We start from the raw sequence: 71,821 nt of genomic DNA on the forward strand, positions 1-71,821 counted from the left end.
GACAGACTGGGACAGGTTAAATAATATGATATAGACCGACTGGGACAGGTTAAATAATATGATATAGACCGACTGGGACAAGTTAAATAACATGATGTAGACAGACTGGGCTACAGACTGGGACAGGTTCAATAATATGATGTAGACAGACTGGGACAAGTTAAATAACATGATGTAGACAGACTGGGCTACAGACTGGGACAGGTTCAATAATATGATGTAGACAGACTGGGACAAGTTAAATAACATGATGTAGACAGACTGGGCTACAGACTGGGACAGGTTCAATAATATGATGTAGACAGACTGGGACAAGTTAAATAACATGATGTAGACAGACTGGGCTACAGACTGGGACAGGTTCAATAACATGATGTAGACAGACTGGGACAAGTTAAATAACATGATGTAGATAGACTGGGCTACAGACTGGGACAGGTTAAATAACACGATATAGACAGACTGGAATACAGTCTGTCCACTGGCCAGCTACTCCATTGAATGGTAACAGCCAAGAGACTATGAGTGGCATCATAAGGAAGTCGGCTATCTTGTGTAACTGAATGCATATTTCAGCCTATATCCAGACACAAACATGTTGACTGCACTGTGTCTGGTTGCTCTGCTGTTAGTGAAGGACCATCTGTTAGACCAAACAACGTAGCTTATTCAGTGAAGACCTGGAATGCAGCTTGTTCTCATGACTACCACCCCAACAATAAGCTGTGTCATAACTCTGTGCCAGAGCCCTTCACTACATTCCACTGCAAATGTGGGTAAATATCTCCTGATAGTCTATGTCTACCAGGGAGAGTCTGATTGTGTCCCAAATGGCTCCCTGTTCCATAAAAAGGGTGTTAAAAGTAGTGCACTATATAGGGAATATGGTTCCATTTGGGACAGAGTCATACTGTGAATAGATCCATGTCAATTCTCACAGACAGATATAGCTGTAAGGCCTTTACACAGAGACAAGGTTATATTCAGGCAGCAGGCAGCAGTGACTACAGGAGGGAAACAATGACTACAGGAGAGAAACAATGACTACACCGAGCAGCAGTGACTACAGGAGGGAAACAATGACCACAGGAGAGCAGCAGTGACTACAGGAGAGAAACAATGACTACAGGAGAGAAACAATGACTACAGGAGAGCAGCAGTGACTACAGGAGAGCAGCAGTGACTACAGGAGAGCAGCAGTGACTACAGGAGGGAAACAATGACTACAGGAGAGCAGCAGTGACTACAGGAGAGCAGCAATGACTACAGGAGAGCAACAGTGACTACAGGAGAGCAGCAATGACTACAGGAGAGCAGCAATGACTACAGGAGAGCAGCAATGACTACAGGAGAGAAACAATGACTACAGGAGAGCAGCAGTGACTACAGGAGAGCAGCAATGACTACAGGAGAGCAACAGTGACTACAGGAGAGCAGCAATGACTACAGGAGAGCAGCAATGACTACAGGAGAGCAGCAATGACTACAGGAGAGAAACAATGACTACAGGAGAGCAGCAGTGACTACAGGAGAGCAGCAATGACTACAGGAGAGCAGCAGTGACTACAGGAGAGCAGCAGTGACTACAGGAGAGCAGCAGTGACTACAGGAGGGAAACAATGACTACAGGAGAGCAGCAGTGACTACAGGAGAGCCGCAATGACTACAGGAGAGCAGCAATGACGAGAGAAGAGTCCAAAACAGTGTTGACAATATTGACACACACAGTCAGACTTGTTATTCATCACATTACACAACTAGGCCTATACGCGGATCCTAGAAAGCGATCCTTGATGGCACTGATTGTAAATACTGTAGTTTCCCTTCGCCGACACGGCTTATGCCCGCTCAGCCTGATCGGACCTCTCGCTCTGTAAATTTGTCGCAGACAGTAAAAAGCTGTCCGATGCATACTGAAATGATAGACACTCACAAGTGTTGCAAAAATGACAGGCTATCAGGGTACTCCATATGTGTTTCAGTGGGAAAATAAACCCACATTATACCTCTTTGAGTGATGGGTAGGCTGTCTCTCAATAAGCGAGCGCACCAAAAGCGCTTGTTGGTTGACATTAATTCCAAGTAATAAAACGGACCAGGACAATGGAATAGTAAATGTGAAAGATCAACAAACACTTATTCTAAGCTTCTTAGTCTATAAATGTAGCCAAATATGAAAGAACTTTTGCAAAAAGAAAAGAAACTCCACAATTGACTTGTCCACACAGCGTTAAATCGGAGCGCACGAGAACATTGTTGTTTTATGCATAGACAAATATTTTCTTAAAAGCGTGCGCATGATATGCTTTGTACTCCGAAAACATTCGTGTAGAAGCCAATAAATACGAACAAAACGACGCATATTTGTCCTAACGTGCACGGTGTGATATGTTTATAAACATCATATAACATCAAAATAGCAAATTGCATTATTCCACTCAATTTGTGGTCCTTTTCTACTTTACTGAACGCAACCATTGCATGCCAGTGAAAACGTTTTCTTGGTATAGAATATAGCATTTAGAGAATTACTTACGATTTGAGAGGATTCTGAATGACAGTCGCCATTTTGCTGCTAGACAGTAAGCAAATATGCCAAATCTCAAAGCTGTTTGGGACCCTATGAAAAAAACAACCAGTAAGGGCCTAGGCGACCTGCTCCTTAACCAATACAATACCAGGATGCAGGAGTAAAGGCGTGGTTTAGGAGAAAACTGTCAAAAGCGTTCCATAAAGACGATGAGCCAAGGCTACATACAGTACAACTTTATATTGCACACATGCAAATCGTTACAATGTACATAGTCAGTATAAGTCATTTACATAGTGTAGGTATATCCCCGGGGCATATGAAACAGATATAGCAAGGAGTGGCTGCATTTTCTAGCAGGGAAAAGAAAAGCATTGCCAGTTGTCCTGTGTTCCTTTGTGCCTGTCCCAAACAGACCATCTTTATTTTCTCAGCATATCAAATCAAATGTTATTGGTCACATACACATGGTTAGCAGATGTTATTGCGAGTGTAGCGAAATGCTTATATGGAGACACTTCTTCATTCAGTGGCATTTAGCAAAACAAACAGAATGGTACTAGAAGATATATATATAATATTATGTAGCAGGGTAGTAAAAGACATTAACATGAGGTAGATTTAGATGAGTATATTGTAGAAGCATAAGTTACACATGAAGGTTTGTTTACACGGGAAATTCAAACAAAGCAATGGCTGATGCTCTATCTAGAATGTAAACAATTCACAACTACTGTCACAACTACAGACAACAAATTCATCTTTTCCACTCTCTGTTACAATGTTCAGTTCATGAGAATGATGTTAAAAATGTTAGATTTCCTTTTAGAGGAGGGGAGAGTGATTGAAAGCACACGCATCCAATCGTAAAGCCGCAAAGAGGGCCATTATTGTCAGCGATAAACCAATGAGATTTGGCTGGCGGGTGTTAAATTGCTCACATGGACGCAAAATTGCAGCAGGTAGAGGAACTTTGTGTCAAGCTCCTACAATCAATCAAATGTATTTATAAAGCCCTTCTTACATCAGCTGATGTCACAAAGTGCTGTACAGAAACCCAGCCTAAAACCCCAAACAGCAAGCAATGCAGGTGTACAGCATGTTCAATAATATATTTGATCAACATCGCAATCTTTTATTAATACACGGATAACACCAATTTATTTTAAAGCTACACTGTGTCACTTTTTGGGCGACCTGACAAAAATTAACATAGAAATGTGAGTTATAGATCTGTCATTCGCATTTAAAGCAAGTCTAAGAAGCGGTAGATCTGTTCTATGTGCACTATTTCTATGCTTCTTGTGCTTAAGTTTAGTTTTTTTGCTTATTTTACTCTCGGTTTAGTAGATCAGCTTCAAACATCTGAAAATACAATCTTTATGGTTATCGAAAAAATATTCCACAGTGGTTTAGATGGTACATTGATTTTCTATTCTATACTTGCTTGTTTAGTCACATAAACTGAAATTTGACGAACTATTCGAATTTTAATGGTGGAGCAATTTCGGGCATAAAGCATCTTTAAATATGATAAAGATAGATCATTAAAATGGTCTACTTTGCTTATGGCTTATGTCAAAGAAGCGAAATGACTAGCCGAATTAGCTAACATACTACAAAGTAAACTACACAGAAGTGAGTGACAGATCTCATGTTGATGTTTACTGTCCGGTATTTGGGTCCACAGCAAGAGCAGGGTTGAAGAAAGGGAATTGGCATGGCAGCGGGTGACACGGTTACCGCTTGGACTGGCAACGAGGCCGCGCGAGCCGCAGAAGAGAGCACAGAAACAGGTAGAAAGGTATGATGGTGATCAGGTTGGTTGGTTGGTTGTACTAAATTAGTCAGTGTAGCCTATAGCTAACTTACAAGACCAATCAAAATGTAGCTAACTGATGTATACTTTGTATTTATTATGGATCCCCATTAGTTCCTGTCAAGGCAGCAGCTACTCATCCTGGGGTTTATAATGGATCCCCATTAGTTCCTGTCAAGGCAGCAGCTACTCTTCCTGGGGTTTATTATGGATCCCCATTAGTTCCTGTCAAGGCAGCAGCTACTCATCCTGGGGTTTATAATGGATCCCCATTATTTCCTGTCAAGGCAGCAGCTACTCTTCCTGGGGTTTATTATGGATCCCCATTAGTTCCTGCCAAGACAGCAGCTACTCTTCCTGGGGTTTATTATGGATCCCCATTAGTTCCTGTCAAGGCAGCAGCTGCTCTTCCTGGGGTTTATTATGGATCCGCATTAGTTCCTGTCAAGGCAGCAGCTACTCTTCCTGGGGTTTATTATGGATCCCCATTAGTTCCTGTCAAGGCAGCAGCTAATCTTCCTGGGGTTTATAATGGATCCCCATTAGTTCCTGTCAAGGCAGCAGCTGCTCTTCCTGGTGTTTATTATGGATCCCCATTAGTTCCTGTCAAGGCAGCAACTACTCTTCCTGGGGTTTATTATGGATCCCCATTAGTTCCTGTCAAGGCAGCAGCTAATCTTCCTGGGGTTTATAATGGATCCCCATTAGTTCCTGTCAAGGCAGCAGCTGCTCTTCCTGGGGTTTATTATGGATCCCCATTAGTTCCTGCCAAGGCAGCAGCTACTCTTCCTGGTGTTTATTATGGATCCCCATTAGTTCCTGTCAAGGCAGCAACTACTCTTCCTGGGGTTTATTATGGATCCCCATTAGTTCCTGTCAAGGCAGCAACTACTCTTCCTGGGGTTTATTATGGAGCCCCATTAGTTCCTGTCAAGGCAGCAGCTACTCTTCCTGGGGTTTATTATGGATCCCCATTAGTTCCTGCCAAGGTAGCAACTACTCTTCCTGGGGTTTATTATGGATCCCCATTAGTTCCTGCCAAGGCAGCAGCTACTCTTCCTGGGGTTTATTATGGATCCCCATTAGTTCCTGCCAAGGCAGCAACTACTCTTCCTGGGGTCCAGCAACATTAAGGCAGTTCTCCATTTTTTAAAACATTACAATACATTCACAACACACTAAGTGTGTGCCTTCAGGCCCCTACTCCACTACCACATATCCACAACACATAATCCATGTGTATGTGTGTATAGCACTTATGCTATTGTGTGTGTATGCTTGTGTCTGTGTCTGTGTTACTTCACAGTGCCTGCTGTTCCATAAGGTGTATTTTTACCTCCTTTAAAATCTGATTTTACTGCTTGCATCAGTTACCTGATGTTGAACAGAGTTCCATGTAGTCATGGCTCTATGTAGTACTGTGGAACAGAGTTCCATGTAGTCATGGCTCTATGTAGTACTGTGGAATAGAGTTCCATGTAGTCATGGCTCTATGTAGTACTGTGCGCCTCCCATAGTCTGTTCTGGACTTGGGGACTGGGCAGAGACCTCTGGTGGCATGTCTTGTGGGGTATGGATGGGTGTCCGAGCTCTGTGCCAGTAGTTCAAACAGACAGCTCGGTGCATGCAACATGTCAATAGCTCTCACAAATACAAGTAGTGTTAAAGTCAATCTCTCCTCCACTTTGAGCCAGGAGAGACTGGAATTATTATAAGAAAATACTCTGGTTAAAGGGATGGATTGTCAACAAACCTCACAAGAAATCTGCAATTTCTATAATCACATGCATATACACAGTTTACACGCGCGGGCACACACACACACGCACACACACACACACACACACACACACACACACACACACACACACACACACACACACACACACACACACATTAAGGTTGTCAAGTTTATTACTATGCATTCATGGTGTAGTAAACAAAAGAGTGTGTATCTTCAGTCTGATGTGTTCTCTCCGGGTTCCCTTTGTCAGATGAATCGCCATGATCACTGTTCTCTTCAAGGTTCTAGAACTTTACAACGTTCCATTTTATGTACAAGCTGATGCCAGTCAGTTATTCTCCTCCGACACCATACTTCTTAGCCTGGGTCCCAGATCTGTTTGTGCCGTCTTGTCAACTCCTATGGTCGTTGCCCATACCAGTAGGCAAGACAGCAGAAACACATCTGCGACCAGACTACATAATTGCAGCTAATCATATTGAGCACGGCTGGCTGCTACACAGCCTGAGAGGATAGTGTAACGATTACGTGACATTATACACTATGAATTGAATGTATATTATGTTTAAGGCTCCGGCCCCAAAGTGTGTTCATATCCTTCCATGTTATTCTACATTCTGTGCTGTGGGCCAGTCACACTGTGGTAGTCGGTAGTTAATTAAGCTAATCATCATAAACATGGAATGCATCTATGCTGCTACATAACGGTTGTGATTCCTTTTCAAGCCAAGGATCATATATGGACAGACAGTATAAGCTATGACAAGCGCGATGCTGAAGGATGAGGACCGAAGCAGAAAGACGAGAGCACAGTGATCTTTTCCTTCCTCCAGATCATCTTTCCTCTCCGATGCTCCTCCTCTTCTCTCCTAGTTCCTCTTAGCCAGGTGGTATCAGGTATGATAAACTGGGTGTCTCGAGCCCTGAATGCTGATTGGCTGACAGCCATGGTATATCAGACCCTATACCAAGGGTATGACAAAACATTTGTTTTTACTGCTCTAATTACGTTGGTAACCAGTTTATAATAGCAGTAAGGCACCTCGGGGGTTGGTGGTATATTGCCAATATACCACGGCTAAGGGCTGTATCCAGGCACTCTGCGTTGCGTCGTGCCTAAGAACAGCCCTTAGCCATGGTTTATTGGCCATATACCACACCCCCTCGGGCCTTATTGCTTAATTGTTGTCTCCTAGTTCCTCTTAGTCAGGTGGTATCAGATACTGTTGTCAGGTACAGTACAGGTGGTGTCAGGTACAGTACAGGTGGTATTAGATACTGTTGTCAAGTACAGTACAGGTGGTATCAGGTACAGTACAGGTGGTATCAGGTACAGTACAGGTGGTGTCAGGTACAGTACAGGTGGTGTCAGGTACAGTACAGGTGGTATCAGGTACAGTACAGGTGGTGTCAGGTACAGTACAGGTGGTATCAGGTACAGTACAGGTGGTATCAGGTACAGTACAGGTGGTATCAGGTACAGTACAGGTGGTGTCAGGTACAGTACAGGTGGTGTCAGGTACAGTACAGGTGGTGTCAGGTACAGTACAGGTGGTATCAGGTACAGTACAGGTGGTATTAGATACTGTTGTCAAGTACAGTACAGGTGGTATCAGGTACAGTACAGGTGGTATCAGATACTGTTGTCAGGTACAGTACAGGTGGTATCAGATACTGTTGTCAGGTACAGTACAGGTGGTATCAGGTACAGTACAGGTGGTATCAGGTACTGTTGTCAGGTACAGTACAGGTGGTATCAGGTACAGTACAGGTGGTATCAGATACTGTTGTCAGGTACAGTACAGGTGGTATCAGGTACTGTTGTCAGGTACAGTACAGGTGGTATCAGGTACTGTTGTCAGGTACAGTACAGGTGGTATCAGGTACTGTTGTCAGGTACAGTACAGGTGGTATCAGGTACAGTACAGGTGGTATCAGATACTGTTGTCAGGTACAGTACAGGTGGTATCAGATACTGTTGTCAGGTACAGTACAGGTGGTATCAGATACTGTTGTCAGGTACAGTACAGGTGGTATCAGATACTGTTGTCAGGTACAGTACAGGTGGTATCAGGTACAGTACAGGTGGTATCAGGTACAGTACAGGTGGTGTCAGGTACAGTACAGGTGGTGTCAGGTACTGTTGTCAGGTACAGTACAGGTGGTATCAGGTACAGTACAGGTGGTATCAGATACTGTTGTCAGGTACAGTACAGGTGGTATCAGGTACAGTACAGGTGGTATCAGGTACAGTACAGGTGGTATTAGATACTGTTGTCAGGTACAGTACAGGTGGTATCAGGTACAGTACAGGTGGTATCAGATACAGTACAGGTGGTATCAGATACTGTTGTCAGGTACAGTACAGGTGGTATCAGGTACAGTACAGGTGGTATCAGGTACAGTACAGGTGGTATCAGATACTGTTGTCAGGTACAGTACAGGTGGTATCAGGTAGTGTTGTCAGGTACAGTACAGGTGGTATCAGGTAGTGTTGTCAGGTACAGTACAGGTGGTATCAGGTACAGTACAGGTGGTATCAGGTACAGTACAGGTGGTATCAGATACTGTTGTCAGGTACAGTACAGGTGGTCTACTAGGTCGAGGTCATTCAAAGACTTCTGGTTTCTTCTGTGTGCATTAATATAAATCTCTCTCTGTGTGTGTGTGAGAGAGAGAGAATTCAGGCAGGATAAAGTGAAACAGTGCAGTAAAGGGATTAAAAGGTGTCCTGTAAGGATGGAAGAACTGAGGACAAAGTCAGGACATCTGACGTCACGTCCCAGCCTTACTACTGATGACATCACAATGAGTAAGAAGAATTCCCTTCAAAACTGGGCTGAACCACTGCAGCCACAGAGAGAGGGGTGTTCCACCAGCTCCACAGCTGTTAGGTAGAACCTGGACCGTGTTCATTAAGGCACACCGTAGCAAAACATTTCTTCAATTTCATACCTAATGAACACAACCCTGGACTGTCTCTGTCTGTGTCCCAAATGGCCCCCTAGTTCATATACAGTATACTATTTTTGACCAGGGTTTATAGGAAATAGGATGCCAATGTGTTCTCCCCCCCCCCGTCTCCTGCTAGAGGTCCCCTGGTTTCTGGTGGCAGGTGTTGCAGACCCGCACCGGGTGGTCCCAACCCCTAGAGGGCACCGCTCTGCGTTCAGGGGAGCAGTCGTCACACACGCCCTGGCCGCAGGCCCTGCAGTGGTGGATGGAGAGACGCGGAGCGGAGAAGTCTCTCTGACACTCACAGCAGCACCGGATGTTCTGGTCTGGAACCCAGTAGGCTGGACGAGCTGCATCCTTCATCAGACCTGGAGAGAGAGGGAGAGGAGAGGGCGTACACAGACACACAAACACAGACGGACACAAACACACACACACACACAGACGGACACACACACAAACACACACATTAGTTTTGCGGGGACATACGGTTATGTGAATGTGACCAGTCCATCACAGTTTATATTGAACGATGTATATCACATGATGAAAAAGTCATCATGGCGGCTGTATTTCTGCTTAATGAACAGCTAGAACTCAGACATGAAAACATGAAATGACCCGGGAACCTAAAGAACGTCGCTCAGAGATGCACAACAACAACAACATAACCTTCAAAATGGGCGAACCGTTCCTTTAAACAGGTGCTACAGGTAGAACAGCCTCAACTGGTCAGGGCATGGTATTATGGGCATTCTCTGAAGTTACAAATATGCAAAAACAACGTGTTGTACCTTTAAGACTCTATTAGGCTGATAGAAATGTTAAGCACAGACATGTGATAATTGTATATCTAGCACTCACCCAGAGGGCTACAGTACTCGCCCAGAGGGCTACAGTACTCGCCCAGAGGGCTACAGTACTCACCCAGAGGGCTATAGTACTCACCCAGCGGGCTACAGTACTCACCCAGAGGGCTATAGTACTCACCCAGCGGGCTACAGTACTCACCCAGAGGGCTATAGTACTCACCCAGCGGGCTACAGTACTCACCCAGAGGGCTATAGTACTCACCCAGAGGGCTATAGTACTTACCCAGCGGGCTACAGTACTCACCCAGAGGGCTATAGTACTCACCCAGCGGTCTACAGTACTCACCCAGAGGGCTACAGTACTCACCCAGAGGGCTACAGTACTCACCCAGAGGGCTATAGTACTCACCCAGAGGGCTACAGTACATTTTTTTTTTACATTTACATTTAAGTCATTTAGCAGACGCTCTTATCCAGAGCGACTTACAAATTGGAAAGTTCATACATATTCATCCTGGTCCCCCCGTGGGACTTGAACCCTGGTCCCCTCGTGGGAATTGAACCCACAACCCTGGCGTAGCAAGCGCCATGCTCTACCAACTGAGCCACACGGGACCAGAGGGCTACAGTACTCACCCAGAGGGCTACACGACTCACCCAGAGGGCTACAGTACTCACCCAGAGGGCTACACGACTCACCCAGAGGGCTACAGTACTCACCCAGAGGGCTACAGTAGTCACCCAGAGGGCTACAGTAGTCACCCAGAGGGCTACAGTAGTCACCCAGAGGGCTACAGTAGTCACCCAGAGGGCTACAGTAGTCACCCAGAGGGCTACAGTAGTCACCCAGAGGGCTACAGTACTCACCCAGAGGGCTACAGTACTCACCCAGAGGGCTACAGTACTCGCCCAGAGGGCTACAGTACTCGCCCAGAGGGCTACAGTACTCACCCAGAGGGATGTATGTAGCAGTGACCACAGCTCCCAGTGTATTCTGAACAGCCTCTCCTACTCTTCTACTGAGTGTCCCTCCTTCCTCCTCCTCCAACTCTGCATCCAGCAGCTCTACCACACACACACACACACACACACACACACACACACACACACACACACACGAAAGAAGGAAAGAAGAAAACAACCACAGATTTATGTTTCATATTCATTTATAAGATTTGTAAATCCGATAGTAAGAAATAAACATTAAAAAGGGGGAAATATTTTCTCTGTCTGTTAATCTGGATACACGATTTCTCGCCTAATTCTGATGATCATGTTAGTGATGGGGGAAAATTCCAGATAAATATTGGGATATTATTTTTGACGATATATCATATTGTTTTGACAATATGGCAATATTATTTTTCTGTGCTAGTTGGCTGTACCTGCACCAAAACTCCAGTATTTCTTTGTGCTAGTTGGCTGTACCTGCACCAAAACTCCAGTATTTTTCTATCATCGTTTGTTCTCCATCTTTTTAAATAAGGAGACAATTTGTTTTCAGCACTTTTATTTCCATGACTGATCAAAACTAGTTCTCACGTCTCTCTCTTGTCCCTCTGCAGCAGACATATGGTGAGCAATATGTTTGGAACATTGAATCGCAATAAAAAAAAAATCACAATATATACAGTGCATTCGGAATGTATTCAGACCCATTTACTTTTTCACATTTTGTTACGTTACAGCCATATTCTAAAATGGATTAAATAGACACAAAATACCCAATAATGACATCACAATACCCAATAATGACATCACAATACCCCATAATGACATCACAATACCCCATAATGACAAAGCAAAAACTGTTTATCAATTTTTGCACATTTATTACAAATAAAAAACTGAAATATCACATTCACATAAGTATTCAGACCCTTTACTCAGTACTTTTTTGAAGCACCTTTAGCAGTGATTACAGCCTCGAGTCTTCTTGGGTATGACGCTACAAGCTTGGCACACCTGTATTTGGGGAATTTGTCCCATTCTTCTCTGCAGATCCTCACAAGCTCTGTCAGGTTGGATGGGGAGCGTTGCTGCACAGCTATTTTCTGGTCTCCCCAGACATGTTCGATCGGGTTCAAGTCCGGGCTCTGGCTGGGTCACTCAAAAACATTCAGAGACTTGTCCTGAAGCCACTCCTGCGTTATCTTGTCTGTGTGCTTAGGGTCATTGTTCTTTTGGAAGGTGAACCTTTGCCCCAGTCTGAGGTCCTGAGTGCTCTGGAGCAGGTTTTCATCAAAGATCTCTCTGTACTTTGCTCCATTAATCTTTCCCTCGATCCTGACTAGTCTCCCAGTCCCTGCCGCTGAAAAACATCCCCACAGCATGATGCTGCCACCACCATGCTTCACTGTAGGGATGGTGCCAAGTTTCCTCCATACCATAAAGACCTGATTGGTGGAGTGCTGCAGAGATGGTTGTCCTTCTGGAAGGTTCTCCCATCTCCACAGAGGAACTCTGGAGCTCTATCAGAGTAACCATTGGGGTCTTGGTCGCCTCCCTGACCAAGGCCCTTCTCCCCCGATTGCTCAGTTTGGCCGGGCGACCAGCTCTAGGAAGAGTCTTGGTGGTTCCAAACGTCTTCCATTTAAGAATGATGGAGGCCACTGTGTTCTTGGGGACCTTCAATGCTGCAGAAATGTTTTGGTACCCTTCCCTAGATCTGTGCATCGACACAATCCTGTCTCGGAGCTCTATGGACAATTCCTTCGACCTCATGGCTTGGTTTTTGCTCTGACATGCACTGTCAACTGTGGGATCTTATATAGACAGGTGTGTGCCTTTCCAAATCATGTCCAATCAATTTAATTTAGCACAGGTGGACTCCAATCAAGTTGTTGAAACATCTCAAGGATGATCAATGGAAACAGGATGCACCTGAGCTCAACTTGGAGTCTCATAACAAAGGGTCTGAATACTTATGTAAATAAGGTATTTCTGTTTTTCATTTGATTTAATAAATCAGCAAACATTTCTCAAAACCTCTTTTTCGCTTTGTCATTATGGGGTTTTGTGTGTAGATTGAGTGTGTAGATTTGTGTGTAAACATGTATTTAATCAATTTTAGAATAAGGCCTGAACTCAAACCAGAATCACAGCACAGCTAGCACTGCGCCACTCGGGAGGCCCGTCCTTACCTTCTGAGATGCCCCGGTTCTGGAAGCAGGCATCACAGACCCGTACGGGTGCGAGTCCCCAGCCCCTCTCTGGAACGGGACGGTTCTTGGTGGAGCAGCCGTCACAGAAGCCCTCTCCACAGGCACGGCAGTGATGCTTAGTATCGTTGTCCTGGAACACCTCACTGCACTTCCAACATTTCTGTTACAGAGACACAGAGAGCACAGGAGAGAGACTATATCACAGGCTGGAAACACAAGCACACACAGGAGAGAGACTATATCACAGGCTGAAAACACAAGCACACACAGGAGAGAGACTATATCACAGGCTGGAAACACAAGCACACACAGGAGAGAGACTATATCACAGGCTGAAAACACAAGCACACAGAGGAGAGAGACTATATCACAGGCTGGAAACACAAGCACACACAGGAGAGAGACTATATCACAGGCTGGAAACACAAGCACACACAGGAGAGAGACTATATCACAGGCTGGAAACACAAGCACACACAGGAGAGAGACTATATCACAGGCTGGAAACACAAGCACACACAGGAGAGAGACTATATCACAGGCTGAAAACACAAGCACACACAGGAGAGAGACTATATCACAGGCTGAAAACACAAGCACACACAGGAGAGAGACTATATCACAGGCTGGAAACACAAGCACACAGAGGAGAGAGACTATATCACAGGCTGAAAACACAAGCACACACAGGAGAGAGACTATATCACAGGCTGAAAACACAAGCACACACAGGAGAGAGACTATATCACAGGCTGAAAACACAAGCACACACAGGAGGAATGGACAGTCTTTACACAGTCATAGGAGGAATGGACAGTCTTTACATAGTCATAGGAGGAATGGACAGTCTTTACACAGTCATAGGAGAAATGGACAGTCTTTACATAGTCATAGGAGGAATGGACAGTCTTTACACAGTCATAGGAGCAATGGACAGTCTTTATACAGTCATAGGAGCAATGGACAGTCTTTACACAGTCATAGGAGCAATGGACAGTCTTTACACAGTCATAGGAGGAATGGACAGTCTTTATACAGTCATAGACAATAAACCAAGACAGCATGGACATGTCTAAAGATTTCCACTGCACAGCTGAGGCTTGAGAACTTAGGGATTCCCTGGGTTGGAATGAAGTACATCTGACTGCCCTACATACCTCTTCATAAGAGAGAGAGAGAGAGAGGGAGAGGGAGAAAGAGGGGAGGGGGGGTAAGAGAGAGGGAGAAAGAGAGGGAGAAAGAGGGGAGGGGGGTAAGAGAGAGGGAGAAAGAGAGGGAGTAAGAAAGAGGGGGAAAGAGAGGGAGAAAGAGAGGGAGAAAGAGAGGGAGAAAGAGAGGGAGAAAGAGAGGGAGAAAGAGAGGGAGAAAGAGAGGGAGAAAGAGAGGGAGTAAGAGAGAGGGAGTAAGAGAGGGAGTAAGAAAGAGGGAGTAAGAGAGGGAGTAAGAGAGGGAGTAAGAGAGGGTGAAAGAGAGGGAGAAAGAGACATACTTTAAAAACCTCTGCATTACAACCCTCAAAATAACCTTCATTGCCAGTGAGTCACTGCATCTCCATGTTGGTTCTGAAGATGCATATGTCAGCCATGTTGGATCTATGCTGTGTCTATATCAGTATGGCTGTGAGGACCACGTACCAGGATGAGGGAGTTGGGTTTCCAGTAGGCCGGGGCGATCTGGTCGGTGAGCCAGGAAGTGACAGCTTTGGCAGGTTTCACACTGAGCTCTGACACACTCTGGGAGATGTAGTTCACACCGTCCAACAGTCTCTGAGCTGCATTGTTGTTGTCCTTCAGAAAACCATCTGACTGGAGAGGAGATAAGGGAGGAGAGAGAGGGAGAGAGGAAAGAGCGAGACAGAGGGAGAGAAGGGAGGAAAGAGAGGGAGAGAGGAAAGAGCGAGACAGAGAGAGGAGAAAGAGAGAGAGACAATGGCAGTAGTATGAGTTTATTTTTTATTTTACTTTTATTTAACTAGGCAAGTCAGTTTAGAACAAATTCTTATTTTCAGTGACGGCCTAGGAACAGTGGGTTAACTGCCTTGTTCAGGGGCAGAACAACATATTTGTACCTTGTCAGCTCGGGGATTCGATCTTGCAACCTTTTGGTTACTAGTCGAACGCTCTAACCACTAGGCTACGCTGCCGCCCTGTGACAGATATCCTAGATGACAGAGTGACAGAGATCCTAGATGACAGAGTGACAGAGATCCTAGATGACAGTGACAGAGATCCTAGATGACAGAGTGACAGAGATCCTAGATGACAGAGTGACAGAGATCCTAGATGACAGTGACAGAGATCCTAGATGACAGTGACAGAGATCCTAGATGACAGAGTGACAGAGATCCTCGATCAGAACTCTGACTCTTTATGAATATGGGCCGTGGGATGAGTAGGGGAGTCCTCTCTTGTTCTTACCCCAGGTCAGATGTGCTGTATCTCAGTCCTGACTACTGTGTCCTGGTTCCCTCATCTCTTGTTCTTACCCCAGGTCAGATGTGCTGTATCTCAGTCCTGACTACTGTGTTCTGGTTCCCTCATCTCTTGTTCTTACCCCAGGCCAGATGTGCTGTGTCTTGGTTCCCTCATCTCTTGTTCTTACCCCAGGTCAGATGTGCTGTGTCCTGGTTCCCTCATCTCTTGTTCTTACCCCAGGCCAGATGTGCTGTATCTCAGTCCTGACTACTGTGTCTTGGTTCCCTCGTCTCTTATTCTTACCAAAGGCCAGATGTGCTGTATCTCAGTCCTGACTACTGTGTTCTGGTTCCCTCGTCTCTTGTTCTCACCCCAGGCCAGATGTGCTGTGTCTTGGTTCCCTCGTCTCTTGTTCTTACCCCAGGCCAGATGTGCTGTATCTCAGTCCTGACTACTGTGTCCTGGTTCCCTCGTCTCTTGTTCTTACCCCAGGCCAGATGTGCTGTATCTCAGTCCTGACTACTGTGTTCTGGTTCCCTCATCTCTTGTTCTTACCCCAGGCCAGATGTGCTGTATCTCAGTCCTGACTACTGTGTTCTGGTTCCCTCATCTCTTGTTCTTACCCCAGGCCAGATGTGCTGTGTCCTGGTTCCCTCGTCTCTTGTTCTTACCCCAGGCCAGATGTGCTGTGTCCTGGTTCCCTCCTCTCTTGTTCTTACCCCAGGTCAGATGTGCTGTATCTCAGTCCTGACTACTGTGTCCTGGTTCCCTCGTCTCTTGTTCTTACCCCAGGCCAGATGTGCTGTATCTCAGTCCTGACTACTGTGTTCTGGTTCCCTCGTCTCTTGTTCTTTTTTAAATGTTATTTCTTATGTAGATCAGCTTTAATACTGCAGATAGATGGTAGCTTCCATCAATGTAATTGTCTGCATAATTTTCAATCCCCCATATTTTTTTGTAAATATGTACAGTACCAATCAAAAGATTGAGCAAGGAGAGTGATGGAATGCTGCATCAGATGACCTGGCCTCCACAATCACCCGACCTCAACCCAATTGACACGGTTTGGAATGAGTTGGACCACACAGTGAAGGTAAAGCAGCCAACAAGTGCTCAGCATATGTGGGAACTCCTTCAAGACTGTTGGAAAAGCATTCCTCATGAAGCTGGATGAAGAGAAGGCCAAGAGTGTGCAAAGCTGTCATCAAGGCAAAGGGTGGCTACTTTTAAGGATCTCAAATATAAAATATGTTGATTTGTTTAACACTTTTTTGGTTACTACATGATTCCATATGTGTTATTTCATAGTTTTGATGTCTTCACTATTATTCTACAATGTAGAAAATAGTAAAAATAAAGAAAAACCCTTGAATGAGTAGGTGTGTCCAAACTTTTGACTGGTACTGGATTATTATTTTCAAAAATCGTACATATCTTAATTTATTTCCACAATTAAGGAATAATATGCAATATAATGTTGGCAGTTCATACGAAGGATTGTTACATACAACCAGGATTGGCATTACAAAATAAAAATACTTTTTTTGGCAAGTAATTATTATTTTGTCAAACAATTATTGTGATTCATCCTGTAATGTCCCTAACATCATTACCCCATAGCAACAGATGTGGGACACACACACACGGGGACACACACACACTCCACCCTTCCCCCACAAACAACCAAAAGCGCAGATGTTGAACAGTTGTTCCATCCCCAGGCCCAGATCAAGACTTGATGTGTGAATACATATACAGTTGCTTGAGAAGGCAAAATTGGGCAAGAATGGGGAGATTTGATTAACCAATGTCAAGTCCTAGCTCCTCTTGTTCTTACCCCAGGCCAGATGTGTTGTATTTCAGTCCTGACCACTGTGTCCACTGGGTCCTGGTTCCCGTACCAGTACTGCCTGCTTCTGTAGATCACCCCACAGTTGGGACACTCTATCACATACCTGTAAACACCAATACTTTAGTTTAAAAAGTTTGGACACACCTACTCATTCAAGGGTTTTTCTTTATTTTTACTATTTTCTACATTGTAGAATAATAGTGAAGACATCAAAACTATGAAATAACATATATGGAATCATGTACTAATCAAAAAAAGTGGTAAACAAATCAACATATATTTTAGATTCTTCAAAGTAGCCACGCTTTGCCTTGATGACAGCTTTGCACACTCTTGGCATTCTCTCAACCAACTTCATCAGGTAGTCACCTGGAATGCATTTCAATTAACAGGTGTGCCTAGTTAAAAGTTAATTTGTGGAATGTCTTTCGTTCTTAATGCGTTTCAGACAATCAGTTGTGTTGTGACAAGGTAGGGGTGGTATACAGAAGATAGACCTATCTGGTAAAAGACCAAGTCAATATTATGGCAAGAACAGCTCAAATAAGCAAAGAGAAACGACAGTCCATCATTACTTTAAGACATGAAGGTCAGTCAATACGGAAAATTTCATGAAATGTGAACGTTTCTTCAAGTGCAGTCGCAAAAACCATCAAGCGCTGATGATGACACTGGCTCTGATGAGGACCGCCACAGGAAGGGAAGAGTTACCTCTGCAGAGGATAAGTAGGTGTGTCCAAACTTTTGACTGGCACTGTACAAGCGAACAACACTACAGTTCAGCCAGCGACAGCAGATAGCGTTGAAACAGCATCTACCCGTTGGTCTCATACCACTCTTAAAGGACCATTATTCTCCACAGCCTTTCATACAGTGATACAGAGTCAATAGCTTCCTCCCTTCATTCTGAAGGACCACACCCGGTGTGCATCCCAAATGGCACCCTATTCCCTATGTAGTGCACTACTTTAGACCAGAGTCCTATGGGTCCCTATTCCCTATGTAGTGCACTACTTTAGACCAGAGTCCTATGGGTCCCTATTCCCTATGTAGTGCACTACTTTCTGAATAACCAGTAATCACCCTGACCAGGCATAAATGGCCAGACCAAACCAGTCCCAAATGGCACCCTATTACCTATGTAGTGCACTACTTTCTGAATAACCAGTAGACCGGTACTCACCCTGACCAGGCATAGATGGCCAGACCAAACCAGGGAGAGTCAGAGGAGGCTGTCGCCTTGGGAACCACAATCACCTCCTTCCCTCCCTCATAGCACGCCTGAGGATCAGAGTACAGACGTTCAGATCAGAGGAATAACTAGTGTGTGTGTGTGTGTGTGTGTGTGTGTGTGTGTGCGTGCGTGCGTGCGTGCGTGCGTGCGTGCGTGCGTGCGTTCGTTCCTACCTTACAAGTGTAGATACGGTTGTCATACTGAGCAGAGTAGCGACAGCGGTGTTTAGCCTCGTGGTTCACTTCCTCCTTCAGGTGGTTCATACTGTTCTCACAGCCAGACCTGACAGGAAGAGGGTTAGTACACAGTTAGTACAAATTGAGAAGAGTAAGTAACTAAAAAGCAGATTCCCCAAGAGAGGATGGCTTTCACTTCAGCAGTGATAAATTTGACGAAAAGATCATGATCATTAGAAAGCAAATTACGGACTCCTCTTTAAATCTGCGTATTCCTCCAAAGCTCAGTTGTCCTGAGTCAGCACAACACTGCCAGGATCTAGGATCAAGTGAGACACTCAAGTTTTTTTAATATGATATCTATTGACACATTGATGAAAATAGTCTTGGCCTCTAAACCTTCAAGCTGCATTCTCGACCCTGTTCCAACTTAACTACTGAAAGAGCTGCTTCCTGTGCTTGGCCCTCCTATGTTGAACATAATAAACGGCTCCCTGTCCACTGGATGTGTTCCAAACTCACTAAAAGTGGCAGTAATAAACCCTCTCTGAAAAAGCCAAACCGTGACCCAGAAAATGTAAAAAACTATCAGCCTATATCGAATATATCGAATGGGGGATTCCTTTAAAAATATATATTTAAAAGCTGTTGCACAGCAACTCACTGCCTTCCTGAAGACAATGAAACCGAAACACTTCAGTCTGGTTTTAGACCCCATCATAGCACTGAGACGGCACTCGTGAAGGTAGTAAATTACCTTTTAATTGCGTCAGACCGAGGCTCTGCATCTGTCCTCGTGCTCCTAGACCGTTGCGCTGCTTTTGATACCATCACAACATTCTTTTTGAGAGAATGGAAATCCAAATTAGTCTACACGGACAAGTTCTGGCCTGGTTTAGATCTTATCTGCCGGAAAGATATCAGTTTGTCTCTGTGGATGGTTTGTCCTCTGACAAATCAACTGTATATTTCGGTGTTCCTCCTCAAGGTTCCGCTTTAGGACCACTATTGTTTTTACTGTATATTTTACCTCTTGGTGATGTCATTCGGAAACATAATGTTAACTTTCATTGCTATGCTGACGACACACAGCTGTACATTCCGTTGAAACATGGTGAAGCCCCAAAATTGCCCTCCCTGGAAGCCTGTGTTTCAGACATAAGGAAGTGGATGGCGGATAATGTTTTACTTTTAAACTCGGACACAACAGAGATGCTAGTTCTAGGTCCCAAGAAACAAAGAGATCTTCTGTTGAATCTGACAATTAATCTTGATGGTTGTACAGTCGTCTCAAATAAAACTGTGATGGACCTCGGCGTTACTCTGGACCCTGATCTCTCTTTTGACGAACATATCAAGAATATTTCAAGGACAGCTTTTTTACATCTTCGTAAAATTGCAAAAATCTGAAACTTTCTCGCCATAAATGATGCAGAAAAATGTATCCATGCTTTTGTCACTTCTTGATTAGACTACTGCAATGCTCTACTTTCCGGCTACCCGGATAAAGAACTTAATAAACTTCAGTTAGTGCTAAACACGGCTGCTGGAATCTTGACTAGAATCAAAATATTTGATCATATTACTCCAGGTGCTTCTTGTTAAGGCTAGGGCTGATTTCAAGGTTGTACTGCTAACCTACAAAGCATTACATGGGCTTGCTCCTATCTATCTTTCCGATTTGGTCCTGCCGTACATACCTACACTACGGTCAGAAGACGCAGGCCTCCTTATTGTCCCTAGAATTTCTAAGCAAACAGCTGGAGGCAGGACTTTCTCGTATAGAGCTCCATTTTTATGGAATGGTCTGCCTATCCATGTGAGAGACGCAGACTCGGTCTCAACCTTTAAGTCTTTATTGAAGACTCGTCTCTTCAGTAGGTCCTATGATTGAGTGTAGTCTGACACAGGAGTGTGAAGGTGAACGGAAAGGCACTGGAGCGACGAACCTCCCTTGCTGTCTCAACCCACTTGAGTGGGTTAGTTAGTTTTCTTCCTGTCCGGGTTGGTCTGTTTTGGACTCTCTCTCTACCGCACCTGCTGTCTCTAACTCTGAATGATCGGCTATGAAAAGCCAACTGACATTTACTCCTGAGGTGCTGACCTGTTGTACCCTCTACAACCACTGTGATTATTATTTGACCCTGCTGGTCATCTATGAACATCTTGGCCATGTTCTGTTATTATCTCCACCCGGCACAGTCAGAAGAGGACTGGCCACCCCTCATAGCCTGGTTCCTCTCTAGGTTTCTTCCTAGGTTTTGGCCTTTCTAGGGAGTTTTTCCTTGCCAGCGTGCTTCTACAACTGCATTGCTTGCTGTTTGGGGTTTTAGGCTGGGTTTCTGTACAACACTTTGTGACATCGTCTGATGTAAAAAGGGCGTTATAAATACATGATGGATTGATGATTCAATTACTATGTTATTACTGTGTTGTTCTTACAGCCAGACCTGACAGGAAAAGGGTTAGTCCACAGTGTTTAATTACTTTGTTATTACTGTACCAAAGCTGAAAGGAAGGCAGAGAAACATTATGGCTGTAGAAAACATATTATTGTTCTGTCCTGTTTGAGATGCTATTTTAGTGTGATTATCAGGTAATTACTACCGATAGGGAATAACTATGCAACTCCAATGTAATACACATTAACCATTAAATAACAAAATACCAAGTAAACAGTGGACTGAAGCATTAGTGTAAACTGAGCCATCACACAGCTAAGGCTAATTCACCATGTAAATTATAAAACACTAAAAAATGGTCAATATTAGACTGTAATAGAAAGCAGAACTGGAAACAGAGAATACAGCGCGAGGTACCACAGCTGAGACGGTAACAGAAACAATAAATGAAAACAGATGGAAGCATTGTCAGATCCACACAGCTGAGACAGATACTGGACCAGGTGAAGAACTAACCTACAGCTGAGACAGATACTGGACCAGGTGAAGAACTAACATACAGCTGAGACAGATACTGGACCAGGTGAAGAACTAACCTACAGCTGAGACAGATACTGGACCAGGTGAAGAACTAACCTACAGCTGAGACAGATACTGGACCAGGTGAAGAACTAACATACAGCTGAGACAGATACTGGACCAGGTGAAGAACTAACCTACAACTGAGACAGATACTGGACCAGGTGAAGAACTAACCTACAGCTGAGACAGATACTGGACCAGGTGAAGAACTAACCTACAGCTGAGACAGATACTGGACCAGGTGAAGAACTAACCCACAGCTGAGACAGATACTGGACCAGGTGAAGAACTAACCTACAGCTGAGACAGATACTGGACCAGGTGAAGAACTAACCTACAGCTGAGACAGATACTGGACCAGGTGAAGAACTAACCTACAGCTGAGACAGATACTGGACCAGGTGAGGAACTAACATACAGCTGAGACAGATACCAGAGCAGGTGAAATACTAACCCACAGCTGAGACAGATACTGGACCAGGTGAATAACTAACCTACAGCTGAGACAGATACTGGACCAGGTAAAGAACTAACCCACAGTTGAGACAGATACTGGACCAGGTGAAGAACTAACCTACAGCTGAGACAGATCCTGGACCAGGTGAGGAACTAACCCACAGCTGAGACAGATACTGGACCAGGTGAAGAACTAACCTACAGCTGAGACAGATACTGGACCAGGTGAAGAACTAACCTACAGCTGAGACAGATACTGGACCAGGTGAAGAACTAACCTACAGCTGAGACAGATACTGGACCAGGTGAAGAACTAACCTACAGCTGAGACAGATACCAGAGCAGGTGAAATACTAACCCACAGCTGAGACAGATACCAGAGCAGGTGAAGTATTCATCAGGGAAGAAAGAGTTACTGGCCAGGTGCTCTTCTGGGATATCCCCACTGAAACGTTCACTCAGGGCCTAGAAGGGAGAGAGGGAGGGAGGGAGAGAGAGAGTAGAGAGAGAGTAGAGAGAGAGCGGGGGAGATTAGAGAGAGGGAGAGCTTTGCAACAGGTGTTGACAATGTCATTCATTGCTTACACACACCAACCTGCAGGGCTCTGTATATGACGCTTGCGGAACGAGGTGAGCGGGTAGTGTTGTTATCTAACTGTTGCTCCAGGCTACGCAGCAGACCACTAAAATCTGTCGGGGGGTTGTAGGTTCGAGTCCCGCGGTACTGGATGGAGCTGAAGGCCTCGGGAAACAGACCCAACTTCCTGAAACGCTCCTGGAGCAGACGCTCTGCAGACTCTGATGGGTTGTCTGGAGAGAGGGGGAGCGAGAGACATGTAGAGGAGAGGGAAGGAGGTGTAGAGGAGAGAGGAAGAGAGAGAGAGGTGTAGAGGAGAGAGGGAGAGAGAGAGATGGGGAAGAGAGAGAGAGATGTAGAGGAGAGAGGGAGAGAGAGAGAGATGTAGAGGAGAGGGGGAGAGAGAGAGAGAGAGATGTAGAGGAGAGAGGGAGAAAGCCAGAGAGAGATGTAGAGGAGAGAGGGGAAGAGAGAGATGTAGAGGAGAGAGGGGAAGAGAGGGGAAGAGAGAGAGAGAGAGAGAGAGAGAGAGAGAGAGAGAGAGAGAGAGAGAGCAGTGGATGAGGAAGAGAAAAGAGGGGAAGACAGTCTTGATGTTAGAGGTGAATGGCCAACCTGAACCCAGTTTTTTGTCTGTCTCAACCCCTGACCCTGTCCCCCAACCTGATCCCAGCTGTTTGTCTGTCTCAACCCCTGACCCCCAACCTGAACCCAGCTGTTTCTCTGTCTCAACCCCTGACATGACAGCACAAACAGACTGGCACTCAGGCTAAGCCAACCAGAACCACCTACCTGAGCTCAGTAGCTTGGTGTGGACGGTCTCATGGAAGATAATAACAGCTGGTCCCAGAGTGGACAGAGGGACGTCCAGGCCACACCGGGTCGTAGTGGCCTTCAGCTCCCTGGTGAAGTGCTTCAGATAGGCTTCCGAAGCATCACCTAGGAACTTGAACAGGTCGTCGTGGAGACGGTCGGCATGGGTACGGTAGATGACGAGGTCGGAGATGGCAAGGACTTTGAGGAGCAGCCGGGTACGCTGGCCCTGATTGGATCCTAGTTAGGAACCGAGGAAGATGAAGTGTAGTAATCAAAGGCCTTTAGGCATTCCCCTCGACAGCCAGCCGGCGTTTCCCTCGACAGACAGACACGCGGCGTTCCCCTCAGACAGACACGCGGCGTTCCCCTCAGACAGACACGCGGCGTTCCCCTCAGACAGACACGCGGCGTTCCCCTCAGACAGACACGCGGCGTTCCCCTCAGACAGACACGCGGCGTTCCCCTCGACAGCCAGCCGGCGTTTCCCTCGACAGACAGACACGCGGCGTTCCCCTCAGACAGACACGCGGCGTTCCCCTCAGACAGACACGCGGCGTTCCCCTCAGACAGACACGCGGCGTTCCCCTCAGACAGACACGCGGCGTTCCCCTCAGACAGACACGCGGCGTTCCCCTCAGACAGACACGCGGCGTTCCCCTCAGACAGACACGCGGCGTTCCCCTCAGACAGACACGCGGCGTTCCCCTCAGACAGACACGCGGCGTTTCCCTCGACAGACAGACACGCGGCGTTCCCCTCAGACAGACAGACATGCGGCGTTCCCCTCAGACAGACACGCGGCGTTCCCCTCAGACAGACACGCGGCGTTCCCCTCAGACAGACACGCGGCGTTCCCCTCAGACAGACACGCGGCGTTCCCCTCAGACAGACACGCGGCGTTCCCCTCAGACAGACACGCGGCGTTCCCCTCAGACAGACACGCGGCGTTCCCCTCAGACAGACACGCGGCGTTCCCCTCAGACAGACACGCGGCGTTCCCCTCAGACAGACACGCGGCGTTCCCCTCAGACAGACACGCGGCGTTCCCCTCAGACAGACACGCGGCGTTCCCCTCAGACAGACACGCGGCGTTCCCCTCAGACAGACACGCGGCGTTCCCCTCAGACAGACACGCGGCGTTCCCCTCAGACAGACACGCGGCGTTCCCCTCAGACAGACACGCGGCGTTCCCCTCAGACAGACACGCGGCGTTCCCCTCAGACAGACACGCGGCGTTCCCCTCAGACAGACACGCGGCGTTCCCCTCAGACAGACACACGGCGTTCCCCTCAGACAGACACACGGCATTCCCCTCAGACTAAAATAAGTTATGCTCTAGTCTAGTCTTTTGATACAACAAGGTTTTGACCAATCAGATGTCAGTTGAAGCCTTGCTGTTGTTTCTAGCTACCATCAGTGTATTTGTCCAGCTCCTGTGTCACATTTAGTCATGTTTAATTCTGTACCTGCCCCCAGCAGTCCCTCTGTGTCGATCACCACCACCCTGTGGATGGGGTCCATGGCAGCCCAGACCCCCACGGTGCAGGACTCCTGGGTGGGGGATGTCTGGAACACCTCTCGCCCCAGGAAGAAGGTGTGATTCAGGGTGTGGGACTTCCCCTCCCCCGTGTTTCCAAAGATAGACACGACCTTGAGGAGTTCCTCTGGCCTGCAGTCCAGCCGGCTCACAAAGTCTTCCTCATCCTTTAACTAAAGATTCAATACAACAGAGGTCAGTCTGTGGTGAAGTACTTTCCTCGACCAAACAGAGTATCGGTCTAGCCTGGTCCCAGATCTGTTGTCTACTTCTATAGCCTGGTCCCAGATCTGGGGCCTGTTGCACAAAAGTAGAATTAAGACATCCGGGATAAATGACTCAGCTGAGCTCAATGAAGCCAAAACATGTGCGTCCAGGCTTAATTGGTTGCACAAAGACCAAGCCAGGATGAGCAGACACGGATTCATTAAGCCAGGTGAAACCAATCCTGGATAGGTGCGCGCTCACGGCTCACTCAAATAGACCCCGCCACAGATCACAGATTAACTGATTTACCATGGCAACTAGAGCCGCGTACTTTTCCCCGTCGGAAGCACAAATCCTCATGGAGGCATACGAGGAGGTAAAAGATATAATTAAGAAGAAAGGCAACACCGCCACAGTGATAAAGCAAAGAGAAAAAGCGTGGCAAAGTATTGCAGACCGCCTGAATGCGTAAGTAGTGCACAATTACACAGTCACCGCTCCGCTGAAACATCACAATTACAATTCAAATATTTAATTCACATCTCCAAAAATGCAGTTGTACTGTAATTATGAAACGGTTAAATTTTTAATTGAAATGCACTGCAGATATGAGTGAAATTGTGTAAAGTAACTCCATCACACTGTATAAAGCTATGATACATTTTTTGATATTTTTACTGAAAACAAGACAAAAATACCAAGTAATTTTTTGCAGTGTGACTCCATTAAATGTGTGTGTGTGTGTGTGTGTAGATGAAACATGAACGGGCCAAAACGGACATGGCAACAGGTCAAAATCAAATACAAGAACATTCTGCAGAATGGTATGGTCCCTGACTAATATTTAACAAAGCACAAGCATATATTGTACCCAGAAGGTGCCTGCTCACACATTGTCTGTACTGTTTTAGCAGTGAAAAAGAATACCCACAGACAAGGCACGGGTGGTGGGTCACCAAAGGCTGACCTTACCCCAGCAGAGGACATGGCCTTGGAGCTAAATAAAGGCAGGCCCGTCTTAGAGGGGATCCCTGGGGGGAAAGAGACGAGCATAGGTTCCTCCCAAGATGCCACCCACTTCATTCAAGGTATGTCCTTCCATCTCTACATGGGATACAACCACATTCATATTGAATCAATTTGGACTGTCTGACTTTGGTTTACCTATTGCCTTGCAGTGTCTGGCAGCACTGTTCCTGTTAGAGCCACCAGCACAAGCACCAGACGATGCTGATCCAGTGAGTACTCCATCAAAGGCATACTGTAGGCCTGGCATGTCTTGTCTACTAGCTTCAATATGAATCCGATTAAATGTGATAGGGTGAAGGCCCCAGTGCAGCAGCAACAGCACAGGAGACGATGATGAGGAGGAGACCATCTCTCTGGATTCCAGAAGGCATGAGGTATCATGTTAAGACTGTGAAAGTACTATTTACTCTACAATGGTGAGGAGTCCTCATCAAAATCAAAAAATCTAATTTCTTTTACAGGACCCAGATGCTATACAGTGGGAAAACCAGCCTGGCAACATAGTGCGTATTAATAAAAGGACACCACATCCTGCCAAATTCCAGCTGCGCTAATTGTATTGTGTTCACAGAGCTCACAAGCTATCAGAAAGTTGTATGGCAACCACCTCCGGCGCCAAATAGAACTGGCAGACATAGACATTCAGTACAAGAAGAAAAAGATGGAAAATCTTGCACTGGAGTCCGAAATAAAAAAGAGGACAATTAGGAAACTGGACCTTGAAATAAAAAAACTTGAGAGGGAGGTGAGATATGCCTTCAATGTACACTGTATGCTAACTGTAACACAAATGTATTAATCATTATTTTTCTTTCCTCCCCCAGCTCCAAGAAGATGACACAGCTCAAAATAAAAATTTGGTATATTCTCGTAAAGTCAAGTGAGCCATGACATATGAGCTCTTATTGTGAGCACACAGGACGGTGGCATCTTTCTAAGTTTTTTTTTATTTTCCCAGCAATCAGTACAACCAAGTCATCGTTATAAGGCATCGCCCTCTTTTGCCCACCCCCCCAGCACCAGGTGTGGCCACTAGCCTATATGAAGGCCCAAAATTGTGTGTTCCTTTCTGCTCTGACAATGGCATGCCCATTCGTGCGAGATGTGGTGGATGAAGAAGCACTTGTGCTGAGGAGAGCCTTCAGGCGAGAAAGGGTCTTCAGGGACCGGTTGGACCCACTGGCCTTCCCTGATGACCATCTATATGAAAGATACAGGTTTTCTGCAGATGGCATCAGGTATCTATGCAGACTACTGTGTCCCAGGATTAAGCACCGCACTGCACGGAGCCATGCACTGAGTGTGGAGCAAATGGTTTGTGTGGCCTTGCGCTTTTTTGCTAGTGGAGCCTTCCTGTACTCAGTGGGGGATGCAGAACAGCTGAACAAGGCCACAATTTGCCGCACAATAAGGAGTGTGTGTCTGGCTATCAAAGCATTAGCAGATGTCTTCATCTCCTTCCCTGGCCACAGAAGACTCTGTGACATCAAAGAGGAGTTCTATAGGATTGCAGGTAAGAGGATCTACAAATTACAGGACAACTGTTAACACATAGTAGGATACTCATTACTTTGTGTGACAGGTTTCCCCAATGTCATTGGTGCAGTGGACTGCACACACATAAGGATAAAAGCCCCCTCAGGTGCCCATGAGGCCGATTTTGTGAATAGGAAATCCTTTCACAGCATTAATGTTCAGGTGAACATAACTTTTTGATATTGTCCATTGACGAACACTCTGCATTGCCAGTGATGTGCATTGATTGGTGTAATATTCCTCATCTTATGATTTCAGATGGTCTGCAATGCTGACTGTGTGATCAGCAATGTTGTGGCAAAATGGCCTGGCTCAGTCCATGACTCCAGAATCTTTCGGGCCTCTGAAATCTATCAGTGCCTATCACAAGGTAAGCCACACAACCCCTATTTATAACCATCATGGCTGTGTCAAGAATATCACTGTGTTTATGAGGTAGTAATGATGAGATTTTGTGTTGACAGGTGAATTCTCTGGTGTGTTGCTGGGAGACAGGGGGTATGGCTGCCAGCCTTTTCTCCTGACACCTTTCACAGACCCCCAGGAAGCACAGCAGGCCTACAACCATGCCCATGCCAGGACCAGGGCCAGAGTTGAAATGACCTTTGGCCTCCTGAAGGCACGCTTTCACTGCCTTCACAAATTAAGGGTCAGCCCTGTTAGGGCATGTGATATTACTGTGGCTTGTGCTGTCCTCCACAATGTGGCCTGCCTGAGGAAGGAGAGGGCCCCCAGAGTGCCACCAGCCATGGACTGGGACAATCCGTCAATCTTCCCTGATGACGACAGTGGTCGGCTGCTGAGGGACCAATATGTGTTGAATTATTTTAGTTAGTATGTGTGCTTTCAATTTTGGTTAAATATGTCCTGCGGTGGCAGAGGAATTTGGTTTTTTTTGGGTTCGTTTTTTTACGAATTTGGCCTCTTATGATGTTTGTGCGGTATACTGTGTGTAATACAAGGCTGCAGGGAGGCTACTGCATCCATTCATTTGTCTGTTCAGTTGATGTGTATGGATTTGTCCTGCATTTATTTTAGTGTGCAGACATGCAGGGTGTGTTATATACAGACCTTTGAATGTGTATGTATCATTTTGTATAATATGCTTGGATTCTGTGCTTTCCATCTTGTAGAGTCACTGTGACTTCAGTTTCGAAAGGAGCTGATGGTTTACCTGCTTTGTTTTGTCCTTATTCAATAAAGGAACATAATGTTACACATTGTGTTTTTATATTCATATGGAATGTGTATTTGTTTATATGACAGAGTACTAGGGCCACACTGAAGAAAAAGGATAAAGTCATAAATTTGAGGCTGGTTCTTTCTGCAGAAAAGCTACATTGTTTTTACAGTTTTGATACTTATGACAATGTGATACTTAATATTCTGGCACATCAGCATGTCTTTGTTTATGAAACCATACTGAAGTACAATTTCACGAAATGCCCCACATCTGTCATTTTAACAACTGTCCTCTAAAACAACTGGTTACAATATTATTACTTGTGTTTTTTTCCCCTCTGTGGCCCTAATATTCTATCATTTTATATATAGCCTTATAGTCTATGGAAAACTGTAAATTATCTAATGATAGCAACATCATCTAAAAATTATTTTTTATCCAAAATCATTGAAATTAATGATCACAAACATTTAAATAATGACAGTGGGTCTAGTTATATGTGATAACAATGTATAGTGAGCAGTGAAATAACTATTGGTTTCCATTTGTGGTGACTGCTGACTGACATTAGGAATGAGATTAAATAGATCCTGGAATTTAGCCTGGTCTGGAGCAGGCTAGCTCCACAGAATAAATCTCCATGGTAATTTATACCATAACATATCCTCCTGCCCCCTATCCATCTTTAGTGCAACCGGATTACGGATCAATTGAGCCAGGATCACCAAGATATCCTGGCTTAATCCCTTATCCTAGTTTTGTGCAACAGGCCCCTGTTGTCTACTTCTATAGCCTGGTCCCAGATCTGTTGTCTACTTCTATAGCCTGGTCCCAGATCTGTTGTCTACTTCTATAGCCTGGTCCCAGATCTGTTGTCTACTTCTATAGCCTGGTCCCAGATCTGTTGTCTACTTCTATAGCCTGGTCCCAGATCTGTTGTCTACTTCTATAGCCTGGTCCCAGATCTGTTGTCTACTTCTATAGCCTGGTCCCAGATCGGTTGTCTCCTTCTATAGCCTGGTCCCAGATCTGTTGTCTACTTCTATAGCCTGGTCCCAGATCTGTTGTCTCCTTCTATAGCCTGGTCCCAGATCTGTTGTCTACTTCTATAGCCTGGTCCTAGATCTGTTGTCTACTTCTATAGCCTGGTCCCAGATCTGTTGTCTACTTCTATAGCCTGGTCCCAGATCTGTTGTCTACTTCTATAGCCTGGTCCCAGATCTGTTGTCTCCTTCTATAGCCTGGGGCCTGTTGCACAAAAGTAGAATTAAGACATCCGGGATAAATGACTCAGCTGAGCTCAATGAAGCCAAAACATGTGCGTCCAGGCTTAATTGGTTGCACAAAGACCAAGCCAGGATGAGCAGACACGGATTCATTAAGCCAGGTGAAACCAATCCTGGATAGGTGCGCGCTCACGGCTCACTCAAATAGACTCCGCCACAGATCACAGATTAACTGATTTACCATGGCAACTAGAGCCGCGTACTTTTCCCCGTCGGAAGCACAAATCCTCATGGAGGCATACGAGGAGGTAAAAGATATAATTAAGAAGAAAGGCAACACCGCCACAGTGATAAAGCAAAGAGAAAAAGCGTGGCAAAGTATTGCAGACCGCCTGAATGCGTAAGTAGTGCACAATTACACAGTCACCGCTCCGCTGAAACATCACAATTACAATTCAAATATTTAATTCACATCTCCAAAAATGCAGTTGTACTGTAATTATGAAACGGTTAAATTTTTAATTGAAATGCACTGCAGATATGAGTGAAATTGTGTAAAGTAACTCCATCACACTGTATAAAGCTATGATAAATGTTTTGATATTTTTACTGAAAACAAGACAAAAATACCAAGTAATTTTTTGCAGTGTGACTCAATTAAATGTGTGTGTGTGTGTGTGTGTGTGTGTGTGTGTGTGTGTGTAGATTAAACATGAACGGGCCAAAACGGACATGGCAGCAGGTCAAAATCAAATACAAGAACATTCTGCAGAATGGTATGGTCCCTGACTAATATTTAACAAAGCACAAGCATATATTGTACCCAGAAGGTGCCTGCTCACACATTGTCTGTACTGTTTTAGCAGTGAAAAAGAATACCCACAGACAAGGCACGGGTGGTGGGTCACCAAAGGCTGACCTTACCCCAGCAGAGGACATGGCCTTGGAGCTAAATAAAGGCAGGCCCGTCTTAGAGGGGATCCCTGGGGGGAAAGAGACGAGCATAGGTTCCTCCCAAGATGCCACCCGCTTCATTCAAGGTATGTCCTTCCATCTCTACATGGGATACAACCACATTCATATTGAATCAATTTGGACTGTCTGACTTTGGTTTACCTATTGCCTTGCAGTGTCTGGCAGCACTGTGTTCCTGTTAGAGCCACCAGCACAAGCACCAGACGATGCTGATCCAGTGAGTACTCCATCAAAGGCATACTGTAGGCCTGGCATGTCTTGTCTACTAGCTTCAATATGAATCTGATTAAATGTGATAGGGTGAAGGCCCCAGTGCAGCAGCAACAGCACATGATGGAGACGATGATGAGGAGGAGACCATCTCTCTGGATTCCAGAAGGCATGAGGTATCATGTTAAGACTGTGAAAGTACTATTTACTCTACAATGGTGAGGAGTCCTCATCAAAATCAAAAAATCTAATTTCTTTTACAGGACCCAGATGCTATACAGTGGGAAAACCAGCCTGGCAACATAGTGCGTATTAATAAAAGGACACCACATCCTGCCAAATTCCAGCTGCGCTAATTGTATTGTGTTCACAGAGCTCACAAGCTATCAGAAAGTTGTATGGCAACCACCTCCGGCGCCAAATAGAACTGGCAGACATAGACATTCAGTACAAGAAGAAAAAGATGGAAAATCTTGCACTGGAGTCCGAAAAAAAAAAGAGGACAATTAGGAAACTGGACCTTGAAATAAAAAAACTTGAGAGGGAGGTGAGATATGCCTTCAATGTACACTGTATGCTAACTGTAACACAAATGTATTAATCATTATTTTTCTTTCCTCCCCCAGCTCCAAGAAGATGACACAGCTCAAAATAAAAATTAGGTATATTCTCGTAAAGTCAAGTGAGCCATGACATATGAGCTCTTATTGTGAGCACACAGGACGGTGGCATCTTTCTAAGTTTTTTTTTATTTTCCCAGCAATCAGTACAACCAAGTCATCGTTATAAGGCATCGCCCTCTTTTGCCCACCCCGCCAGCACCAGGTGTGGCCACTAGCCTATATGAAGGCCCAAAATTGTGTGTTCCTTTCTGCTCTGACAATGGCATGCCCATTCGTGCGAGATGTGGTGGATGAAGAAGCACTTGTGCTGAGGAGAGCCTTCAGGCGAGAAAGGGTCTTCAGGGACCGGTTGGACCCACTGGCCTTCCCTGATGACCATCTATATGAAAGATACAGGTTTTCTGCAGATGGCATCAGGTATCTATGCAGACTACTGGGTCCCAGGATTAAGCACCGCACTGCACGGAGCCATGCACTGAGTGTGGAGCAAATGGTTTGTGTGGCCTTGCGCTTTTTTGCTAGTGGAGCCTTCCTGTACTCAGTGGGGGATGCAGAACAGCTGAACAAGGCCACAATTTGCCGCACAATAAGGAGTGTGTGTCTGGCTATCAAAGCATTAGCAGATGTCTTCATCTCCTTCCCTGGCCACAGAAGACTCTGTGACATCAAAGAGGAGTTCTATAGGATTGCAGGTAAGAGGATCTACAAATTACAGGACAACTGTTAACACATAGTAGGATACTCATTACTTTGTGTGACAGGTTTCCTCAATGTCATTGGTGCAGTGGACTGCACACACATAAGGATAAAAGCCCCCTCAGGTGCCCATGAGGCCGATTTTGTGAATAGGAAATCCTTTCACAGCATTAATGTTCAGGTGAACATAACTTTTTGATATTGTCCATTGACGAACACTCTGCATTGCCAGTGATGTGCATTGATTGGTGTAATATTCCTCATCTTATGATTTCAGATGGTCTGCAATGCTGACTGTGTGATCAGCAATGTTGTGGCAAAATGGCCTGGCTCAGTCCATGACTCCAGAATCTTTCGGGCCTCTGAAATTTATCAGTGCCTATCACAAGGTAAGCCACACAACCCCTATTTATAACCATCATGGCTGTGTCAAGAATATCACTGTGTTTATGAGGTAGTAATGATGAGATTTTGTGTTGACAGGTGAATTCTCTGGTGTGTTGCTGGGAGACAGGGGGTATGGCTGCCAGCCTTTTCTCCTGACACCTTTCACAGACCCCCAGGAAGCACAGCAGGCCTACAACCATGCCCATGCCAGGACCAGGGCCAGAGTTGAAATGACCTTTGGCCTCCTGAAAGCACGCTTTCACTGCCTTCACAAATTAAGGGTCAGCCCTGTTAGGGCATGTGATATTACTGTGACTTGTGCTGTCCTCCACAATGTGGCCTGCCTGAGGAAGGAGAGGGCCCCCAGAGTGCCACCAGCCATGGACTGGGACAATCCGGCAATCTTCCCTGATGACGACAGTGGTCGGCTGCTGAGGGACCAATATGTGTTGAATTATTTTAGTTAGTATGTGTGCTTTCAATTTTGGTTAAATATGTCCTGCGGTGGCAGAGGAATTTGTTTTTTTTTTGGGTTCGTTTTTTTAACGAATTTGGCCTCTTATGATGTTTGTGCGGTATACTGTGTGTAATACAAGGCTGCAGGGAGGCTACTGCATCCATTAATTTGTCTGTTCAGTTGATGTGTATGGATTTGTCCTGCATTTATTTTAGTGTGCAGACATGCAGGGTGTGTTATATACAGACCTTTGAATGTGTATGTATCATTTTGTATAATATGCTTGGATTCTGTGCTTTCCATCTTGTAGAGTCACTGACTTCAGTTTCGAAAGGAGCTGATGGTTTACCTGCTTTGTTTTGTCCTTATTCAATAAAGGAACATAATGTTACACATTGTGTTTTTATATTCATATGGAATGTGTATTTGTTTATATGACAGAGTACTAGGGCCACACTGAAGAAAAAGGATAAAGTCATAAATTTATGAGTCTGGTTCTTTCTGCAGAAAAGCTACATATTGTTTTGATACTTATGACAATGTGATACTTAATATTCTGGCACATCAGCATGTCTTTGTTTATGAAACCATACTGAAGTACAATTTCACGAAATGCCCCACATCTGTCATTTTAACAACTGTCCTCCTTTAAAACAACTGGTTACAATATTATTACTTGTGTTTTTTTCCCCTCTGTGGCCCTAATATTCTATCATTTTATATATAGCCTTATAGTCTATGGGAAACTGTAAATTATCTAATGATAGCAACATCTAAAAATTATTTTTTATCCTAAATCATTGAAATTAATGATCACAAACGTTTAAATAATGACAGTGGGTCTAGTTATATGTGATAACAATGTATAGTGCAGTGAAATAACTATTGGTTTCCATTTGTGGTGACTGCTGACTGACATTAGGGATGAGATTAAATAGATCCTGGAATTTAGCCTGGTCTGGAGCAGGCTAGCTCCACAGAATAAATCTCCATGGTAATTTATACCATAACATATCCTCCTGCCCCCTATCCATCTTTAGTGCAACCGGATTACGGATCAATTGAGCCAGGATCACCAAGATATCCTGGCTTAATCCCTTATCCTAGTTTTGTGCAACAGGCCCCTGGTCCCAGATCTGTTGTCTCCTTCTATAGCCTGGTCCCAGATCTGTTGTCTCCTTCTATAGCCTGGTCCCAGATCTGTTGTCTCCTTCTATAGCCTAGTCCCAGATCTGTTGTCTACTTCTATAGTCTGGACCCAGATCTGTTGTCTACTTCTATAGCCTGGTCCCAGATCTGTTGTCTCCTTCTATAGCCTGGTCCCAGATCTGTTGTCTCCTTCTATAGCCTGGTCCCAGATCTGTTGTCTCCTTCTATAGCCTGGTCCTAGATCTGTTGTCTCCTTCTATAGCCTGGTCCTAGATCTGTTGTCTCCTTCTATAGCCTGGTCCCAGATCTGTTGTCTACTTCTATAGCCTGGTCCCAGATCTGTTGTCTACTTCTATAGCCTGGTCCTAGATCTGTTGTCTACTTCTATAGCCTGGTCCTAGATCTGTTGTCTACTTCTATAGCCTGGTCCTAGATCTGTTTGTGCGCTTGCCAGCTCCATTGTTCATTGACATGTCAATGACTGACAAGGAGTTGGCATGATTGCACAATAGATTGACACTCACACGATTATTGGTCTTCTTAACCAATATTTTCTTGGACAGCTGGCAGTCCTCCAATCTGAATCGAAGGATGATTATTTAAGATATTTCTCCTTGGCGTTTCATAGAGATTGTCAAATTGCAAACTGCCTTATACCTATCATCCAATCTTTTCAGATATACACAAGTTCCTAGTGATTAGTGTCTACAGTTAGGGGGTTGATTAGTGTCTACAGTTAGGGGGTTGAGTATGACTCTGTGGGGCCTGGTCAAAAATAAGTACACTATATAGGGAACAGGAAACCATTTGGGAAGTAGCCAAGATGTTACTCACCTGCATCTCCTCCTTCTCATCCACCAGTAAGAAGTTGCACACCTCCTCCAGTTTTGCTTTCAGGGCCTCCATCTCTCCTCCATCCCCAGTATCCAGGCTACTATCCTGGGCTTTCACCGGAGGAGGGTATGGGGTCACGGGGTGCTTCCTCTTATTCACCCCGCTGTGGGTCCGCTTCTGGCAGTCCAAACAGAGGTTCATCTTACAGCCCTGGCAGCGCACCACCGCCCTCAGCCTGCTCCTGTTCACGCCAAAGCCGCTGTTGTTCCCTTTACAGGAGTCACAGAAAGGAACGTGTCCCGGGGCGATGCGGACCCTGTCATGATTCCTCATGCGTTCCTGACGATGGAGCTCAAGCTCGCAAAGGACGCACTGCAGGCTGCCGCACTCGTCGCATTCGAAGGCGGCCTCGTCTGAGCCGCCGCAGGCGTAGCTCTCCTGACACACCAGGATGGTGTTCATCCCCTTATCTACAGACGGACCTTGACCACTCATAATTAACAATTCGGTGTGGTACTGCTAACAAGTGCGCCTTTATGCCGATAATCTGTGCCCGAGGAACTGTTGCTGAAGAGTCGAAAACTACACGAGGATAACGAAACCAGACTGATGTAGAATATGTTTATGGCTATAGTCTATAAGATGTTAAAGATTTAAATGTTTTCTTCTTTAGTACTCTGTAACGACCCTGTGTACTTCTGACACCAATGTAATGAAACAGGCAGGGAGCAGGTCTCGAACCCTCGACCTCCTAGCCCGTCCGGCGCGCTATCGACTGTGCCGCAAAAGCATGCTCGAGCGGCAGAGTCGATTTCCGCGCTTATAAACACAGGGTCGTTACAGTACGTTATGGTAGTAGTGCCTCTTCTATACTCCCCAAAACACTTAGCAGATGTTAATGAAACGTTTACTGTTGACAGGAGAACAAGAGGAGACAATAGGACGAGGTGGATAATTATATAATAAGGCCGTTTAATTACATGTAAAGATATCTTAGTAAAATCTTGCAGCAAGGCTCTTTCAATCTGACTCCTAGTGAATCGTCCGGAAAAGAGGGAGTTTCCAGAAATGTTCAGTACTATATAGACAACAAGCAAAGTAGGTAGATCTGCGAGTCCGGCCTTCCAGTTGGTCGATCTGGGTCTTGGGTAGTCCTGATCAGGCCTGGTGTCCACGTTCCATTGGTTCCTGAGAGTTCTTTGTCCTGAGGTCCAACCATGGGTTGGGTGTGTCTGTATGATTGTCATGGGGGAGGGGAATTGTGGGTGCCGTGTATATGTCCTATGTGTCCAGCATATGTCCAAGAGAAAGAGGGGGTGTGTATGTTGTGTCAACTTATAGGTAATGTTGAGAAGTTGTTAAAACAAGTTACCAATAACTAATACAATTTCTTACACAGATCAATTTTCAAAATGAACTGTGACAGATCACTTTGACATCAAATTACTCTAAGTTACAGATCTGTCTGTCTGTCAGCAAAACAATCACAACGATTTCCTACATACATGTCCAGACATGCAGCTAGCACCACCTGCAAGCAATCGATAGCTGTCAACCACCAATAACATTGGCATTAGCTAACGTTAGCTAGCCTAGTGTTTGTTTAGCCGTTGTTGTTGGCTAAGTGACTTTGAGAGTAGAAATTGACAACGGTGACTCTGTGCAAAAACAAATCTGAATATATATAAAAAGAAAACACTTACATATTTGTCAGTTACTCTACATCAACTGAAACGACCCATTTCTCAAGAACCAACACATCAACAAAAGCCTTCATCAAGCCAAAAATATTGACCTAGTTAGTACAAGAAACTAGCTAGATTGCCCAGATGTTTCCTAACCTAAACACGTTCCTTCACCTTCTACATACAAAACAACGCAATACTCTTTTAATAAACAAACATGGTATGCAGTGTCAATCACAAAGATACCGTTGTATTTAAAAAAAATATATATATATCTTGTAAGGATAATTTCGCTGCCCAACAGCTAGATGTTGTTCACAGTTTCATCAGCTGATCGGCTTGTTTTCATCCAGAGATCAAAAGTTAGAGACCGCGAAGCATCCTGGGATATGTAGTATTACTCCTAGAGTTGTTGTTTTGAATCGATTTTTGAATCATTCCCCACAATGCACCTCAAAGTTTGTAGCTTGCCAGTTAGGTCAAAGAGGTTTTCTCATCGATGTTGTCCTAGTTTTGTGCAATTAATAGTCAATACTGAGAGGAAGTGCATTCCCGGATTCACGTTTGCTGGCTTTGAAGTAAACTAGTAGCGTATGAAAATATGTTAGTCATTGTTCATTTTTATAGTTTTTTCAGTCTCAACATTGTTAGCTAGCTAGTAAGCTGTCTACTCACCGAAGACGTTAGAGCTAGCCTACATTAGTTCGACGTTAGCTAGACATCACTCCAGTTCCAGCTATTGATATCCAGTAATCTAGAGTTTATGCAGAACGGTGACCAGCATTACAGCATGGAAGATGAAACCTACACGGACATCGACGGCAAGGCCATCTCTCTGGAATGTCAAAGTCACTCGGGTTTCTGCAGGGAGTTCACGGTTAGCTCGGCTAAAGTCTCCATAGGCAGAGTGATGGCTTACACTTGCGCCGTCTGGCTATCGGCCTACATCATATTTTTCGTCACTGAGGTAAGGAGACTGGCGCAGAGTCCCAAATGGCACCCTTTTCGCTATACAGTGTAATAGTTTTGACCATGACCCAATGGGGCTCTCGTGAAATGTAGTGCACTATATAGGGTAAAGGGTTCCATTTGGGACTTCCACCAGATACCCACTGGCACCTGCGTCAGTGGTCAACAATCCAGTTCCTGTAAGCTACTGGGTGTGCAGGATTTTGTTCCGGCCCGACACTAACACATCTGCTTCAACCAACTGCTCATCAGGTGTTGTGTGGTTGTATCAGGTGTGTTAGTGCAGGTCTAGAACAAAAGCGTGTCCCTATAGCGCTTTAGGGCCAGTGTCGGTAACCTACTAAACTAGATTAATCATTTAACAGTATAGCCTACACCTATAACTAAGTATTATTGTTGTTGTTGTTGTGCCTGTTGTCGTTCAATCAGTTCAATGCTGGTCTCTTCTCTAAGTCGCTGTATGCAGAGCACCCTGAGTCTACAGAGAAATTATTTGTATTTATTTTTTTACTTCAATGCCAGTCTCTTCATCTCTCTCCAGAACACAGCCGTTCTCTCCAGTGCCATAATCATCACCCTGGTCGGTATGATGGTCCACATCCACTTTGTGAAGGTGGACCATGAGACACTGCTCATCATTGGTTCCCTGGGTGTCCAGGTGTCTTCTAGCTACGCCTCCGGCAGGGAGTCTACAGACTTCATAGAGATGGGGAAAATCAAAGACATAGTAATTAATGAAGCTATTCACATGGTGAGGAAGATTAAAGACATAGTAATTAATTAAGCTATTCACATGGTGAGGAAAATCAAAGACATAGTAATTAATGAAGCTATTCACATGGTGAGGAAGATCAAAGACATAGTAATTAATGAAGCTATTCACATGGTGAGGAAGATCAAAGACATAGTAATTAATGAAGCTATTCACATGGTGAGGAAAATTAAAGACATAGTAATTAATGAAGCTATTCACATGGTGAGGAAATATAAAGACATAGTAATTAATGAAGCTATTCACGTGGTGAGGAAGATCATAGACATAGTAATTAATGAAGCTATTCACATGGTGAGGAAGATCAAAGACATAGTAATTAATGAAGCTATTCACATGGTGAGGAAGATCAAAGACATAGTAATTAATGAAGCTATTCACATGGTGAGGAAAATCAAAGACATAGTAATTAATGAAGCTATTCACATGGTGAGGAAGATCAAAGACATAGTAATTAATGAAGCTATTCACATGGTGAGGAAGATCAAAGACATAGTAATTAATGAAGCTATTCACATGGTGAGGAAGATCAAAGACATAGTAATTAATGAAGCTATTCACATGGTGAGGAAGATCAAAGACATAGTAATGAATTAAGATATTCACATGGTGAGGAAATATAAAGATACTGAGCTGTTTGTATCATCTAGCCAATGAAGGTACATGTCCACAGTTGATTTGATCGTCAGTGAAGTCGTTGACTGCTTCTCGTACAGATGAAGCTAGATGGATCCTGCTATGACTTCAGATGAATCTAGATGGATCCTGCTTCTCGTTCAGATGAAGCTAGATGGATCCTGCTATGACTTCAGATGAAGCTAGATGGGTCCTGCTATGACTTCAGATGAATCTAGATGGATCCTGCTTCTCGTTCAGATGAAGCTAGATGGATCCTGCTATGACTTCAGATGAAGCTAGATGGGTCCTGCTATGACTTCAGATGAAGCTAGATGGATCCTGCTTCTCGTTCAGATGAAGCTAGATGGATCCTGCTCTGTCTTCAGGTGAAGCTAGATGGATCCTGCTATGACTTCAGATGAAGCTAGATGGATCCTGCTATGACTTCAGATGAAGCTAGATGGATCCTGCTATGACTTCAGATGAAGCTAGATGGATCCTGCTATGACTTCAGATGAAGCTAGATGGGTCCTGCTCTGACTTCAGATGAAGCTAGATGGGTCCTGCTCTGACTTCAGATGAAGCTAGATGGGTCCTGCTATGACTTCAGATGAATCTAGATGGATCCTGCTATGACTTCAGATGAAGCTAGATGGATCCTGCTATGACTTCAGATGAAGCTAGATGGATCCTGCTATGACTTCAGATGAAGCTAGATGGGTCCTGCTCTGACTTCAGATGAAGCTAGATGGATCCTGCTATGACTTCAGATGAAGCTAGATGGATACTGCTATGACTTCAGATGAAGCTAGATGGGTCCTGCTATGACTTCAGATGAAGCTAGATGGATCCTGCTATGGATCCTGCTATGACTTCAGATGAAGCTAGATGGATCCTGCTATGGATCCTGCTATAACTTCAGATGAAGCTAGATGGATCCTGCTATGACTTCAGATGAAGCTAGATGGATCCTGCTCTGACTTCAGATGAATCTAGATGGATCCTGCTTCTCGTTCAGATGAAGCTAGATGGATCCTGCTCTGTCTTCAGATGAATCTAGATGGATCCTGCTCTGACTTATCTTAACCGTTGATGATTGGCAGGACAGGTAACAATGAAAGTCGCTTTTGGATAAAAGATTCTGATAAATGGTATATACAGTATTATTATATTTTATTTTATATGCCCCTTTTGTTTCAGCAAACAGTCATCTACTACCTTTGCATCCTCTTGAAGGACCCCTCAGATCCAGAGGCAGTGTCCAGCGTGGTCCCGCTGTTTCAGGTGAGCTTCGGGATCATTATTGATCTAACATACTGTTTAAAATGCATTTCTGTATGTAAACTAAATCAAATCAAGCTTTATTTATACATCACATTTTAGGACATGTGAAATGTCCTGTGTGCTTCACAGGGGGAAGGAAACTAATAAAATAAAACATTTTGCTTTGGATCTGATGTAGTTTTACCCTGTGTTGAAGCCATAACCCTGTGTTGAAGCCATAACCCTGTGTTGAAGCCATAACCCTGTGTTGAAGCCATAACCCTGTGTTGAAGCCATAACCCTGTGTTGAAGCCATAACCCTGTGTTGAAGCCATAACCCTGTGTTGAAGCCATAACCCTGTGTTGAAGCCATAACCCTGTGTTGAAGCCATAACCCTGTGTTGAAGCCATAACCCTGTGTTGAAGCCATAACCCTGTGTTGAAGCCATAACCCTGTGTTGAAGCCATAACCCTGTGTTGAAGCCATAACCCTGTGTTGAAGCCATAACCCTGTGTTGAAGCCATAACCCTGTGTTGAAGCCATAACCCTGTGTTGAAACCATAACCCTGTGTTGAAGCCATAACCCTGTGTTGAAGCCATAACCCTGTGTTGAAGCCATAACCCTGTGTTGAAGCCATAACCCTGTGTTGAAGCCTAATAACCCTGCGTTGAAGCCTAATAACCCTGCGTTGAAGCCTAATAACCCTGCGTTGAAGCCTAATAACCCTGCGTTGAAGCCTAATAACCCTGCGTTGAAGCCATAACCCTGCGTTGAAGCCATAACCCTGCGTTGAAGCCTAATAACTTTGCGTTGAAGCCTAATAACCCTGCGTTGAAGCCTAATAACCCTGCGTTGAAGCCTAATAACCCTGCGTTGAAGCCATAACCCTGCGTTGAAGCCATAACCCTGCGTTGAAGCCATAACCCTGCGTTGAAGCCTAATAACTTTGCGTTGAAGCCTAATAACTTTGCGTTGAAGCCATAACCCTGCGTTGAAGCCTAATAACCCTGCGTTGAAGCCTAATAACCCTGCGTTGAAGCCATAACCCTGCGTTGAAGCCATAACCCTGCGTTGAAGCCATAACCCTGCGTTGAAGCCATAACCCTGCGTTGAAGCCATAACCCTGCGTTGAAGCCATAACCCTGCGTTGAAGCCATAACCCTGCGTTGAAGCCATAACCCTGCGTTGAAGCCATAACCCTGCGTTGAAGCCATAACCCTGCGTTGAAGCCTAATAACCCTGCGTTGAAGCCTAATAACCCTGCGTTGAAGCCATAACCCTGCGTTGAAGCCATAACCCTGCGTTGAAGCCATAACCCTGCGTTGAAGCCTAATAACCCTGCGTTGAAGCCTAATAACCCTGCGTTGAAGCCTAATAACCCTGCGTTGAAGCCTAATAACCCTGCGTTGAAGCCTAATAACCCTGCGTTGAAGCCTAATAACCCTGCGTTGAAGCCTAATAACCCTGCGTTGAAGCCTAATAACCCTGCGTTGAAGCCTAATAACCCTGCGTTGAAGCCTAATAACCCTGCGTTGATGGCTAATAACCCTGCGTTGATGGCTAATAACCCTGCGTTGATGGCTAATAACCCTGCGTTGATGGCTAATAACCCTGCGTTGATGGCTAATAACCCTGCGTTGATGGCTAATAACCCTGCGTTGATGGCTAATAACCCTGCGTTGATGGCTAATAACCCTGCGTTGATGGCTAATAACCCTGCGTTGAAGCCTAATAACCCTGCGTTGATGCCTAATAACCCTGCGTTGATGCCTAATAACCCTGCGTTGATGCCATATAACCCTGCGTTGAAGCCTAATAACCCTGCGTTGATGCCATATAACCCTGCGTTGAAGCCTAATAACCCTGCGTTGATGGCTAATAACCCCGCGTTGATGGCTAATAACCCCGCGTTGATGGCTAATAACCCCGCGTTGATGGCTAATAACCCCGCGTTGATGCCATATAACCCTGCGTTGATGCCATATAACCCTGCGTTGAAGCCTAATAACCCTGCGTTGATGGCTAATAACCCTGCGTTGATGGCTAATAACCCTGCGTTGATGGCTAATAACCCTGCGTTGATGCCATATAACCCTGCGTTGATGCCATATAACCCTGCGTTGATGCCATATAACCCTGCGTTGATGCCATATAACCCTGCGTTGAAGCCTAATAACCTTGCGTTGATGGCTAATAACCCTGCGTTGATGGCTAATAACCCTGCGTTGATGGCTAATAACCCTGCGTTGATGGCTAATAACCCTGCGTTGATGGCTAATAACCCTGCGTTGATGGCTAATAACCCTGCGTTGATGCCTAATAACCCTGCGTTGAAGCCTAATAACCCTGCGTTGAAGCCTAATAACCCTGCGTTGATGCCTAATAACCCTGCGTTGATGGCTAATAACCCTGTGTTGAAGCCTTTCTCACCTCTATATCCACCTGTCTGATTCTAGTCTACCTTTCATTCCTCTTTCAGAGCTCAAAACCAAGGCTGAACTGCCTGGTCAAAGTGTACAAGAGCTGCCAGGAGATTCTAGCTAAGTGCTGAGGGTGATGATGTCATCCTGGTCATTTGGTAAACCGTCTGGGTGAACCACGTTGACGTCATGTTTGGGAAAAGCACAGTCGCTGACATCACTGCATTCCGATGCTTCAAACCACTGACTTCGCCGCATACCAAGTCATGCAACATGTTTTGAATATTTCTCAGATTATGTTATCGATTCTCAATGGAAAGAAAAACTGATGATACACATGTCATTGTCAAATTATTTCTCTTTTAAAAAATATATATTTTCAGGTCATTTTCCACACACCAGTTTTTTAGTAATGCAAGACAGGATCCATTAGGTCATCCCACTAAAATATACTATACTCTTAAGATTCTCAGTAAGAGAGTAGTTTATGAATGTAAGTCCTTATTTGATGTTACCTAATGTTGTTATTTACTTCTACGTCTTAGAATTTGATACATCTACTTGAACAGTGTTTACCTGTAACTATTTCCTTACTTGATAAGCTCGTTAACTTGAATGATTTCCTGTTGGAACTATGAATTTAGAAATAACCTCTTTCTTCCTTAGATGCAAATTTTTATATTATTATATATTTACAAATATTGTATTCCATTTGAAGAGTTAATAGTATTTATCATGTAATTTAAATAAGAATTTGTTCTTAATACTGACTTGCTTAGTTAAATAAAAAAAATAAAGTACTGTCACTAGCTGCTATTCTTTCCATCGCCAGTAGAGGGCAGGACCTACCACCTTCAACTCGGAACAGAACCACCTGTCGCCATTGCTGTCGGCTAATGGGGATCCTACGGTTGCTATTATTTACTTGGAAAGCCGGCAGTCCTGCAATACTAATCGTAAAATCTGATTTTTAAACTTAACCTTAAACACACTTCTTATCTTATGCCTAACCCTATATTTTTAAGACCAAAAAAGCAATTTTGGGGGTTTCTGACATAGTGGCCTACAGCCAAATTATGCAGATGGTTGGTAAAGAAAAATATTAAGGATGAGCCTGAAACCAGCTGATCTAGACAGACACTGTGTTATGTGGTCTAGATCTTCCATAATGTGGTCAATACGGACCGCAGGTATCCTATGTACGCACATAAGACATGGAAGAATGCATAGAATTGCAGGAAATTAGCTTTAAAACTGCTACAAAATATATCTGCCCCATGAAAAATGTGTAGAATTGTGGGAATTTAGCTTTAAAACTGCAACATTTGCTCTCTGCCAACAAGGGTGATGGGAACAGTTAGGGCTGGCATGGGTTGCGATGTGGGTTTGTTAAAATGATTATCCATTCGGACTAAAAGTAGTTGGTTTTAAATATACATATACTACCGGTCAAAAGTTTGGACACAACTACTCATTCAAGGGTTTATCTTTATTTGTACTATTTTCTACATTGTAGAATAATAGTGAAGACATCAAAACTATCAAATAACACATATGGAATCATGTAGTAAACAAAAAAGTGGTAAACAAATCAAAATATATTTGAGATTCTTCAAATAGCTACCCTTTGCCTTGATGACAGCTTTGCACACTTTTGGCATTCTCTCAACCAGCTTCACCTGGAATGCTTTTCCAACAGTCTTGAAGGAGTTCCGACATATGCTGAGCACTTGTTGGCTACTTTTCCTTCCCACTGCGGTTCAACTCATCCCAAAACATCTAAATTTGGTTGAGGTCGGGGGATTGTGGAGGCCAGGTCATCTGATGCAGCACTCCATCACTCTCCTTCTTGGTGTTGAATGCTGAGCAATAGTCAATGAACAGCATTTTTACAAAGCCATATCCCATCTGGACAAGAGGAATACCTGTGTGCAGTGCAATGGCGATTGCATCGTCTGTGGATCTATTGGGGCGGTAAGGAAATTGTTCTTGTTAGTGGGCCGTGTCGATGGCACTGTGTTATCCTCAAAGCGGGTGAAGATGGTGTTTAGCTTGTCCGGAAGCGTGACGTGGCTGGTTTTACCTTTGTAATCCGGGATTGTCTGTAGACCCTGCCACATACGTCTCGTGTCTGAGCCGTTGATTTGCGACACCACTTTGTCTCTATACTGACGTTTTGTCTGTTTGATTGCCTTGCAAAGGGAATAATAACACTGTTTGTATTCTGCCATATTCCCAGTCACCTTGCCATGGTTAAATGCAATGGTTTGCGCTTTCAGTTTTGCGTGAATGCTGCCATCTATCCACATTTCTGGTTTGGGTAGGCTTTAATAGTCACAGTGGGTACAACATCCCTGTACACTTCCTGATAAACTCACTCACCGTATCAGTATATTCGTTAACATTATTCTCTGAAGCTACCTGGAACATATCCCAGTCCGCGTGATCAGAACAATCTTGAAGCGTGGATTCCGATTGGTCAGACCAGCGTTGAATAGTCCTTTGCACAGGTACTTCCTGTTTGAGTTTCTGTCTACAGGAATGGAGGAGCAAAATGGAGTCGTGGCCAGATTTGCCGAAAGGAGAAAGACACTTTCATATGGTCTAGATAGACACTGTGTCATATGGTCTAGATAGACACTGTGTCATAGGGTCTAGATAGACACTGTCATATGGTCTAGATAGACACTGTCATATGGTCTAGATAGACACTGTGTCATATGGTCTAGATAGACATTGTGTCATATGGTCTAGATAGACACTGTGTCATATGGTCTAGATAGATCTAGATAGACACTGTGTCATGGGGTCTAGATAGACACTGTGTCATATGGTCTAGATAGACACTGTGTCATATGGTCTAGATAGACACTGTGTCATGGGGTCTAGATAGACACTGTGTCATAGGATCTAGATAGACACTGTGTCATATGGTCTAGATAGACACTGTGTCATAGGATCTAGATAGACACTGTGTCATATGGTCTAGATAGACACTGTGTCATAGGATCTAGATAGACACTGTGTCATATGGTCTAGATAGATCTAGATAGACACTGTGTCATAGGATCTAGATAGACACTGTGTCATAGGGTCTAGATAGACACTGTCATATGGTCTAGATAGACACTGTGTCATAGGGTCTAGATAGACACTGTGTCATATGGTCTAGATAGACACTGTGTCATAGGGTCTAGATAGACACTGTGTCATAGGATCTAGATAGACACTGTGTCATAGGATCTAGATAGACACTGTGTCATATGGTTTAGATAGACACTGTGTCATAGGATCTAGATAGACACTGTGTCATAGGGTCTAGATAGACACTGTGTCATAGGGTCTAGATAGACACTGTGTCATATGGTCTGGATAGACACTGTGTCATATGGTCTGGATAGACACTGTGTCATATGGTCTAGATAGACACTGTGTCATATGGTCTAGATCAGTGGAGGCTGCTGAGAGGAGGACGACTCATAATAATGGATGGAATGGAGTCAGTGGAGTGGTATCAACCACATGGAAACCATGGAAACCACCTCTTTGATGTGGTTGATACCACTCCATTGACTCCGTTCCATCCATTATTATGAGCCGTCCTCCCCTCACCAGCCTCCACTGATCTAGATTATATAACTACTATTGGGTCAGTCAGGGCAGCACTTTGTGATTTCGTTATGCAATATTTTTTCTGTCAGGAAATGTTTTCTGTCCAAACTGTCCTCTCGGTGTGGTCGTTTTGCATCCGTTCAGTACTGAGCTTATCTCCCCCAGGGGATCCAGAGATAAAGTATGTCTCACAAATGGCACCCTATTCCCTATATAGTGCACTACCTTTAACCAGAGCCCTATGGCACCCTATTTCCTATATAGTGCACTACTGTTGATCAGAGCCCTATGGCACCCTATTCCCTATATAGTGCACTACCTTTAACCAGAGCCCTATGGCACCCTATTTCCTAAATAGTGTTGACTAGAGCCCTATGGCACCCTATTCCCTATGTAGTGCACTACTGTTAATCAGAGCCCTATTGACCAGGGGCCCACTAGTGCACTATGTAGGGAATCGGGTGCTATTTAGGATGCGCCCCCGTTTCATAAGACTGAGCACCTCTCACTTTGTTCTGTAGGCAAAACCCACGTGTTTGTTTCATCGACATAATATCAGCACTGTTAGGTTCCCTGTGGCTGTTAGCTTTAGAGCTGCTAGTCTACGGTTGGTATTTAACACGGCAGGAACTGAAAAGGACTTAAAGAGGCTTGGAAGGGTTTGAACCCCAATTAACATAGGCTCAATGAGGGTATGATTTAGCTAGTTTGTTGATAAAACTTGTTTTACTTGTGTGTGTGTGGTGTGTGTGTGTGTGATTATTTTTTGGTAGTCGTTGAATCCAGCAGTTGTCATGGGGATTGAGGCCAAGGACAAAATGACATTGTGCTCAGGGCGGCTGCCGATGCCATCCGTTAATAACTAACTAAATAGACAGTTTTGGACAAAGCTACACTAATGTTTGTATCATAACAGTTCTCTGTCTTTGTGTACCAAACGGCACAGTATTCCTTATATGCACTGAGTATACCAAACATTTGGACCACCTTCTTAATATTGAGTTGCACCCCCCCTCCCCACAAACACACACACACACACTCAAACCGGTGTGCCTGGCACCTACTACCATACCTTGTTCAAAGGCACATATATCTTTTGTCTGGCCCGTTCATCCTCTGAATGGCACATACACAAACCATGTCTCAATTGTCTCAAGGCTTAAAAATCCTTCTGTAACCCTGTCTCCTCCCCTTCATCTACACTGATTGAAGAGGATTTAACAGGTGACATCAACGAGGGATCATAGCTTTCAACTGGATTCACCTGGTCAGTCTATGTCATGGAAAGAGAAGGTGTTCCTAATGTTTTGTACACTCAGTGTAGTGCACCACTACTATCTACTAAAGATGTGCACTACACTGAATAGGATGTCATTTGGGAAGCACCCTTTGGCTATGTAGGCCTCCTTTATTTTGATCTCTACCGTCACAGTAGGCTGTCTGAGATAATGCCTGAAGAGAAGCTCGGTGCCATTTAACAATGTTTTTTCAGTTGAGCGTACCGGATAATTATATTTTTCTGTCCCACGCCTCTCTTCTGTATCTCAGCCTCAACACTCCCTTTAAATAGTCTCTGTTTCTGTCCCACGCCTCTCTTCTGTATCTCAACACTCCCTGTAAATAGTCTTTCTGTTCTCCATCTGTTCTGTTGCATATAAAGCCATTGAAGCGGTTAGTCAGGTTTGCCTCCTTTATTGAAAGCTCTTATCTGCGCTCCATCACTGCTTCACAGGAAATATTTATTTACTGGGTTACTTTCACTTGAAAAGATACCTGTTTTTATTTATTATCCATTATTTAACTAGGCAAGTTAGTTAAGAACAAAGTCTTATTTACAATGACAGCCTACCAGGGAACAGTGCCTGCCTTGTTCAGGAGCAGAACAATATATTTTTACTTTGTCTGCTTGGGGATTCGATCTTGCAACCTCGCAGTTACTAGCCCAACGTGCTAACCACTAGGCTACCTGCCACCCCATTTGTTCAAGGGAACTTCTTCGCCAAACAGAATTGGTATGAACCATAACACCCCTGTAGCACATCAGAGCAGGAATAGGCCTGATACTGTAACACCACTTTGCTTATAGGTCAAAGTTCAACAAACCTCATTAACTTTCTCAACAGGGGCTTTCCCTCTGTCCTGTGGACCATTTGTAGCCCTCCAGGCTTGTGAACCCAGACCCCCCCCCCCCTACTTCCCCCTGTCCTCCCCCTGTGTCAACCCCCCCTATACTCCAGTCCTGCTCCAGGGGCGTTAAAACAAGCAGAAGAGTGTGAGTTGATACCTGACAGTGCGCGTCTAATCTGCCCCCTGCTTGGGAAAGCCCCTCTCCTCTGCCCTCCCAGCTCCTCTACCATCCCCAGCTCTAACCCCCCTGCTGGTTCTGATTTAAGATCCGCGGGTGTCTGTAGTTTACGGTGCCCGTTCAGAGGACCTGAGATGTGGGGAGGTGTTGGTCGGTCACTCCCAGGTTATTGCCTCTGGGCCTGGTCCCTCTGGTTCCTGACTGTTTCACACCTCCACCTCCTCCTCCTCTCTTTCGTCGTGGGCTCTATTCATCTGTCAGAGACCTCCTTTTCACAGCAGTGTAACACACCATCACCGCCACACCAACTCACATACAGTGTGAACTCAACACGCTGCTCTGTCATTTTACACACACACACACACACACACACTTACACACACACAGCGGCCCGTAGACTCACACCTTGCTGCTCGTTTTGGCCCCCCCCCCCCCCCCCCCCCAAAAAAAAAAGTCAAATGAAGCAATACCGACGCTGTAACCTATGAAGAAATATTACGGTGTAATCATCCATATTGTTTACTTGTGTTACTGTTCAAATTGATAGTGATATAGTTGATAGTGATATGGTTGGTAGTGATATGGTTGATAGTGATGTGATATGATTGATAGTGATATAGTTGGTAGTGATATGGTTGATAGTGATATAGTTGATAGTGATATGGTTGATAGTGATGTGATATGATTGATAGTGATATAGTTGGTAGTGATATGGTCGATAGTGATATGATTGATAGTGATATAGTTGGTAGTGATATGGTTGATAGTGATATGGTTGATAGTGATATGATTGATAGTGATGTGATATGGTTGATAGTGATATAGTTGGTAGTGATATGGTTGATAGTGATATAGTTGGTAGTGATATGGTTGATAGTGATGTGATATGATTGATAGTGATATAGTTGGTAGTGATATGGTTGATAGTGATATGATTGATAGTGATATAGTTGGTAGTGATATGGTTGATAGTGATATGATTGATAGTGATATAGTTGATAGTGATATGGTTGGTAGTGATGTGGTTGATAGTGATATGATTGATAGTGATATGGTTGATAGTGATATGATTGATAGTGATATGATATGATTGATGGTTATGTGATTGATAATGATGTGATGTGATATGATTGGTAGTGATATAGTTGATAATGATTTATAGTGATATGATTTATACTGATATGGTTGATAGTGATGTGATATGATTGATAGTGATATAGTTGGTAGTGATATGGTTGATAGTGATATGATTGATAGTGATATAGTTGGTAGTGATATGGTTGATAGTGATATGGTTGATAGTGATATGATTGATAGTGATGTGATATGGTTGATAGTGATATAGTTGGTAGTGATATGGTTGATAGTGATATAGTTGGTAGTGATATGGTTGATAGTGATGTGATATGATTGATAGTGATATAGTTGGTAGTGATATGGTTGATAGTGATATGGTTGATAGTGATATAGTTGGTAGTGATATGGTTGATAGTGATATGATTGATAGTGATATGGTTGATAGTGATATAGTTGGTAGTGATATGATTGATAGTGATATGGTTGATAGTGATATGGTTGATAGTGATATGGTTGATAGTGATATGGTTGATAGTGATATGGTCGATAGTGATATGGTTGATAGTGATGTGATATGGTTGATAGTGATATAGTTGATAGTGATATAGTTGATAGTGATATGGTCGATAGTGATATGGTTGATAGTGATATGATTGATAGTGATATGGTTGATAGTGATATGGTTGATAGTGATATGATTGATAGTGATATGGTCGATAGTGATATGATTGATAGTGATATGGTCGATAGTGATATGGTTGATAGTGATGTGATATGATTGATAGTGATATGGTTGATAGTGATGTGATTGATAGTGATATGGTTGATAGTGATATTTTGATAGTGATGTGATTGATAGTGATATGGTTGATAGTGATGTGATTGATAGTGATATGATTGATAGTGATATTTTGATAGTGATATGGTTGGTAGTGATATAGTTGATAGTGATATGGTTGATAGTGATATGATTGATAGTGATATGATTGCTAGTAATATGATTGATAGTGATATTTTGATAGTGATATGGTTGGTAGTGATATAGTTGATAGTGATATGGTTGATAATGATATGATATGATTGATAGTTATGTGATTGATAGTGATATGGTTGGTAGTGATATAGTTGATAGTGATGTGATTTATAGTGATATAAATGGTAGTGATATGGTTGATAATGATATGATTGATAGTGATATGATTGATTGTGATGTGATATTTTGATAGTGATATGATAGATAGTGATATGATATGATTGATAGTGATAGTGATATGGTTGATAGTGATATGGTTGATAGTGATATAATTGATACTGATATGGCTGATAGTGATATGATTGATAATGATATGATTGATAATGATATGGTTGATAATGATATGGTTGATAGTGATGTGATATGGTTGATAGTGATATGGTTGATAGTGATATGATTGATAGTGATATAGTTGATAGTGATATAGTTGATAGTGATATGGTTGATAGTGATATGGTTGATAGTGATATGATTGATAGTGATATGGTTGATAGTGATATGATTGATAGTGATATGGTCGATAGTGAAATGGTTGATAGTGATATGATTGATAGTGATATGGTCGATAGTGATATGGTTGATAGTGATGTGATATGGTTGATAGTGATATGATTGATAGTGATATGGTTGATAGTGATATTTTGATAGTGATGTGATTGATAGTGATATGATTGATAGTGATATGATTGATAGTGATATGGTTGATAGTGATGTGATTGATAGTGATATGATTGATAGTGATATTTTGATAGTGATATGGTTGGTAGTGATATAGTTGATAGTGATATGGTTGATAGTGATATGATTGATAGTGATATGATTGCTAGTAATATGATTGATAGTGATATTTTGATAGTGATATGGTTGGTAGTGATATAGTTGATAGTGATATGGTTGATAATGATATGGTTGATAGTGATATGATATGATTGATAGTTATGTGATTGATAGTGATATGGTTGGTAGTGATATAGTTGATAGTGATGTGATTTATAGTGATATGGTTGATAGTGATATGGTTGATAGTGATATAGTTGGTAGTGATATGGTTGATAATGATATGATTGATAGTGATATGATTGATTGTGATGTGATATTTTGATAGTGATATGATAGATAGTGATATGATATGATTGATAGTGATAGTGATATGGTTGATAGTGATATGGTTGATAGTGATATGATTGATAGTGATATGGTTGATAATGATATGATTGATAGTGATATGATTGATTGTGATGTGATATTTTGATAGTGATATGATAGATAGTGATATGATATGATTGATAGTGATAGTGATATGGTTGATAGTGATATGGTTGATAGTGATATAATTGATACTGATATGGTTGATAGTGATATGATTGATAATGATATGATTGATAATGATATGGTTGATAATGATATGGTTGATAGTGATATGGTTGATAGTGATATGGTTGATAGTGATATGGTTGATAGTGATATGATTGGTAGTGATATGGTTGATAATGATATGATTGATAGTGATATGATTGATTGTGATGTGATATTTTGATAGTGATATGGTTGATAGTGATGTGATATGATTGATAGTGATATGGTTGATAGTGATGTGATGTGATATGATTGATAGACATCTTTCCGAGGTGATGCTTGTTGCCCGGCTCAGTGCTAAGCTATACATACTGTATCAGTCCCCAGCCGACAGACCACACATACACCTGAGGGGTTAGGGGTATTTTTTCAAAGGAGTTCATGTCTCTGTTTTCTATGGAGTCCCACCTACCCCAGATTGACGGGTTAGTAGGTAGTAGGTGGTTGCTGGGCTAGACTGTGAGTCAAGAGTCAAGAGAAACTGTGTCGTATGTTCTAGATCAGTCAAGAGACACTGTGTCGTATGTTCTAGATCAGTCAAGAGACACTGTGTCTTATGTTCTAGATCAGTCAAGAGACACTGTGTCGTATGTTCTAGATCAGTCGAGACACTGTGTCGTATGTTCTAGATCAGTCAAGAGACACTGTGTCTTATGTTCTAGATCAGTCAAGAGACACTGTGTCTTATGTTCTAGATCAGTCAAGAGACACTGTGTCATATGTTCTAGATCAGTCATGAGACACTGTGTCTTATGTTCTAGATCAGTCAAGAGACACTGTGTCTTATGTTCTAGATCATTCAAGAGACACTGTGTCTTATGTTCTAGATCAGTCAAGAGACTGTGTCGTATGTTCTAGATCATTCAAGAGTAGACACTGCAGGGGTGAAAGCTGAATTATATTATGGTAGAATCTCTCTCTCTCTCTCTCTCTGTGTGTTTGTCTGTCTGTCTTTCCAGTCTATCATGTCTATTAAACGTGTATAAATCAATTCACTAATTGGCTCATTGTCTTAGTAGTTTCTATCAGCATGTGGGGACGGTAGTCTTGACTCATGATGACACATGGTACTGTTTATTAAGTCGTTCTATTCATCTCCCAGTTTGAATTTAGAAAATCCTGTGAATTAAAACTTTACCTCCCTCCTTCGTGTTGCAAGTGTCCCTGGATGTCCGTTTGATATTCGTCTCAGGTATATTTGTATCTCTAAACTATCTCCTTGCTTCACTGAGTATAAGTGGGTGGGTTATTGTATTGTACATACTATTGTAGATACTATATACACAGGTTACGCTCTCTCCCGCTTTCTGTCTCTCTCACTTTCGCCGTCTCTGTTTCTCTCTCACTTTCTCTCTCCCGCTTTCTGTCTCTCTCTCACTTTCTCTGTCTCTCTATCTCTCTCTGTCTATCTCTCTCTCTCTCTCCCTGTCTCTCTCTCTCTCTCTCCGTCCGTCCGTCTGTTTGTCTGTCTGTCTGTCTCAATTCAATTCAATTTGCTTTATTGGCATGACGTAAAAATGTACATATTGCCAAAGCTTACTTTGGATATTTACAATATGAAAAATAATAAGAATCCAAATTGTCAACGGGACAACAGTAACAACAATAACCAGGGGTCAAAACAACCATACTGTCTCGGCGGTCGACGTCACCGGTCTTCTAGCCATCATTGATCCATTTTTCATTTTCCATTGTTTTTGTCTTGTCTTCCTACACACCTGGTTTCAATCCCATTCATTACCTGTTGTGTATTTAACCCTCTGTTTCCCTTCATGTGTTTGTCAGAGATTGTTTTATGTTCAGTGTCGTTTTATGTTCAATGTTGTTTGTATTTGGTGCGCGACGGGTCCTCGTACCCAATTTTGTTTCATTTGTATTTATGGTTTTTGGAGTTATGTTTTGTTTTATTAAATTACTCCATTTTACCAAGTTTAATTATCCTGCGCCTGACTTCCCTGCCACCTATACACACGAATTGTGACACATACATTGAACAATAACAATAATAATGTCATAGAGGACATGTGCAAGTTGATTGGTCTGTCAGACACTGTCCCTCAACTTATGGGAGGCAGCAATGTGCGCTGCCAACCCACAGCTCTCTGCGTCCTCCCCCAACAGGACGGGTAGCCTATTCTCATCAGAGAGGTCTTTGAAACTTTGAATAAGGGTTTCAAATTTGGGAAAATGACACTCTCTAATTGTTTTATATTTTTGACATTTTGTCAGGAAATGCAGCTCCGTCTCAGGTTCTGCTGTTGTGCAGTGGTTTGCACAGCCTTTCCACTACAGGGAGCCAGGTTTTCCTGTGTCTACCCTTCTCAATGACATGGCTGTGCTCACTGAGCCTGTATTTTGTCAAGGTTTTTCTAAGGTTTTGATCAGTAACCATGGTGAAATATTTAGCCACAGTGTACTGTCGATTTAGGCCCAGATAGCACTGCATTTTGCTTTGTGTTTGTGCTTGTGTTTCCCAATAAGCAATATAGTTTTGTTTTGACTGTGTTGTAATTTGTTTTATTCTGATTGACTGAATGGTCTGGTCCTGAGGCTTCAGTGTGTTAGTAGAACAAGTTTGTGAACTCAGCCCCAGGACCAGCTGGATGAGGGGACTCTTTTCTTTGCTCAGCTCTTGGCATTGCAGGGCTTGGTAATGATATGAGAGGGGGTCAATGTATTTTAGATGTTTCCAAAACTTAATTGCTCTTTTTTGACTTTTTATTATTAGTGGATATTTGCCTAATTCTGCCCTGCATGCATTGTTTGTAGTTTTCCTCTGGACATGTAGGAGATTCTTACAGAACTCTGAATGCAGGGTTTCAATGGGGTGTTTGTTCCATTTGATGAAATCTTGTTTTGCAAGTGGACCCCACACCTCGCTGCCATAAAGTGCAATTGGTTCAATGACATATTCAATTAGTTTTAGCCAAATTTGAATAGGTATTTCAATTTGAATTTGTTTTTTAATGGCATTGAATGCCCTGCGTGCTTTCTCTCTCAGTTCATTCACTGCCTCATTAAGGTGTCCAGTTGAGCTTATTTTTAAACCTAAGTAATTGTAGTATGTACAGTGCTCTACATACTGTATACCGATTTAAGAACTTTGGTCTCATTCCCTGAGATCTGGATCTTCTCTGGAAAATCATTATTTTACTCTTTTTGGGGTTTACTGCCAGGGCCCAGGTCTGGCAGTACTGCTCTAGCAGGTCCAGGCTCTGCTGTAGGCCATGTGCTGTGGGTGACAGCAGGCATAGGTCATCTGCGAAGAGTAGGCATTTAACCTCTGAATTGTGGAGACTAACACCATCTCTATCTCAAGTCACCTGAGCTTGCCTTGTGTATTCAAATACACTTCTAACTGCCATCTTTGTAATCTATTGTTCTCTTCAACGTTTTTCTTTATTTCCGATAATCTCTCTCTCTCTCTTTCACAAAATACATTTCCTCCCTCACAATTTCTAATAATCCTTCTCTATTTCTCTCTCTTTTTCTCCCTCCTCCTTCCCTCTCTTCTTTTGTCTCCATTCTGACTGTGTTTGTCAGGCTTTTCTAGTCCAGTGTAGTCTGTCGGTAACATCAGTCATCGGTATTCTAATGAACTGCACTCTCACCTAAAAAGAAAGCTCTACATTCTCTTCATACAGATAATGCAACTGCTCCTCAACGTCTCAGAGGGCATCGTCCCAGCACCAGATTGGGACGTGTTCGTACCAGATCACTGAGCCTCCGGGTCTTTAGGTCTGGCGTATCAACATTGACAATAGAAGCTTTAGAGGAGACGGTTGAGGATTCTGAAATATTAACGTGTGATGATGTCATCGTTCCCAGACGGTACCTTACATCCAGACAACATACAGTTTGTCGGCATGTTAGGCTTTAGCTCATCAGGATAGCACTTTTGGTGCACAGTAGACCTGTGTTCAATCCCAATGGGACACATTGGGCCATACAGGTGTAGGATCTTAATTTGATCACCCCAGGAAATGTAAAACTTGTAGTGTACTTCAGGTTTGAAAAGGCTTCTGAAGTTTGTAATTTCCACTTTTAAATTTCAGACTTGATATGCTCTCACAACAAATGTAGAAGAAAATGTCAGTTAATTATACTCCAAGTAATGAATCACATTTCATGTTGCTTCAGGATTGTTTTCCTTCTGTAGCAATTCGGATCAAATTAAGATCCTACATCTGTAGCCAATGTTATGTCAAGGATTAAGAGATTTAGTTTTTTAGTAGACAAATTGTTTACAGAGAGCGTAGGCGTATGTGTGTACAGGGCTTCTGTATATCTATCTACACACATTCACAACATTGGGATTCCAGCCCCTTACCAGTACAATAGCCTAACAACACTGGGATTCCAGCCCCTTACCAGTACAATAGCCTAACAACACTGGGATTCCAGCCCCTTACCAGTACAATAGCCTAACCACATTGGATTGGTTCTAAACCAGGGTGTTTTTAGTCCTGGGTGATTGAATCAGTTGACAGGGGATTTGGTTTATGTTTACCCAGAGACGGGTTCCCTTCCCTGGGCAGGACAGGAAAGCCCGGTGGCCTCCACTCATCCCCTCGTACGTACATGTCAGTCTCAGTGTTAGTCATTGCGGATGTTGCCATATTTACCCAGGGTTCTCTGTTCAAACCTCCCAGCCTCAGCCTGCTCCTCCCACAGTGTCTGATGTCTAAAGTCTACCCTTCATTAAGAAGTGTGTGACAGACTATACTATACATATTCTGGTTGTTTGCCCTTGTAATTGTGTATGTATCTGATCACTGTTTCACCCTGCACGTACAGTCATTATCCAATGTAGTACTTTTAATGTAACTGCCTACTTTTTAAATGGAAAATGAAATTGAAATGAAACCCTTCTAAAATAAGCTGCTCTGCCTCCTTCGCCCGCCCGCCCTCCCTCTCCAGTGAGGTGTGCTAGTCAGTGCTACCTGTCAGACTGGCTGTGCTGCGGTGACTCTCTGTTCTACCCGCTTTGGATGGATTACACTTTACTCAGCCTGCCCAGCCTGTCTGGTGAGAGCTGGGGAGAAGAGCGTGCAGCAACAAGGGCCAATAGTGATAGCATCCTTCTCCATGAGTTTCTATAGTAGGAGGCTAATGCTAATGCTAGCCAGATGAAGTATATAACTGTGTGTGTGCGTGCATGACACAGACCTCCATAGGAGCTCTGTCTTCCCCCAGCAGTCTCATTGAGAATAGCAGGACTACTCACCTGTGCAGGTACTCAAGGTGTAGTAAGAAGGGGCGTGATGATTATGGGCCATAAAACTTCCCCAGTCACTCGGTGAAGAAGTACTGCCTCATGTAAAGCAGAGTGCCTGGTCCGATCACTGCATTCTGTCAGAGTGTAGGACGTTATCATTGGTGGCGGCTGGTGTGTTTACGGACATATTCAATCGCTTCCTATCCCAGTCTGTTGTACCCACATGCTTCTCAAGATGGCTACCATTGTTCCTGTACCCAAGAAGGCTAAGATAACTGAACTAAATGAATACTGCCCCGTAGCACTCACTTCTGTCATCATGAAGTGCTTTGAGAGACTAGTCAAGGACCATATTACCTCCACCCTACCTGACACCCTAGACCCACTCCAATTTGCATACCGCCCCAATAGGTCCACAGACGATGCAATCGCCAACACACTGCACACTGCCCTAACCCATCTGGACAAGAGGAATACCTATGTAAGAATGCTGTTCATTGACAGCTCAGCATTCAACACCATAGTACCCTCCAAGCTCATCATCAAGCTGGGTCTCAACCCCGCCCTGTGTAATTGGGTCCTGGACTTTCTGACGGGCCGCCCCCAGGTGGTGAAGGTATGAAACAACATCTCCACTTCGCTGACCCTCAACACTGAGGCCCCACAAGGGTGCGTTCTCAGCCCCCTCCTGTACTCCCTGTTCACCCACGACTGCGTAACCATGCACGCCTCCAACTCAGACTGCTAAACAGCCATCACTAACTGCTAAACAGCCATCACCATCACTAAGTCAGCACCTCTATAATGCACCTTTATAATGGAGACTATCCCCCCATAATGTTAGAATATCCTTATATATTATCATACTTGCTATAAACATTTATAAACCAAGCATATCGTCTCATTACAAGCTTTTGTAAATGTATAGGAAGTGCTTCTAAATGCAGTCAAAATGTGTTCCGCACAGGAAGTTTACAGATAATGTTCCTGGCCTGGGATTTCTTTCGTCTAGTGTAGGGGTGCTGATGGGAGGAACTATAGGAGGACTGGCTCATTGTAATGACTGAATGGTATAAATCAGGGTTGGGCAACTCCAGTCCTCGAGGGCCTGATTGGTGTCACGCTTTTTCTCCATCCCTAGCAAACACAGCTGATTTAATCAAATTACATTCTTGTTGGAGTCAGGTGTGTTAGCTGGGGCCCTGGCCTTTCAGTTACTGGCCCAACACTCTTAAACACTAGGATACCCGCTGCCCCTGTGCACTGGTAAAAGGAGTCTCCTTCTGTCTAGTCACTGCAGCTTCCCAGCTTTGACCCGTAGGCTTTCTCTCTCTCTCTCTCTCTCTCTCTCTCTCTCTCTCTCTCTCTCTCTCTCTCTCTCTCTCTTTCTCTTTCTCTTTCTCTTTCTCTTTCTCTTTCTCTTTCTCTCTCTGTCTCCCTCTCTCAATTCAATTCAATTCAATTGACTTTATTGACATGGTAAGTTCGTTATTACTTACATTGTCAAAGTATACATATCTAAAAATCAAATATATATGTATATATATACAAAATATATATATATTTATATATAAATAAATGGTGGGACCAACAGCAATAATAACAGTAGTAGTGGACATTGGATTACCATTAACAACAACTACAACAACAATATTAATCAGAACAACAATAAATTAAAGCAACAGTAGTAGACCAGTGTCAATATGACTTGAGAAGACATATGACCTGGTATGAAAGACAAAACAAAACTAAGCTAAATGGGAAATATTATCAATATTACTTTGCATTTTTCACTGGCTGTCTCTCTGTATAACTCTCTCTCTCTCTCTCTGTCTCCCTCTCTCTCTCTCTGTATAACTCTCTCTCTGTCTCTCTGTCTCCCTCTCTCTCTCTGTATAACTCTCTCTCTCTGCATAACTGACTCTGTGGTTAAGCTGTATGAGAATGCAAAGAGATCAGACAACAAAGTATTCTATTCAAGTCTATTCTGATGACCTGTATTGTATTTAGATTGCCTGCCTGTTGACCATCTAGTGAGATTACAATCAAGATATTATTATGCTGTAAGCTCTGGAAAAGTGTCTACTAAATGAAAATTTAATTATACAATACAATCAATACAGAGGCTTTAGATTTCATCACCTCACCAATCATGACAGATGACACAATGCAAGACATGAATCAACCACTGGGATATAGTATAATAGACTGTAAGACATGAATCATCCAGAGGAATAGGATGTCGTATGACTAATGTCCACTCAACCAGTCAGTCACAACATGTCATAACATGCCTTTATGAGTCTGTCGTGGGAAAGCTGATCCGTAGTACAAACTAATACCCACCGAGACTAACCTCTGCGTATCAACAAGCGCTCCTGTCAATGTCATCAATGTCTCTCACTGTTGGGAAAGGAGGGGTGTGTGTGTGTGTGTGTGCGTGCGTGCGTGCGTGCGTATATGAGTGTGTGTGTGTGTGTGTGTGTGTGTGTATATGAGTGTGTGTGTGCGTGTGCGCGTGCGTGTGTACACTCACTTGGAACAATGTTGGTTGTTTCGGTGGTGGTGGCATCATGTCCTCACTTGCCCCTGCGCCACTTATCTAACGCGTGTCTTGTGTTTGTCACAACACACACACACATCCCCCAGTGTGAGAACATCACCCCCACCTGATTCCCAGACAAGGACACTCCCAATCTGGGATCTTCCAGCCAATCAGTCTCAGAGTCCCCGTATGCTCATTTTTCTCTGTCACTTTTCATGAAACCGAGGATCCCACAGGTATAGAGCTTTACAAGTCTCCTGTCACAATAGCTCCCTATCCTCATCTCCTCATCACCTTTCCTTCATGACCTCTGGACAATATGGCTGAAATAGAAAACCATGATGTTTAAAAGCGTTACCTTTGACCTACTGTAGCAGTGGTCATGGAAGAACAAACCTAAAGGAAAGAAGACAATTTCTGTAGTTGGGGAGAATTTTACATATAACATGGAGAATAATGGTGCTACACAGACAAAGTTCTGTTGATAATACAGTAGGAGGAGTCTTTCTCCTAATCAACAGCAATCAGTGTGTACCTGACACCTAGGTGATGATGAAACAATTACCATCAATCAATCAATCAAGTTTATTTTATATAGCCCTTCGTACATCAGCTAATATCTCGAAGTGCTGTACAGAGACCCATCCTAAAACCCCAAACAGCTAGAATGCAGGTGTAGAAGCACGGTGGCTATGAAAAACTCCCTAGAAAGGCCAAAACCTAGGAAGAAACCTAGAGAGGAACCAGGCTATGAGGGGTGGCCAGTCCTCTTCTGGCTGTGCCGGGTGGAGATTATAACAGAACTATGCCAGGATGTTCAAAAATGTTCATAAGTGACAAGCATGGTCAAATAATAATCATGAATAATATTCAGTTGGCTTTTCATAGCCGATCATTAAGAGTTGAAAAACAACAGGTCTGGGACAGGTGGCGGTTCCATAACCGCAGGCAGAACAGCTGAAACCGGAACAGCAGCAAGGCCAGGCGGACTGGGGACAGCAAGGAGCCACCACGCCCGGCAGTCCCGACGTATGGTCCCAGGGCTCAGGTCCTCCGAGAGAAAGAAAGAGAGAAGGAGAAAATTAGAGAGAGCCAAGATTTTCAAAATGTTCATAAATGACAAGCATGGTCAAATAATAATCAGGAATAAATCTGTTGGCTTTTCATAGCCGATCATTAAGAGTTGAAAACAGCAGGTCTGGGACAGGTAGGGGTTCTGTAACCGCAGGCAGAACCGTTGAAACTGGAAAGCCTGACACCTGACAAGCCTGACACCATCTGGTGTCAGGCTTGGGACCCTCTCTCTCTCTCAATTCAATTCAAGGGGCTTTATTGGCATGGGAAACATGTGTTAACATTGCCAAAGCAAGTGAGGTAGACAATACACAAAAGTGAAACAAACAATAAAAATGAACAGTAAACATTACACATACAGAAGTTTCAAAACAATAAAGACATTACAAATGTCATATTATATATGTCTCTCTCTCTCTCTCTCTCTCTCTCTCTCTCTCTCTCTCTCTCTCTCTCTCTCTCTCTCTCTCATCACAATGTCAGTATTTACATTCACACTCTGTTCACACATCAGACGACACTACATCTGGTGTTAGAACAATATCTCTGTTCACACAGACGGAGACGAGCGTTCTCAGAGCTGGGTTTGTCTCGGACTCTCACACCTCGCTTTCTGAAGTGTCTGTACGTCAACAATGATCATTAATCAGTGATCTGCTCTGTAAAACATGTTGATTAGTTAGATGCGTCCTCTGGATTGAAGGACTCAGTGTCTGTCTGCTGATAAGATTGTGTTGCTTTTGAAGGTGGGTAGTGTGTTACTCAATGTGACTCAACATGTTTTAATGGCACAGCTTTCTATTCAGCATATGTAACGATAACACTAAGGTATTCTCATCGTTATATACTACCTATTGTACTTTGGATCCATAGAATTATAAAAACCATCCATAATATATTTTAGTTGTTGGGCTGCAGCAGGCTGTCTGTGTATAGTACTGCAGCAGTCTGTCTGTATATACTACTGCAGCAGCCTGTCTGTATATAGTACTGCAGCAGCCTGTCTGTATATAGTCCTGCAGCAGTCTGTCTGTTTATAGTACTGCAGCAGCCTGTCTGTGTATAGTACTGCAGCAGTCTGTCTGTGTATAGTACTGCAGCAGCCTGTCTGTATATAGTACTGCAGCAGCCTGTCTGTATAGTACTGCAGCAGCCTGTCTGTGTATAGTACTGCAGCAGTCTGTCTGTATATAGTACTGCAGCAGCCTGTCTGTATATAGTACTGCAGCAGCCTGTCTGTATATAGTACTGTAGCAGCCTGTCTGTATATAGTACTGCAGCAGCCTGTCTGTATAGTACTGCAGCAGCCTGTCTGTGTATAGTACTGCAGCAGCCTGTCTGTGTATAGTACTGCAGCAGCCTGTCTGTATATAGTACTGCAGCAGCCTGTCTGTGTATACTACTGCAGCAGCCTGTCTGTGTATAGTACTGCAGGAGCCTGTCTGTTTATAGTACTGCAGCAGCCTGTCTGTGTATAGTACTGCAGCAGCCTGTCTGTGTATAGTACTGCATCAGGCTGTGTGTGTATAGTACTGCAGCAGCCTGTCTGTGTATAGTACTGCAGCAGCCTGTCTGTGTATAGTACTGCAGCAGCCTGTCTGTATATAGTACTGCAGCAGCCTGTCTGTGTATAGTACTGCAGCAGCCTGTCTGTGTATAGTACTGCAGCAGCCTGTCTGTGTATAGTACTGCAGCAGCCTGTCTGTGTATAGTACTGCAGCAGCCTGTCTGTGTATAGTACTGCAGCAGCCTGTCTGTGTATAGTACTGCAGCAGCCTGTCTGTATATAGTACTGCAGCAGCCTGTCTGTATATAGTACTGCAGCAGCCTGTCTGTGTATAGTACTGCAGCAGCCTGTCTGTGTATAGTACTGCAGCAGCCTGTCTGTATATAGTACTGCAGCAGTCTGTCTGTATAGTACTGCAGCAGCCTGTCTGTGTATAGTACTGCAGCAGTCTGTCTGTATATAGTACTGCAGCAGTCTGTCTGAGTATAGTACTGCAGCAGCCTGTCTATGTATAGTACTGCAGCAGCCTGTCTGTGTATAGTACTGCAGCAGTCTGTCTGTGTATAGTACTGCAGCAGTCTGTCTGTATATAGTACTGCAGCAGTCTGTCTGTGTATAGTACTGCAGCAGCCTGTCTGTGTATAGTACTGCAGCAGCCTGTCTGTGTATAGTACTGCAGCAGCCTGTCTGTGTATAGTACTGCAGCAGTCTGTCTGTATATAGTACTGCAGCAGTCTGTCTGTGTATAGTACTGCAGCAGCCTGTCTGTGTATAGTACTGCAGCAGCCTGCCTGTATAGTACTGCAGCAGCCTGTCTGTATATAGTACTGCAGCAGCCTGTCTGTATAGTAATGCAGCAGCCTGTCTGTATAGTACTGCAGCAGCCTGTCTGTGTATAGTACTGCAGCAGCCTGTCTGTATAGTACTGCAGCAGCCTGTCTGTATATAGTACTGCAGCAGTCTGTCTGTTTATAGTACTGCAGCAGCCTGTCTGTGTATAGTACTGCAGCAGCCTGTCTGTGTATAGTACTGCAGCAGCCTGTCTGTATATAGTACTGCAGCAGCCTGTCTGTATAGTACTGCAGCAGCCTGTCTGTATATAGTACTGCAGCAGTCTGTCTGTGTATAGTACTGCAGCAGTCTGTCTGTGTATAGTACTGCAGCAGCCTGTCTGTGTATAGTACTGCAGCAGCCTGTCTGTGTATAGTACTGCAGCAGCCTGTCTGTATATAGTACTGCAGCAGTCTGTCTGTGTATAGTACTGCAGCAGCCTGTCTGTATAGTACTGCAGCAGCCTGTCTGTATAGTAATGCAGCAGCCTGTCTGTGTATAGTACTGCAGCAGCCTGTCTGTGTATAGTACTGCAGCAGCCTGTCTGTATATAGTACTGCAGCAGCCTGTCTGTGTATACTACTGCATCAGCCTGTCTGTGTATAGTACTGCAGCAGCCTGTCTGTGTATAGTACTGCAGCAGCCTGTCTGTATAGTACTGCAGCAGCCTGTCTGTGTATAGTACTGCAGCAGCCTGTCTGTGTATAGTACTGCAGCAGCCTGTCTGTATATAGTACTGTAGCAGCCTGTCTGTGTATAGTACTGTAGCAGCCTGTCTGTATAGTACTGCAGTAGCCTGTCTGTATATAGTACTGCAGCAGCCTGTCTGTATATAGTACTGCAGCAGCCTGTCTGTATAGTACTGCAGCAGCCTGTCTGTATAGTACTGCAGCAGTCTGTCTGTGTATAGTACTGCAGCAGTCTGTCTGTATAGTACTGCAGCAGTCTGTCTGTATATAGTACTGCAGCTGTCTGTCTGTATATAGTACTGCAGCAGCCTGTCTGTATATAGTACTGCAGCAGTCTGTCTGTATATAGTACTGCAGCAGCCTGTCTGTGTATAGTACTGCAGCAGTCTGTCTGTGTATAGTACTGCAGCAGCCTGTCTGTGTATAGTCCTGCAGCAGCCTGTCTGTGTATAGTACTGCAGCAGCCTGTCTGTATATAGTACTGCAGCAGTCTGTCTGTATATAGTACTGCAGCAGTCTGTGTGTATAGTACTGCAGCAGCCTGTCTGTATATAGTACTGCAGCAGCCTGTCTGTATATAGTACTGCAGCAGCCTGTCTGTATATAGTACTGCAGCAGCCTGTCTGTGTATAGTACTGCAGCAGCCTGTCTGTATAGTACTGCAGCAGCCTGTCTGTATATAGTACTGCAGCAGCCTGTCTGTGTATAGTACTGCAGCAGCCTGTCTGTATAGTACTGCAGCAGCCTGTCTGTATAGTACTGCAGCAGTCTGTCTGTATATAGTACTGCAGCAGCCTGTCTGTATAGTACTGCAGCAGTCTGTCTGTATATAGTACTGCAGCAGCCTGTCTGTATAGTACTGCAGCAGTCTGTCTGTATATAGTACTGCAGCAGCCTGTCTGTATATAGTACTGCAGCAGCCTGTCTGTATATAGTACTGCAGCAGCCTGTCTGTATATAGTACTGCAGCAGTCTGTCTGTATATAGTACTGCAGCAGCCTGTCTGTGTATAGTACTGCAGCAGCCTGTCTGTGTATAGTACTGTAGCAGCCTGTCTGTATATAGTACTGCAGCAGCCTGTCTGTATAGTACTGCAGCAGCCTGTCTGTGTATAGTACTGCAGCAGCCTGTCTGTATAGTACTGCAGCAGCCTGTCTGTATATAGTACTGCAGCAGCCTGTCTGTGTATAGTACTGCAGCAGCCTGTCTGTATAGTACTGCAGCAGCCTGTCTGTGTATAGTACTGCAGCAGCCTGTCTGTATAGTACTGCAGCAGCCTGTCTGTATATAGTACTGCAGCAGCCTGTCTGTATATAGTACTGCAGCAGTCTGTGTGTATAGTACTGCAGCAGCCTGTCTGTATAGTACTGCAGCAGTCTGTCTGTATATAGTACTGCAGCAGCCTGTCTGTGTATAGTACTGCAGCAGTCTGTGTGTATAGTACTGCAGCAGCCTGTCTGTATATAGTACTGCAGCAGCCTGTCTGTATATAGTACTGCAGCAGTCTGTCTGTATATAGTACTGCAGCAGTCTGTCTGTGTGTAGTACTGCAGCTTAATTACATCACCTGGTAGCAGAATGTACTTTATTTATTCCCTGGACGATGTACTTCACAGCAGCCTGTCCAAAACGATGATGAGTCGTGAAGTGCTGTGTGTGTGTGTGCGTTTATCCTTGCGTGTGTGTGTGCGTGCGTGCGAGCGTGTGTGCGTGCGTATGTGTGCGTGCGTGTGTTTCTGTGTGCCTCGTGAAGTGTTTGATATTGTCCTGAGTCCAGGCCAGTGTTGCCCAGAGTCGTCAGTGAGTGTGTGTAATGACTCTCTGATTGGTTGTTTGAAGTGGTAATCAGCTCATCAGCCTCTTGGTGTTAAATGTACGAGGCAATCTTGGTCGGTGGCATACTTAGAATTACACTGACACTCCAGCACGACTCTGTTAAATGGCCAAGTATATAGCTTAGATGGCGTAAATAACAATATAACACTCAAGCATGATTTTGATGGGGAGGGGGAGGGCAGGGGTGGTGATTCTAGGACGGTGTTCCTAATGTTTGGTGTACTCCTCAACATTTTTATGGTTGAGGGGAGATCTAAAGATGAAATAACTAGCGCGGGATGCTAATATGACTAAGATAATGCCGTTGGCTGCTAGACAACGAAATAAAGTTGAAAGAAAACAATAGAACGTATATGAGGAAGTCTTTATAAAATATTTCACTTAACATTTCTATGGTGGGATTTTGGCTTTAGGCTACTTTGAAGCAAGGTAAGACATGCCTCATAATATGAAGAAAAATGGTCCAGGTTTCAAACAATATAGCTATGGTAATGATAGACCTAACTGTCTTCTGATAGATGGAAAGGCTTTCCCCAAAACCTTCTCTATTAAATGTCAACCAGCTAAAAAGTAGCCTATCAGATTGACCTGTCAGAATGATATCATGACTACTTGCAACAATCCAGTGGCCTTTTGTTTTGCAAACTCCATCTCATGTGTTCTACAGAAACACTGCTAACCCAACAACAGTGCTAGGTGCCTGTACTACAGAAACACTGCTAACCCAACAACAGTGCTAGGTGCCTGTACTACAGAAACACTGCTAACCCAACAACAGTGCTAGGTGCCTGTACTACAGAAACACTGCTAACCCAACAACAGTGCTAGGTGCCTGTACTACAGAAACACTGCTAACCCAACAACAGTGCTAGGTGCCTGTACTACAGAAACACTGCTAACCCAACAACAGTGCTAGGTGCTTGTACTACAGAAACACTGCTAACCCAACAACAGTGCTAGGTGCCTGTGCTACAGAAACACAGCTAACCCAACAACAGTGCTAGGTGCCTGTACTACACAAACACTGCTAACCCAACAACAGTGCTAGGTGCCTGTACTACAGAAACACTGCTAACCCAACAACAGTGCTAGGTGCCTGTACTACAGAAACACTGCTAACCCAACAACAGTGCTAGGTGCCTGTACTACAGAAACACTGCTAACTCAACAACAGTGCTAGGTGCCTGCTCACTTTAATTAAAGGGTACTCTACACAAAAAAATATAAATTCTTAGATTTTTCCCGGACCTCAAAAGTGGTTTCCTGATGTGGTTTAATCATTGTTGTGGACTTGGAAAATCCCATTTTTGTATTTTTATTTTATTTAAAAAGTGTGGCTTTGAGAGCAAAAACCTCCCAAAAAATGGTTAATCGGAAACCTGTGAATTTCTGCCTCAGTTGACAGACTAATTTATCTGTTTCAATAGTAGTCCTACTTATAGCCAACCTGCACAGTACAGCTTGGGTTGGCCTGACTGTTAAAGACCAATATGGGATCGATCCTTTTAGGTCCTTCAGAGTACATGTTACTGTTTCTCATATAATTTTTTGAAACAGGTCCGTTTGAGAAAAAAATAAAATAATTACAGTCTACCCACTTCTCCAGGCACAACTACACCACTGATTGATACAAATGTAAATCACATCCACTAACCTTGTTTATCACTTATTCAGAGTTAATGTGTGCATCATCAATGTGTTGTGTCATCAATGTGTTATGTCACAAAATGTATGTTAGATTGAGATTTACATTTAATTGTTTGTTTTGTTCGCATTAATCACACACATAAAAACTGTTCCCATGTATTAATTCAAGGACACCACTTCAAAGACGACAGAAAAACAACAGTTTTAAACCACACCACCCTCTGTCGAAACTCAGGTTCTGTCCATCAGAGAGTGAGAGGGAGAGAGAGAGAGAGAGAGAGAGAGAGAGGGGAGGAGAGAGAGAGAGGCAGAGAGAGAGAGAGAGAGAAAGAGACAGAGGCAGAGAGAGACAGAGAGAGAAAGAGAGAGAGACAGAGAGAGAGACAGAGAGAGAGACAGAGAGGGGGGGAGAGAGAGAGAGAGAGGGGAGGAGAGAGAGAGACAGAGGCAGAGAGAGAGAGAGAGAGAGAGACAGAGGCAGAGAGAGAGAGAGAGAGAGAGAGAGAGAGAGAGGTGTGTGGGAAAATAATGAGAAGTTATTGCCTTCAGGCACAGTATGTCTTCCCATGGGCAATTAGGCAGAGAGACAAAACTGACGGTTTACAGTTTACTAGTTGTCAAGCTGCTACTATTGTAGATAAGACTGATGGGTTGGGGTTAGAGGATATAGAGGAAGTAGAAACAGACTGATGGGTTGGGGTTAGAGGATATAGAGGAAGTAGAGACAGACTGATGGGTTGGGGTTAGAGGATATAGAGGAAGTAGAGACAGACTGATGGGTTGGGGTTAGAGGATATAGAGGAAGTAGAGACAGACTGATGGGTTGGGGTTAGATGATATAGAGGAAGTAGAGACAGACTGATGGCTTGGGGTTAGAGGATATAGAGGAAGTAGAGACAGACTGATGGGTTGGGGTTAGAGGATATAGAGGAAGTAGAGACAGACTGATGGGTTGGGGTTAGAGGATATAGAGGAAGTAGAGACAGACTGATGGGTTGGGGTTAGAGGATATAGAGGAAGTAGAAACAGACTGATGGGTTGGGGTTAGAGGATATAGAGGAAGTAGAGACAGACTGATGGCTTGGGGTTAGAGGATATAGAGGAAGTAGAGACAGACTGATGGCTTGGGGTTAGAGGATATAGAGGAAGTAGAGACAGACTGATGGCTTGGGGTTAGAGGATATAGAGGAAGTAGAGACAGACTGATGGGTTGGGGTTAGAGGATATAGAGGAAGTAGAGACAGACTGATGGGTTGGGGTTAGAGGATATAGAGGAAGTAGAGACAGACTGATGGGTTGGGGTTAGAGGATATAGAGGAAGTAGAGACAGACTGATGGGTTGGGGTTAGATGATATAGAGGAAGTAGAGACAGACTGATGGGTTGGGGTTAGAGGATATAGAGGAAGTAGAGACAGACTGATGGCTTGGGGTTAGATGATATAGAGGAAGTAGAGACAGACTGATGGCTTGGGGTTAGAGGATATAGAGGAAGTAGAGACAGACTGATGGGTTGGGGTTAGAGGATATAGAGGAAGTAGAGACAGACTGATGGGTTGGGGTTAGAGGATATAGAGGAAGTAGAGACAGACTGATGGGTTGGGGTTAGAGGATATAGAGGAAGTAGAGACAGACTGATGGGTTGGGGTTAGAGGATATAGAGGAAGTAGAGACAGACTGATGGCTTGGGGTTAGAGGATATAGAGGAAGTAGAGACAGACTGATGGGTTGGGGTTAGAGGATATAGAGGAAGTAGAGACAGACTGATGGGTTGGGGTTAGAGGATATAGAGGAAGTAGAGACAGACTGATGGCTTGGGGTTAGAGGATATAGAGGAAGTAGAGACAGACTGATGGGTTGGGGTTAGAGGATATAGAGGAAGTAGAGACAGACTGATGGGTTGGGGTTAGAGGATATAGAGGAAGTAGAGACAGACTGATGGGTTGGGGTTAGAGGATATAGAGGAAGTAGAGACAGACTGATGGCTTGGGGTTAGAGGATATAGAGGAAGTAGAGACAGACTGATGGGTTGGGGTTAGAGGATATAGAGGAAGTAGAGACAGACTGATGGGTTGGGGTTAGAGGATATAGAGGAAGTAGAGACAGACTGATGGGTTGGGGTTAGAGGATATAGAGGAAGTAGAGACAGACTGATGGGTTGGGGTTAGATGATATAGAGGAAGTAGAGACAGACTGATGGGTTGGGGTTAGAGGATATAGAGGAAGTAGAGACAGACTGATGGCTTGGGGTTAGAGGATATAGAGGAAGTAGAGACAGACTGATGGGTTGGGGTTAGAGGATATAGAGGAAGTAGAGACAGACTGATGGCTTGGGGTTAGAGGATATAGAGGAAGTAGAGACAGACTGATGGGTTGGGGTTAGAGGATATAGAGGAAGTAGAGACAGACTGATGGCTTGGGGTTAGAGGATATAGAGGAAGTAGAGACAGACTGATGGGTTGAGGTTAGAGGATATAGAGGAAGTAGAGACAGACTGATGGGTTGGGGTTATAGGATATAGAGGAAGTAGAAACAGACTGATGGCTTGGGGTTATAGGATATAGAGGAAGTAGAGACAGACTGATGGGTTGGGGTTAGAGGATATAGAGGAAGTAGAGACAGACTGATGGCTTGGGGTTAGAGGATATAGAGGAAGTAGAGACAGACTGATGGGTTGGGGTTAGAGGATATAGAGGAAGTAGAGACAGACTGATGGGTTGGGGTTAGAGGATATAGAGGAAGTAGAGACAGACTGATGGCTTGGGGTTAGAGGATATAGAGGAAGTGGAGACAGACTGATGGGTTGGGGTTAGAGGATATAGAGGAAGTAGAGACAGACTGATGGGTTGGGGTTAGAGGATATAGAGGAAGTAGAGACAGACTGATGGGTTGGGGTTAGAGGATATAGAGGAAGTAGAGACAGACTGATGGGTTGGGGTTAGAGGATATAGAGGAAGTAGAGACAGACTGATGGGTTGGGGTTAGAGGATATAGAGGAAGTAGAGACAGACTGATGGCTTGGGGTTAGAGGATATAGAGGAAGTAGAGACAGACTGATGGGTTGGGGTTAGAGGATATAGAGGAAGTAGAGACAGACTGATGGGTTGGGGTTAGAGGATATAGAGGAAGTAGAGACAGACTGATGGGTTGGGGTTAGAGGATATAGAGGAAGTAGAGACAGACTGATGGGTTGAGGTTAGAGGATATAGAGGAAGTAGAGACAGACTGATGGGTTGGGGTTAGAGGATATAGAGGAAGTAGAGACAGACTGATGGGTTGGGGTTAGAGGATATAGAGGAAGTAGAGACAGACTGATGGGTTGGGGTTAGAGGATATAGAGGAAGTAGAGACAGACTGATGGGTTGGGGTTAGAGGATATAGAGGAAGTAGAGACAGACTGATGGGTTGGGGTTAGAGGATATAGAGGAAGTAGAGACAGACTGATGGGTTGGGGTTAGAGGATATAGAGGAAGTAGAGACAGACTGATGGCTTGGGGTTAGAGGATATAGAGGAAGTAGAGACAGACTGATGGCTTGGGGTTAGAGGATATAGAGGAAGTAGAGACAGACTGATGGCTTGGGGTTAGAGGATATAGAGGAAGTAGAGACAGACTGATGGGTTGGGGTTAGAGGATATAGAGGAAGTAGAGACAGACTGATGGGTTGGCTTGCTTTACGCCTTTGTTGGTTTGTTTTCCTGAAACAAAACTCTGGTGCAAATTTGACTACAGTTGAGAATTTCAGATGACTTTTTATAAGAATAGGCACATTTGTAACTACCT

General features: G+C 43.9%; 4 protein-coding genes and 1 long non-coding RNA gene across 9 annotated transcripts in view; 3 read left to right on the forward strand and 2 right to left on the reverse strand.

The window, feature by feature from the left end:
• LOC129825524 (zinc finger protein DPF3-like) overlaps window positions 1-2,646 on the reverse strand; it is a 68,707-nt gene extending 66,061 nt beyond the window's left edge. For both annotated transcript variants that reach the window (XM_055885687.1, XM_055885686.1), the window contains exon 1: window positions 2,537-2,646. In XM_055885687.1, coding sequence (XP_055741662.1) covers window positions 2,537-2,568 — 32 coding nt within the window. In that variant the 5' untranslated portion in view covers window positions 2,569-2,646. The remainder of the gene's footprint in view (window positions 1-2,536) is intronic.
• A 3,599-nt stretch (window positions 2,647-6,245) lies between these two features.
• On the reverse strand, window positions 6,246-37,628 carry LOC129825528 (zinc finger FYVE domain-containing protein 1-like). Of its 3 annotated transcripts, XM_055885696.1 has the most exons (13): window positions 35,583-35,688; window positions 35,273-35,327; window positions 25,000-25,243; window positions 23,510-23,770; window positions 22,736-22,950; window positions 22,499-22,605; window positions 18,698-18,806; window positions 18,474-18,571; window positions 17,276-17,393; window positions 14,659-14,829; window positions 13,004-13,184; window positions 10,812-10,925; window positions 6,246-9,416 (listed from the first exon to the last, which is right to left on the reverse strand). In XM_055885696.1, exons 1-13 carry the CDS (start codon window positions 35,600-35,602, stop codon window positions 9,181-9,183), a joined length of 1,929 nt encoding a protein of 642 aa, XP_055741671.1. In that variant the 5' UTR covers window positions 35,603-35,688; the 3' UTR covers window positions 6,246-9,180. The 3 variants fall into 3 exon arrangements, with proteins under 3 accessions (XP_055741671.1, XP_055741669.1, XP_055741670.1); XM_055885694.1 differs by lacking the exon at window positions 35,273-35,327 and having other exon boundaries at window positions 35,583-37,612; XM_055885695.1 differs by lacking the exons at window positions 23,510-23,770; window positions 35,273-35,327 and having other exon boundaries at window positions 35,583-37,628.
• Window positions 25,367-27,800, forward strand: LOC129825534 (uncharacterized). The gene is made up of 7 exons (XR_008754901.1): window positions 25,367-26,101; window positions 26,189-26,365; window positions 26,456-26,515; window positions 26,598-26,680; window positions 26,768-26,809; window positions 26,878-27,051; window positions 27,131-27,800. It is a non-coding gene; the product is annotated as an uncharacterized LOC129825534 (long non-coding RNA).
• Window positions 32,656-33,990, forward strand: LOC129825533 (putative nuclease HARBI1). The gene is made up of 2 exons (XM_055885703.1): window positions 32,656-33,144; window positions 33,239-33,990. The coding sequence occupies exons 1-2, from the start codon at window positions 33,033-33,035 to the stop codon at window positions 33,607-33,609; spliced, it is 483 nt and encodes a 160-aa protein (XP_055741678.1). The 5' UTR covers window positions 32,656-33,032; the 3' UTR covers window positions 33,610-33,990.
• Window positions 37,629-37,720: 92 nt separating the features above from the next.
• On the forward strand, window positions 37,721-44,117 carry pigh (phosphatidylinositol glycan anchor biosynthesis, class H). 2 transcript variants are annotated; one of them, XM_055885702.1, is made up of 4 exons: window positions 37,721-38,234; window positions 38,778-38,987; window positions 40,827-40,910; window positions 43,371-44,117. In XM_055885702.1, the coding sequence occupies exons 1-4, from the start codon at window positions 38,031-38,033 to the stop codon at window positions 43,440-43,442; spliced, it is 570 nt and encodes a 189-aa protein (XP_055741677.1). In that variant the 5' UTR covers window positions 37,721-38,030; the 3' UTR covers window positions 43,443-44,117. The 2 variants fall into 2 exon arrangements, with proteins under 2 accessions (XP_055741677.1, XP_055741676.1); XM_055885701.1 differs by lacking the exons at window positions 37,721-38,234; window positions 38,778-38,987 and adding an exon at window positions 38,994-39,437.
• The last annotated feature ends 27,704 nt before the right edge of the window (window positions 44,118-71,821 follow it).

This window comes from Salvelinus fontinalis, chromosome 27 (genome assembly GCF_029448725.1).
Source record: "Salvelinus fontinalis isolate EN_2023a chromosome 27, ASM2944872v1, whole genome shotgun sequence".
NCBI classification, from domain to species: domain Eukaryota; kingdom Metazoa; phylum Chordata; class Actinopteri; order Salmoniformes; family Salmonidae; genus Salvelinus; species Salvelinus fontinalis.

Bases quoted from the DNA above. Each gene is read 5' to 3' on its own strand.
- LOC129825533 (XM_055885703.1), top strand. From the start codon at position 33,033: ATGGTCTGCAATGCTGACTGTGTGATCAGCAATGTTGTGGCAAAATGG. The intron at 33,145-33,238 runs GTAAGCCACACA...TTGTGTTGACAG, and splicing joins TTATCAGTGCCTATCACAAG to GTGAATTCTCTGGTGTGTTG.
- pigh (XM_055885702.1), top strand. From the start codon at position 38,031: ATGCAGAACGGTGACCAGCATTACAGCATGGAAGATGAAACCTACACG. The intron at 38,235-38,777 runs GTAAGGAGACTG...ATCTCTCTCCAG, and splicing joins TCATATTTTTCGTCACTGAG to AACACAGCCGTTCTCTCCAG. The intron at 40,911-43,370 runs GTGAGCTTCGGG...TTCCTCTTTCAG, and splicing joins GCGTGGTCCCGCTGTTTCAG to AGCTCAAAACCAAGGCTGAA.
- LOC129825528 (XM_055885694.1), bottom strand. From the start codon at position 36,077: ATGAGTGGTCAAGGTCCGTCTGTAGATAAGGGGATGAACACCATCCTG. The intron at 22,951-23,509 runs GTAGGTGGTTCT...CCCTCTCTCCAG, and splicing joins CACCAAGCTACTGAGCTCAG to ACAACCCATCAGAGTCTGCA. The intron at 18,807-22,498 runs GTTAGTATTTCA...TCTTCCTGTCAG, and splicing joins GGTATCTGTCTCAGCTGTGG to GTCTGGCTGTGAGAACAGTA.